Here is a 72,089-nt window from a genome sequence, read left to right on the forward strand (position 1 = left end):
AAGATCAAATTGTTTGCATACGTTCCAGCTGCAGAGGGAGCGGCCCCACCACTCTCTCTGCCAACGGCACTGCATCCGACCCTGACCCATCTGAAAGGTGGGGGAGGACACTAATGCATGGTCCTCGGTGAAGCTGGGCAGCCTCTGTCCACTCTGCCTGTGTCCTTAACAACTGCCAAGCAAGCTGTGAGCTCTACAGCCAGACCCCACCTGCAGAGGTTTATTTCATGACACCAAAGATAACAATTTACTCCCACATGAAGACTCAGAATTGATGTCTTTTCCCAAGCACTAGAATTTTCCTACCCACAAAAATTGCTGACTTTTTTGTTACTTTGGTTCAAATCAGTCAAACGGCAATGCTGGATGCTGTGGGGTTAAGATCAACATTTGATTATGCAGCTTCTATATTTTGCAAGAGATTGAATCGAGGAGACACCAACAGTGCTTCTAAGTTGGGTTCCGAAGGAACACTGTTGTCTTTTTACTTTGAAATCCACAAGGAACTGGGCTTTGCAGCCTCCCTGGGGCCAGATTTCCCTGCCATGAACCAAGAGTTGCCCAGGATACTCTAACAAGCAAATGGTCTGCAGAACAAATGTTTTTGTTGGGGGGAAAAAAAAAAACAACCACCACGGATGCCAAGTGAAGTGGCTGGAGAGGAGTGATGTTGTTAAAGTGTATGATTCATTAAGTCTTGTCTGAGTGTCAGATGTTCAGCATTCGATGCTATTGCCTCCAATTTAAATCATTTTTAAAGAAGTGCCGGAAAAGGTGCTGAAAGGCACCTCACTCTGTTCCCTCACTTGAAAAACACTGTCTGCTTGTGTGCTGTGGTAAAACTTTGCATTTTGGCTAGACACCCTGTGCGGAGCTACACTGGAGCTTGAGTTTTTTTTGTTTTTTTTTTTTTAAGTTTGTACAGTCACCCGAAGGCAGGAAGAGAACATAGTATTTCCACAAGCCAAAGAGTCCCTCCCGATGGCATCTGTAAAATTAAAAGAAAGTGCTAAATGGAACTTCCCCTCTGCAGGGAGGAACCCCAGTACAGCAGCCTCCAAGTCCACATGTGGTTGCCTCCTCCACGTCCAAATCGCAGAGGGCATGTGCTTTCCCGCAGGGAGGGAGTCCTTGTCTCCTAGAATTCTTTTCAGAACCACCAGAAGGTCTGGAGCTTGGTTTATCACCACCAATTAGGAGTAAGGCTAATGTTGCCATCACATCCTGGATCCTGTTAGTACCCAGTGACGTCAACTGAACAGGTTGGTTCCTCGGTACCCACCAAATGTCCCTGAGGGTCATAGCTACCACTCTCGCCTGACACAAAAAGAGAGGATGCACACCGTGAACGATACGATGTTAAGTGAAATAAGCCAGTCACAACAGAACAAACATGTATGATTCCACTCACAGGAGGTACCTCTGAAGAGTGAAATGCAAAGAGACAGAAGGTAGAATGGTGATTGCCGGGGGCTGGAGGGGGCAAGCGGGTGGAGAGTTATTGCTCAATGGGAAGGAAGCTTCAGTTTTACAAGATGAAAAGAGTCCTAGAGATAGATTGGTGGTCATGGTTGCACAACAGTGTGGATGTAGTTAAGACCATTGAACCATATACTTAAAAATGGTTAAGATGGTAAATTTTACATCACGTGTATTTCACCACAATTTACAAGGATGATGTAGGCCAGAAAGTGGTTAGGAAAGTCTCAGTTAAGAGTCCAAGTTCTTCCCCAGATTAAGTGTGAGTGAGCGTCCTCAAATGAAATGTGGATTTCAGGGATATTCCTCTGAGTTGTGGGCCTCCACATTCTCAAGCATTTTTGACAGGGATGTTACCAGTTTTATTAGAAGTACAATTCTTGCTGATAGAAACTTCTCCAGTTCCTCAGAGTGTTGCCAACCGTGGCCTTCAGCAGCAGGCTAGAAGGTGTTTAAGACTTAGCTGAAGAGTTCCATCCGTGTGTTTCCTACAGCTCAAAGAGAACACTGCCGACAGCTGACTGGAGCTGGAGTTTGGTTGGTGAGTAGACAGACATAGGCAGGTAAAAAAACACCCAGACCATTTGAGCTATAACTGCACCAAGAAATAATAATGATTCCTACTTTGTTTGGCAATGTACAGATTTTCAAATATTCTCACAAATGTGAATCACATAGTCATTACAGCAAACCCATGATTAACTGTCACCACTGAAGACCTGCAATATACCAACTGTCATCTCCAGCCACTGCATTATTTCATCTTCAGCCTAGGTTAAGAGGTTTAGAGAGGCCACGATCATTTGGCCTAGTAAGTGGAAGAGACAGGACTGTAAGACAGGATTATTTGTTTGCTTGCTTGGGTAGTTCTTTTTTAAGCCGTGAATTCTGTACTTTGCCTTTTCCCCTAATTTAACAGTCAATGAGGAAAGGAAGAAGGATAGATTCCTGGGACTCTCTAGGTGATAGATGGATTTGAGGCCTTCAAACAATACGGAATAGCCTCTCACTGACAGCCATCTCTTGAAGGCTTTGGGAAATATCCTTTTGGTAAGAAAGCGTCACCAACACCAAAGCCCCCCCAACACCAAAGCCCCCAAATAAAGTACTCATGGCATTGAATACAACGATGCTCTAATTAGTCCCACTGTATTTTTTTTTAAGCAAGGTAACTGTTATGTTGAGCGGAAATAAATACAAAAATTAAAATTAAAAAATTTAGTACCCATTATCCTCACCATCGGATGGCCAACACTGGGATGGTTCATTCTTTAGGTCAACTGTGGTGTGGCATCGTCTGAAAAATTTAAACACGATGTTCCTCCCCTCTTCTCCTTCCTATCCTGAGTGCAGACGTCCACCTAAACTTCTCTCTCCTACAGAATGACTACAGACAGATATTCCCAAGTCACACTCACTAAGCTGGAAGGAGCCTAAAAACAGACCCCTGCAGGTCTGTTCTTAATCCTTTCCAGACAAATGAGATACAATTTCAAAAGATCTTCAGGAAATGCAAATCCCCTCCGACTCTGGTGACTAGTTTTGAAGCTTTACTCATATGATCAGAAAAACCTTCATTATCATTACCCTCCAGTCCACCCTGCTACAATTTCACCTTCTCAAACAAGTGGTGTGTCCAACTTCATGAAAACCTCTCCAACATAAAAATGAATCTGTAGAAGAAGTGACTGAGTAGTCGTGGATCACTTACCAAATGACACCATCGTCTACAAAAGGACACGGCATAGAGAATTTTTGCATCATGACTCATCCTAATATCTTTAGAATATGATTCAATATAGGAATATCTGTGATACAGAAAACTTCACAGAGACACAATTATTGAGTAAGGTTAAAGACCTTTGCCTGAATATATTCAGACAATGCTTTCTTGGTGTCAGTTTCAGGTACCCCCATCCCATGCTTGCGTAAGCAAATAAAACTTCCTAGATGTGTCCACATGGATTGGAATTTGCTGGTCTACGCATTTGCATTTATCCATGAATGAGTCCATTTCAAGTGCATGTACATGTCTGTGTATGGGCAGAAAGATAAGCTTAGCAATTGTGTGATTTGTTTCTGCTTAGGCAGTAAGTTACTAATCTCCTGATTGGAACCAGATTTGTATGAATTAGGAGTTGAAATTGGAACAGTCACTGCTGTGTGCAGGATGTAAAGTGAATAAAATGAATGGGGTATTAACCTTCAACCACTGAATATTAATCAGCTTTTCATAAGAAAGAAAACACAGAGCTTGCCACACTAAATATTTTCAGCATTTATTGACAGGATATGATTTCCTTTCTCCCTCAGCCCTGTTACTTCCAAGTCAAGGACTGAACACGGGACAATAGTCAACCTGACCCAGACTAATGGTTTGAAAAACCCCAGGTCCGTGGGTAGGTCAGACTCTGTGAATGTGTGGGATCTGACAAAATGATATGCCTTTATCAAAAGCAAGGTTGTCTTTCAATCACTCCTGCAAACATGGGCCAAACTTAGCCCAAAGGGAATTCAAAGAAAGACCATGGACAGGAAACCGTGATGACCACAAAATGAACATGTAAGAAGAATACATTTCCCATTGCCCTGGAAAGGACTTGCAATTGGGGAACGATTCCATTTGGTTATTTAGATGAGATCTACATCTACCCCAAGAAGGACTTAAAAAAAAAAGAGTCATGTAATAATGGAATCTGGGTAAAAACAAAATCTGTAATACTCCTTTTTTTCTTATGCAATATTGCAATTTTTTCTGTTTGAGAATGCAAAGTCTTGTGTTAATGTCTATTTGATGATAACAGCGTATCTGTATCATTTTCTACATTTACCCGTATCTGTCTATCTCTATATCAATCCATATCTATATATATGGACAAACAGAAATACACGTGTGGTGTATGTTATGTCATCAAAGAAGACAATAAATTCTTATCTCCTGAAGATAATTTGGAAACGTATAATATTTAAACATTGTGTGTCTTTATCTATAAAACTACAGTACTATAAAGAACATATTTCATGTGGCTAGGCTTAGGGGGCAACTGGGCTCAATTTAAAAATCTAAGGAGGATGAAAAGGGAAAGGGTAGGATACCCAGCTCATGCAAATCTCTTCAAATTTTTTCTCAAATAGATGCTCAAATACTCAAACATTTTTTCATTTATTTTCCAAGCAATACTTCAAATGAGGGCAGTGTGTATTTCTATGACATTGTATTATTTATGAGTCAGTAGGTGCCTCTCAACCTGAAACGCATCAGAGTAGTGTTAAGTCAATTATTTTCCCCTTTGGTGATCTCTCTCGTTTTATTTATTTTTCCAGTAGGTGACCCTTTCTCTGTCTGTACCACCTAGCTTAGATTTTCACTGCCTTCATATGCTCTCTGCCAAAAAAATCCTAACCCTTGATCTCAAATCTTGAAGTAATCTCCTGCACAATGTCTATTTAGCACTTAAATAGCAAAAGGTGTTCTAGTCCCTTTAGCTGGTAGTGATACTAGAAATCCACCCATTGGGTTAATTCTGTAAAGGTGCTTATGATCGATAATAGCTTTGTCCCCCTCTAGGACAGTTTCTTAGGCCAAAATTCTAAAGATGCTTTCTCCCCACCCCCACAATGTCTGTGCCTTGGTTATTCAATCAAACGCTCCTCTACGTACTGCTGTGAAGTGACTTTGAAGAGAAAAATTGCAGTTGCTAATCAGCTGGCCTTAATGTAGGAAGAAGAGACCGGATTACCCAGATTGGCCCCATGTAATCACGAGAGTCCGTAAAGGTGAGGAAGGCAGGTCAGTCAAACAGGAAGGATGCGGGAGAAGAAGCAAGCACAAGAAAGGAAGCTAAGGAGGGGAAGGTCAAAACTTGACTTGCTCTGCTGGCTTTGAGGAAGGAGGAAGGGAGCCATGAGCCAAGGAATGCCGGTGACCCCATTGCTGACAGCCATCAAGGAAACAGGGCCTCTGTCCTGCATCTGCAAGGAACTGAATTAGACAAGAACTGCATTCTTCCCCAGAGCCTCCGGTAAGGAGTGCAGTCCTGCCAACACTTAGATTTTAGCCTGGTGAGACCCACGTTGGATTTTTGACCTATCGAAACTACGAGATAATAAATTCGTGTTGCCTTAAACCATTTCATTCATTGTAATTTGTTATGGCAAGAACAGAAAACTCGTACAGGCAATCACCAAAGACCCTTGAGAAAAAATCAGTCATACGTCTTAATGAATAAATCTCAGGTGAGCCCCAGAATAGCCTGGGAAGGGAGTAAGTGTTGGGGGGAGAAAAGATAACTGTAGACAGGGCATTCTTAAATCCCATCTCTAGTCAACCTGTATTTATAACTGCCTCTGAGAAACTATACCGAAACACAATATTATAAATCAACTATACTTCAATTAAAAAAAAAAGAAGAGACTCCAGCTCCTCACCTCAATATTCCTGACTGGAGTGTGGTTAACTCTTTAATAACATAATATTGGCAAAAAGAACTGTGCAAGCATGACCTAGAGGTCACAGAAATCAGCAGTGCCTTCCATTAGTTTCCCCACATGTTTGGTCATAGCATCTTAGCCAATCCAGTTCCCACTGGAGACCTCTGACCCTCAGAGAAGTTACGCAGCTTTACTAAGATCAGACGGCTGGTTAGTAGAAAATCAGAAACTTGAGTTCAAGTCCTCTAATGTCTTATCCTAAGTTCCCCGTATCATTTTCCCGAATCCCTACTTATTATGAAAACTGGCTGAAATTGTAAAAAGAACATTTAATAGGGCACAAGAAAGCATGTTGTGTTAGTACATGTAAACGGAACAGAGGCATTTACCTGGACCGTTTGCCGCCCAAGTTGTGTCACCAAAATGCAATGTTGGTTGTCTGACTCAATGATAACATGGACACACAAAAAAACAAAGATATCCAGATACTTGGGATAAGGAGGATTCAGTTTAGATGACCTAAATTGACACTTCAATAATTCTCTCTTGCACTTTTCCCAAGATCTCATGGCCACTCTCAACATGGAACAGTCCTGGTACTAACAAGCCTGCATTTGCCTTAGCAGATAATATCAATTTGTAAACCTGGAAGGCAAATCGAAAAGCCCTAGGAAGAAAATGGAATGACTCAGCATACATGTTGAGAATGGAATCCAGAAACTCAAGATGCAAATAGCCAGTTATTTGAAGGGAACCTTTTTTGGAGGATGTTAGTCCTTACCCCCTCCCCACCCATCTGAATTCCTTTGGCATTGCTAGCATCCGCCCTTTGGTCTATTGGGTTTTTCCCTTTCTGTCATTCTCAACCAACAGCCAAACACCTCCAACCCCAGAATCCTGAGGCAAATAACTGTTGCTGTCTGCTGGGTTTCAGGACCAGACCACAGCTCCATCCCTATTTCAAGTCACCTCATCAAAACATCCAGAGCTGGAGAAAGATTCAGGTGGTTTCTGGTGGAGCTGCTTATGAACCTCCTGGCTAAAAGCTATTCAGCACATGGAGGGAATCCTAAACAGAGGTGGGTGGGGTGGTTTATACGACATTTTGGCTGAGATCATAAATAAGTGGAATGCCCCTCCCTCCACCTTTTGGGATGAGATCCATAAAGAAGCAAAACGATCTGGAAAGCATCCTTCAAATTAAATGGATGTGAAATGTCCACTTTATTTCAGCTTTAGCCTAAGAACTGCATCTTAAGTCTATGAGAGCCTTAAATTCCTAGCTGAGATTAAGGTGAATCCTTAAGATGAGGAAGAAAAAGCTATGGCCTCATTGGAGATTCTTACAGGGAAGAGAGAATGCACATGGACAAAGAGAAGGAGTAGATGCAGACACATCTCTAATGCACTTCCCCCTACACCGTCCAAGTCTAATATCACTCACTATCCAAAAGAGCGGCTGATGGAGGGAGAAGAGGAGAAGGAAGAAGGGTGTCTTGATATTTTTGTCCAGAGGAAGCCACACAAGGCTACTGGGATGCCACCATCTGTCACCCTCTGGCCCTCTCTATATGATGATCAAATATTCTTTGGAACAGGAGTAAGAGCAAACCCTCAAGCAATGCGATGACATTGGCAGGCTTAGACCTCCAGCCCTCACTCCCTACCATAAACCACCCAGTAATGACCTCCAGTGCATTGCCACCATTCTTTCTGTCTTCAGAGACACAGAGCTACATGAGTTGACGTGAATGGAAACAAAAACGTACAGCCTCTTGTTCCCTGTACTAACTCCCTTCTATGTCACTTTTACAGCAACATTTTTCAGTGGGTCTACAAGAGCACAGAAAGCTGCCAGCTTTGAAAGATACATGTTTACTCAAATTGGAAGTCTTCCTCCAAGTCCAGAAAGGTTATGGAGTGAGCACATTCTGTCCTTGGGAGCACAAGGGCTTAGGAAGGTGGGGAGGAAGTGAAGGTCAGGACACCTCTTCAACTGGTATACAATCCAGTTCCAAGACAGACCTAGGATGATTAAAATACTGTTTTTGCAGCTGTCACACAAACACTGTTTTAAAATTCCTATTCTGTATCCCAGGATTTAATGCAAATTGTCCACATAACGGAGGGTCAACATGATAATTTAGATGCAATTAGCCAGATGTGTTGGAATGAAATTTCTCCCACTCCCCCCCACCTCAAAATCATCTGAATAATTTACACACCCATAATCACCTTACTCCAGTGGGAAAATAGTATGCTCTTGTTTATTTCCCCCCAAAACCTAGAATTTTCTAACAGTTTTACACCCAGAAATTGCCAAGTCCAGAGAAGCAAGTAAGATAACTTTCTGAGGCCAAGCTGTCTCTCTTAAATGCAGACAGAATTAATTTGTTTTCATTAACTCCTTATCAAGTTACTTGACTTTGATTCCCAGCACAAAACGTATTTTGAAAAAAAGGGTGGGGGGGCAGGGTATGGTGGTAGATTTTCAGGAAATAGCAAGTTCTTTTTCTACTGAGATAGAAATCATTTGGCAAGCCATGGTGAAATACTTCTAGTTTCCAGTAGAAAGAGAGAGAGAAAAAAAATTTTTAGAAGATGCTAATGAACCACAAAAGAAAAAGAAGGAAGTTTTTTTTTTTTTTAAATAAAACCTTACTTTTGAAAACAGCTCCGTTTGCAACCAATTTTTGTAGAAATGTCAAGGTGATTCCTTTGGGAGCTATGTCAGCGTGAAACTAGGTCTTAGGATGACTGCAGTAAAGCAGTGAGCAATTCAGGTGACGTTAATTAAATGGCCCAGCATCGTCAGAACTGACATTTCAGACAGAGCCTTTCATCTCCAAAAAGGATGAAGCTGGTAAGAGCCAGTGATATGGAACAAAGGGAGGGGCCTTAGAGCCTGAGTGCCAGACTGCATGGTGGGGCAACTGTGTGGGGGTGGGCCCTAAGGGGGTGGAGGCTGCTTCTTGGGGAGGCAATTTGTTTCTTAAAATTACATATCTGAAGGAAGGGAGATAACCTGCAAAGAATGAGACCCACAGATGGTTCACTCGCCCTCTTAACTGGGTGTCTTTAGAACCCCTTGACCCCCAAGATGATCATCTTCATCTCAGTCTCTAGGATTCAGATGCTAATATGAAAAGAGATGGTCAACAGGAAGGGCTGGGAAAGAGGTGAGAAAAAGGGGCACCCAAGAGACAGGTAATAATATCCCCACAGAGCGTCAGCCCTTGCCTGCAGCCACATTCACGCCAAGGGCAGCAAGGCCCCTTAGCTCTGCTCTGAAATGAAGACAATTCAGAGGCCAAGGCTGTTTACCAAACTGCCCGAGAAAGCAGCTCAGAGACCGTCCATGGAAGAAGTCATCAGCCCAGCACGTCTTCCGGAGAGAAAGCACGTCCCCAGCAGCTGGGAATAAGGTAGAAGGCAGAAAAGGAGAAGCAGGAGTCACAGGGTCTGGAAGGAAAATGGGTTTGTGGAATCTTATTGTCTGCATTTATTCAAATGGATGGGGATCCCAAACTTTCCTCCTTCCCTTCTGGGGAGGATTAAGACATCTGAGGGCCCCAAGAAGGGAAAAGATTACTGTCCTCTGTATTCCTCTGCCTATCTGTGTATAAAGATGTGATTGTCAGACTGTTCATTCCCCAATATACAGGCTTTTCTCCTTCAACGCTCATGGAGGAACTGCCAGTCCTTAACTCCCCGAAGTCAGGTATGCCAGGAGATTTGCTCTGGCCAATGGAATGGAAGCATAGGAGAAAGATACAGAGAGAAAGAAAAATACCGTTATGATATCGCCTATATATGGAATCTAAAAAAAGACACAAATGAACTTATTTACAAAATAGAAACAGAGTCACAGACATAGAAAACAGACTTACGGTTACCAGAGTGGGGAAGGGGATGGGAAGGAATAAACTGGAAGTTCGAGATTTGCAGATACTAATCTATATAAAATAGGTAAACAACAAGTTTATACTGTAGAGCACCAGGAACTGTATTCAATAGCTTGTAGTAACCTATAATGAAAAAGAACATGAAAAGGAATATGTATATATGTATGTGTATGACTGAAACACTAGGCTGTACACCAGAAACTGACACAACATTGTAAACTGACTATACTTCAGTTTTTAAAAATGCAACAAAAAAAAATGTCTAACTGCAAAAAGAAAAGAAAAAGAAAGATACTATCCGGTGGAAGACTGATTTTAAGAACCTACGGACAATGGCCCACACTGCCTCCAGCAGCCAGGGCTGCTCCAGTTGGTGGAAGTCCTTCCAGCCTGCTTCCCTGAGTGCAGACAAAGTGGCGCAGAATCCCCCCACCCCACCCCACCCCCGTCCCCGCTGGCTGACCCACAGTGACTGTGTAGTACAAATAAATAATAGGCCTTTGTTATTTTTAGCCACTGATATTTTGACACTGTCTTTTACTAAAGATACAAAACTATAAAAAGTCCAAAAGATTTCTGACTGTTTCCCTAATGACTGCTTTGATAATTTGGCATTTCCATGAAACCGAGCTTTCAAAAACGTCTCTCCTTCTCCTTATGCTTACGCTGTTACAGTGGTGCATTAAGCATGTGCCTCATCTCTGTTGGGAAATGAATTCTTCTTATCATGGGAACTTTGCCTGATGGTAAAGCACAGCGGATTGCAGAGACTATTTTAAATACTGGGCTAAGATTTCCCCACTGTCACTGACCAGCCACGTGTCCTTGGAAAATTTACTCAAACTCTCTAAATCTCAAACTTGCTTAGCTATAAAATTGGCGTTGTAATTTCTATCTTTCCAATTTATCGTGCCATGGTGGGGAAAGCACACAAATTGTAGCAACTCCCCTCCACTCGTCTCCACGGTGGGGCTGATACTGCCTACCTCCCCACCTACGGTCAGGAGAGCTCCGAGCAGGTATATGCCCTAATTACACAGCAGTGGATGTAATCCCTGTGATCATCACTAGAGTGATAAATTGTATAGAACCTAATGTGTACTCAATAAATCTCAGCTGCTTCCCCTGCCCTCAGAGAAAGGGCCCTTCCCGTTTCGAAACGGGTCATTCGGAATCGGACTATCAATAGTCGATCAGCAGGGTGGCCAATGACCTACTAAGAAGAGAAAGGGGCTCAGGAAAAAAAAAAAAAGCCTCTGCTTTAGACCCATTTACAGTGATACATGTCTGGATCTCTAAGATGCCAGGTTTTTTTCCATTCTGCAAACACATGGCTCCCATTAGTTGACTGATACTGACACATCCAAGGCTTCCAAAGTGCTCTGGGCCTCTGATGAGTGAAAGGCTTGCATGCCCAACAAGGAAAGTCAGGCTCTGCAGGCATGAAAACGCTGCCAGGGGTGGGGCAGCAGAGGTGCTGAGTTTAGGTAGGAGACCAAATCTGGCTCTGTTTTTAATGACCATCCTGTCCACACCTGAAAATAAACCAGCCACACCTGGTGAGATTTCTAACGCTCTGGAGCTCCGAGGCTGATGTCACTGTGCATATATGGCTTCCATTAATCAGAGGGAGTGTTGTGTGGGTGCCGGCTAAACAGGGACTGGGGAATAGTGAATAATTTGCACCATCCCTGCTGAGCTTTCTAGTCCAAAGAAACCCAAGCTCCAGGGTTGTTCTCCTTTTATTTTGTGTTCTAAGGACATCATTGTTGGGTTGGCATCTCAGAAACAGGCCTGAATTCTAATTAGTTTGCAGCTAGAGGCTGCGTAGTGGTAACTCAATCCTCACCTAACCTTTATCATCTGTTTCCCGTCTTCAAACCTGCACGGTCCACTTTTGACCTGCGCAACAGTGATGTTAGAGACGTCGCTTTGTGTTTTGTGCCTCAGAGTAACAAATGCTATTGGCAAGAGGGGGAAAAGTGGGAGTGCATCACTGACCTGATGCATTTGGGATAATTCTTTTCTCTAATCATCCCCATGGGGATGATTCCAAGGAAATAAGGCTTTGTGTCCTTGATAACAGAGGGAACCTACTTAGGGTAGCCCCATTATCTCTCAAAATGTTTGCAGCTTCAGATTGTGTAGCAAGAGGGGAGCAAATAAAAGTGTGAGGAAGGAATCATGAGGGCACATTCAGTATTTGGAAGCTGACATGTTTTCATATATACCAAATTGCCTGGTTCTTTTAACAGCCCTGCAAGTTAGGTGAGCAGTTCCTATCAGCCCATTTTATAGGTAAGAAAAGTCAGACTGAAGGAGGACAGCCCACTTTGATTTGCATCACAGCTCCACCCAACTAACTCTTAAGCCCCAGGCTGGTTTCTCCATCTCTCTGTGTCTATGTGACCTCACCTGTGAGATGGGGGGCGGGGGGAAACAACGGTTGCTACTTCTTGAGTTGCTGTTAGGTTTAACAAGTTAATGTACGTCAAAGTGCTGAAGGGTCATCTGTGACACAGGAAAGTGTTCAATATATGTCGGCTATTGTGACGACTATGAGAAAAAGTATAAAGTTGAAAATTTGGGGACCCAAGAAGTTTAGGGCTGAAAAATGTCCATGGGAACAAGACTTGGGCTTGCTGTCATCATAGCACAGAGAAAACAAAACCAAAATGCATTTATGTATATAGCTGCTCAATACCTGACTCATCTGTATCACACATTCTATCCTGGAAGGGCCTCACAAAGAGATGACACAAGTCCTCACGGTTACCAGGAAGACTGTAACTAAATCTGGCAGCTGGTTAAGGAAAAGTTGTGTTCCCCTCTTGTTTTACAAAAGGACACTCAAAATGTATGGGATTAAAAATAAAGATAGTTCGATTCCTTCTAATTCATTGGCTAAAGTAAAAATTTTTTGTGCCAGGTATCATGCCACACATTTTCTTACCTGCTTCTCATAAATAGTATGACATACTGTTCCAGTTTGTGCAGGCCTGAGGAGTTACCCAAATTCTGGACTTTTCAGTGCAAAAACTGGGAGAAGCCTAGGCAAGCAGGGACAGCTGGTCACCCTACGTAAGACAGGGACTCTGTGCCTCCCATTCTGCAGGTGAAAGAACTGAAGCTTAAGGCGTCCCAAGGGCTCACAGCGAGCCAGTCTAGTTGGGATTTTTAAACTCTATGCTTTTAAACTATTGTAAGACACCGGCGAGAAAGAGCCTCTTCCTGTGAGGCAGTGCTGTGGCCCACCAGCAAACAAGTGAAGCTGGCTGTTGCTCTCCTTGTTAGAAAGGGCCTAATACCCTCCTAGACTGTGTTTCTCTGCTATGCATGTTGCTCTGTTTCTTTCTATTGCTGTTAAGATTTCCAAGCGATCTGGGGGCACAATCTGAAATGTTAGTGAGCAGACAGACTTTTGCTTTTTAACCCGTGTCATTCTGTCTCTGAGGAAAAGAAGAGTTGGCATTAGCATTGCCAACTTCAAGAGAATCAAAACTTGATTCCCTAAGAGGAAAAATATATACATACAATAGAATTCATCTATTTCCCCTTCCAGGGAGATCTTAGCCAGCAGTGACTTTCTGTGAATTATAATTTCAAAGCCACCAGTAACTCTCAAGAGGCATTATCTTAGCTCCCACACACTTTCCAAGTCCATTTCAAGGCTACATATCACCAACTATGCTCCTCTGTAAAACCGCCTCACACAGGGGGAACCGTGGGTTTGTGGGAACCAAACGAGTCATCATCTCAAGTTGTAAGGCGGCCCAGGAAGAAAGGTTCCACATTGAAAAAGGATTTTCCAATTTCCCAAATAATGGTCCATGAATGGATGTACATACGTAAGAGCTTAAGTGCATTTCAAAAGAAACCAGTGATCATAGCTGCAAGATGAACACTGCATAAATTTAAAGGCTACATGGGGACACTCTAAAAATCCAAGGCAAAACTGACTTTCTTGACTTGATAGAGAAATAGGGCCAACTGGGAAATTAGGCTGATTCTGTTTTTCATGAGTCATTTTGTCTGTGGACATGCCTCACAAATTAAAGCACACATTTAAAAAAAATCCCTAGGTGTGAGATGATTAAAGTTTCAAATCTGGTCAATTGAAAAATCACAAAAGTGTTGGATAAAAGCCATGCTGTTTTGAGGATTTTATTTTTCTTTTTAAAATCCCAGGAGTTGCTGAGCTTATAAAAATCCTTGATTCCAATAAAAAAAAAAATGAGGGCTTTTGGAAAGAGTCATTCTCTTTGATATCAGATGTATTTTAGTCTATAATTTTCCACTCCGGCATATGTGAATGTCTAGGCTTGATTCCATCAACTTATTTAATCTCTGATTTCATTTCTTTTTTTTTAAGCATGTTTTCTGTTTATCTTTGTCCAAATTGAGTGAAATCTGTGCTTCTTAGTTCTTCTAACAATCCTAGCTTTCGAAATTTCGTATCAGAATGCCTGTGTGGCATAGGAAATCTATGCTTGTCTTGACAGACTGGAAACTGCATATTCATAGTGAGAAAATTGAGTTACTACTCTCAAAGACACCCACTTACCAAACTGTAATTGAAAAGTAGAACATCCTTTTAATTTACTGCAAGTAAGTGAGGGTGGAGGGGGAAGGGGAGTTAATACACACAAATGCCAAGCTACGAGTCTCAGAATTCACGGGGAAAGCTCTCTCCTAAACGTTTAATTTTCATATACAAGCTAGTTACTGAATTGGAGAAAAGTTAGCATTCAACACAAGATCATCTGAAACCAACCAAATCCAGAAACTTGAACTGAATTCACTTATTGTTACATACCTCTATTTCTCAAAGCTGAAAAGACTAATTGTATTTCAGGGAAAGTCTGTGGCCATTTGGTCACAGAGGCTGAACATTTTAATATCACATACCCTCCAAACCAACATACAGATGAGAACTCTGAGGATCATTTTTTGCTACTACTAATGATCCTTGTATTTTTCACAATTTGGTCATGAGTTTATAAAGACATATTTCACTTTATTGTATCCCATCATTACACCAAAGAGATGTCCAACATCCAATAAACAAAAATAATTTTATGGTCACAAGCATTTGCTTCCCAAAAATACTTGCAAAATTCTGTTCGTCGATTTCTCAATATATATTTAGGATCTGTCCTACCTCAAATCCTTAACACTTAGAAAACCAAGGCTGAAAAAAGGATGAATTATCTACCCCCAGACATCTACACATACATATACACACACACACATACACATCCACCCACGCACCCACCCACAGAGCAACAGCTTTTCCAAATGAGTACACTACTGAAGAAAACAAAGTACAGTCTACCGAAAATCATGAAACAGACTCACTTAAGTTCACTGCTCACGGGGAATAAAGTTTTTAAAAATAACCCGAAAGTTCAGATTAAAGGCAATACTTCTTCTTATTCATTTGTTTTTATTTCCAATTCCTCATCAGTTATATAACTTCGGTCTTTTTAAAAAGAATTTATTTGTAAATAAGAGTAATGAGTTGGCAGTTGAATTTGGGTCTGACGATTTTACCTGAGCAATGAAAAAACAAATGCCACAGAGGCCTGTAAAACTGTTTAACTCTCCGTTGGCAATCCTCTTGTGTCCCCCTGAGATTGTCTAATTACAGAGCAATGCTAGAAGTATTCTTCATTTGTAGATTAATTAGTTGATGCCTAGGCAGCTCTCTGAACATAAAAGGCAACATGTAAATCTAAGTATAATTATTCATCCTCAAGCTAATGATCATTTAATTAGTGTTTTCTGCTAGTTTAACGGCCCATAAAGAAAAAGGCAATTTGGGGAAGGGGCTTCTACCGTTGATATAAGCAAGGTTTAGTCCTGTAGATCTAACTAGAGTGAAAAATAATGTTTAATGTTCAAAGAAAAAGATTTTAAAATTGGAAATAAATTGGAAATTGACTCTCTCCTATCTTGATGCCTAAAAGCCCTAAGGGAACTGGAAATGAAGCACAGCTTTTGTCATCATTTGCATTTTTCCTGAATTAGGAATCATGGTTTGAATGGGGCTAATCTGATGTTTTGTGGCAAATGTAAAGGCCTACCTGAGATGAAGTTTATAGAGCAGAAAAGATGCTAACTCTGGGGTGTCCGTACATGTTATGAAGGTGCTTCTGTCCTCTTTGTAGAATAGGATACGAGTTTCCTAAATAGGAAATCATGGCCAAGTTAAAAGCCATCAGATAAAGCTAAGCATTTTGCAAAGCACCTGCATGGTTTTTTAAGTTAGTTCTCTCTATATTTCCCCTACTAGATTATACAGCCAAAGCCGTACATTATCTTTCTCTTCCTATTTCCAGCCTTATCCAGCCAATAGTAAGTATTCATTGAGTCAATCGATGAACAGTAACAAGAAATATACGCATACAACTCAGAGGAGCAAGTATGCCTCTGGGTGCATGAAGTATTCCTCTCAACTTGAAAAAAATACTATGTCAAAGATGTGAAAAAGCTCTGTCACGTGTTCTCCATTCAGAAGTCCCTGTTCTGATGCTGGGTCGTTAAGACAAACATCATTACACGGAGACTGTCCAGACAACATTCTCAAGCAGCCCGGCACTAGAAGCAGCTGCCCTGGTTTATCTAATCAATGTCCGCATCGGGTGACTTCTTTCAGCCACCGTTTTCTCAGCTATGCAATGGGGCAGTTGTCACGGTTAAATGGAATGATCGTAAATCATACAGAATTAAATTATTCAATAAATGTCAGCCATAGCCACATCAGCTGTTTTCTTTTTATAGGAACTTTGATTCAAGAAAGAAAAAAAAAATTTTTAACTTTGCTGAAAATTAAGTGTAGCTTTACCCTCCACGGACAAGAATTTTCTTTGCCAACCGATAATTCAAGTGGCATAAAGGCAATATTAGAGATCATAATACCAGTATCACGTGATCGTAAGAGGCATGCCTGACACCTAAGCATCAGGGAATGCTGTAAAAATGAAACATTCAAAAAGAGGTTTAAAAAAGAAAAAGGCAAAAGCAATTATGAAGTTATGTCACAGGAGCTTTTTATCAAAAGGAGAAAAATACAAAGACTGCAAAGAATTTAACAGTGAAGTAAACTACAGGGTCATTGGGAACATAATAATAATGTTATTTGAAGTTTTACTTAAAAAAAGAGGCACGTAAATAATAAGTGGGAGTTGAGTGTCTTAAAGTACCCAAAAGTCTACCTTGTTTTTCAGAAGGATGTTTCTCATCTTCCTTTTAAACTCATGGAGAAATTTCTAAATTTAATTTCCTCAAAAATCTCCACATCTACACCAAACACTATAGAAGCGTCAAGCATTCCTCACTCAATAAGCTGTAATACAGCAGCATTTGACCAGGTTACAGAACATGCTTCTCAAGAAACTCTGTTGGATAGGTCCTTGCAAAGGTTGGGCACCCAGAATCTATACTGGCATTGGACCCACAGGCAAGGCATAGGATTCACAAAACACTTTCTCCTGGGACTTCTGTGACAAGGGTGTTGCGTGGCTTAGCCTCCAACACCTCTTATTTCTTGACCACTATTATCACCAACTTCTACAGTGTATGAAAGATCTTGGTCTCTGCCTCTGAAATCATATGGGAGAACAGTAGAAAATATATTTCAATCTGAGTAAAATACCAGTTTTTAGAAAGCCTGAATCTGTTTAGAACAAGGCTGGAGAAAACAGATATTGGTAATGCCAATAACTTAAAATTTACACCCAGAAAAAAGCCTCCACTTAATAAATAATATATTCAATGAATCTGAAAAGTGTTGTCTAAAATTTTTCCTTGGCTCCTGTTCTGAATATAAATGCTTTCTGTATTTGCTCAAGACGATGAGGATTAAAAAAATAATAATAATCCAAAAACAGAACAAAATTTTCATCACTGATGATTTCATGGAAACATGAAAATAATGTACAGCAAACAAACAAACCTAAACAAGAGGCACTGAGATTCTGCGTCATCAACTTTAAAGATTAATTGGTGAAACCAGATTAAAACATGGGAGTGCCAGTTTATAGAAATGACAGGCATTGTGAAATGCAACAGAGTCCCCTTTTAACATAGGAAGCCCAGGGAAATAGAGTGAAAACCTGAGGAGATCGGACTCAAATAATTAAAGTACAATGTATTTCGCTGAAGACTCCGATTCCAGACAGCTGCCCTCACTGTCCTCCTCCCCCTTTTATTGGAGTCTCCAAAACCATTTTGCTTTGGGGGAGAAAGTAGATTTTTAGTAGAGTGGGAAAAATGCCAAACATCCATGGCAACTTAGAATTTTTCCACTTTCTTTACATGTTCAATTGAGACCTTCATAAAATTATAAATGAAAGGACACATTATGAGCACTTTCTTTGAAGGGGAAGAAAAAAAAAAGGGGGTCTTGCCTGGAAGTAAAATTTTGGAGTCTATACCCTTCTTCTCTGGAGAACACTTGGGAGATTTTTCTGCCAACAGCAGGGCCCCTAAAAGAGCTTGTCTTTGCCTTCAGAATTCAAAAAGGTAGAACCACCAATTGTTCCCCTGACTGTGGGTGAGACGGTGAGCACCAGGAGGGGACTGGAAAGTTCTGGGCTCCGTGTTGGTGTGTCTCAGGGGCTGAGGTCAGTGTGTCTTGGCGTCTGCTTTCCAGCTCCCTCCCCTCTTCCTTCTTCCCTTCTTCCCTCCCCCCTCACCAGGGATTCACTCCTGTTTACTTTGGGGAGACTGCAACTTCTGTTTCTTAACGTTTAAAAGAAGTTTAAAAGCTTATAAAAAGGCTCTTAAGATTTCTTGGACACTGAATGCCTCTTACAGAACAATATTTTGATGAGTTAAGTGTAAATGAATCAGAAACCTACGTATTAAATTTCTCTTGACATACACATCAGTTTAAAAAATTAATGGAAAAAGTGCCCGGGGCTCAAAGTGTTTTGGGGTTTTCTCAAACCCAAAATGCTTGAACGCGCAGAGTGGAATTCCATTTGAGTCAGCCAGGTTTGCTGAACACCTCCCCCACACCCCAAAACCCCTAGTTATAGTGGAGGGAGTAGCATTTCCGGACAGTGACCGACTGGCTAGGGACATGTCACATTCCTGGTCATTACGCCTGGGACGCAGCAGAAGCCAAAGCCTGGGCTGATGCTGTGGAGATGCCCAGCCTCTGTTTACTGAAGGCTGACCCTAAATGCTGTTGTTTTTTTTTTTTTTAAGATGAAGGAAACTAAATAAACAATCACCAAAGATCATAAATCACTGACAAAGATATTTAGATTTGAAACTGGCCTCCAAAACAGAATGTGCCATGATTTGTCCCTCAAAGATTAACTCTGTTCTGGGTCCTATAATTGTGGAGCCCATGACTTCTGATGATAAATGAATGGCACAAGGGTCAAAACTTGAGAACCAGTATAGTTTTGGTGGGTTTTTGTTTGTTTGGGTTTAATACTTATGGTGGGTCCAAGAAAATACCCATGGAAACACAACCAACCCAAAATCCTGAAAACCCAGACTTGATCTCTAAAATCATCACTCTTCCCATTTTTTTTTTTTTTTAGTTTTCCGTTTCTTTTGCTTTTATTCTGTGAGTGGATGACCACACTAGGTGAGCAGCTGACTCGGAAGGCTGAGCCAGGTAAATAAGATTTCACTGCCGTCCTTCTGCGATCTGCTCATCTGGGGATGCGTGTCATAGATATTAGAACTGGGAGCGGTTGCTAACTTTCTGTGTGTCCAGCAGACCACAAACACAGTTGTGCTGCCAAGGAAGCAGGAGGCCTGCCTTAGGCATCTTTATCCCCAGCACTAACCTCAGGGGCCAACAGGGAGGGATCATGGCTTTGAGCTCACGCCTGACAGATCCTCAAGCTAATACTCCTTTGGCTAAAGCATGGGAAAGCTTTCTTGTGAACCACGATGAGCTATCTCCACATAAGCTGTTTCTACTGTTATTTTCAAAATTCACACCCTCCAACTCCATCAGATTATGTAATCCCCAGGATTCTCGAGGAGGCCTGTGATAATCTCTAGCTCAGGAAGCCTGGAGATGCAGGGGAGAGTTTTCTTAGGACAGATCAGTGTCTTGCTCTTCCTTTCTCAAAGAAGCACGCTCTCAAAAGCCCCAAGGGCCTTGAGGGAAGGGGAGGTGATCTTAAGAGAAATACAGCTTTTAAAGACAATGTTTAGCCCTATTCCACCATAAGCATGTGCTGCACCCATGTTTGTTGAATGAGTAAGTGAGTGACTGAGTGCAGATCATAGCCCTTTCACAGGAACGTTGCAAGGATGATGACAAGTTAAAAGATGGTCAGAGACAAGCATAACACAGATTCCCTCCACCTCAAATAGCCGTCCCCTCACCACAAACCCCTCCTCCACACAAGAGATGATTACTGGGTTTCGTTACAGCTAAGAGAAAACGCTATCACCATCAAAGCCCATTAACAACAGAACCTGGGTAATAAAACAGAAGTCTAACCTTTTAGCACTTCCGACCTGAGTTTCTAGAGGAAAACTGTTGGGCAACACCTCAATTCAAGATGGCAGGGGGTGGGGAGTGTGCAGAGAGGCTGCGCAGGGAGACTCGAGCAGAGCAGCTACGCCTACCCCGCGAGACGTCGAGCCCTTCCAAGAGAACTCCTGCCTTTCCCGCGAGAACTCTGCCCCTTCCCGCGAGAACTCTGCCCCTTCCCGCGAGAACTCTGCCCCTTCCCGCGAGAACCCTGCCCCTTCCCGCAAGAACCCTGCCTCTTCCCTCGAGAATTGCATCCCCTCTCTAGGATCAGGAACCCTATAAAGCAGCCCTACCCCTCTGAGCCTGTCCAGGGACCCTGAGCATAAAAGCGTGAGCTTCCGTCTCTCCATCCTTCCATCAAAGAATAAAGCTTTCCTTTGCTTCTGGCTCCAAGGACACCGGGCAGGAGGACGCCTGTTGAGGGCCTGACTCAGAAGGGTAGGTAACAAGGCTGTCTAGCGTTGAATCACCCCCAAAAAGAGCAAACTAAAGATTCCTTTGTTTTTTTCTGTACACCTTTCTGGGGGCACCAGCTCTTAAAAGCTCCTAACCCTTATTGCAGGAAATATAAGAAAGAGGGAAAGCAACAGTAGTAACAGCTTTATGGGAACCGGCCGACAGGAAAAACCCGGGAAAATACGGAGGTGCTAGGACAACAGATAAAATGCTTTGTTTCCTCTCAGTGCGATCTGGGGGCTGGGGAAATATGATCATTAAGGAATAGGACAGATATCAGAAATGAGTAATTCCAACACATTCTGTCACCCTCCTTTCCCAGGCAAACCTCAAGAATGTGCAGATATGGGTAGGAGTTCCTACCACAAAGGGATCTCTTTCCATCCTGAGGAACTGAGAGCAAATAATGTCCCGCCTGGCAGAGTTTCTCTCGTTCCACCAGAAAATTCAGGATGAAGATGCTTGTCTGTCTTACAAGGTTGGCTCTGGTAAACGAAGGGGCTAGAAACAAAAAGCACGCAGTCTCTGGTGTTACCAACCGTCCCTTGATGACGTGCAAATTTGGAGGCTTCTCCTTTATCCAGAGAAAAGCTTTAATGCTGACTCCTGGAATTTTCTCCCAAGCCTTTACCTTCTGTGTTCAGGGAGTGAAACTCATGTTAATGCTGGTTAAGACCCACCTCTCCCCTACGGCAAGTCTATGCAGGTGGAAAGCTAACCGAATAAAACAAAAGTTACGTTTCAAGACCTAGAAGATAACCCTGCTGGATACCGCCAGCCCCTCCCAGTCGTTCAGCCCTCCCCTGTACCAACTGTAGCAGACGGAGCCGGATTGTATTTTGATTTGCATGTTTGCTTGGAGGAAGAGCCACAGAAATGAGCTCTAGAAACTCAGCTCGTGTTGGAAATCTTTGGGGCTTGGACTGCCCCCTTCCCGCCGCCACCTCCTCCATCCCTCCCAGTCCAGGTCCTGAGGTGAGGTTGCACAGACTTGATCCTTCTCACTTTGATATGGAACCTGTGCCTACGCCGGGCTCTCGGTGTTAAAGAAAACAGGCAGCCCTTTCGCATCGGATTTGCCTCCTGCTCTGGTTGCTGTTATTCTGTAACAGCCGCTGTCGCAATATTGCTGCCTTCAGAGTCGATGTCACCGGGGGCGAATGGCAGGGGTCCTTTCTTCTTTGGGTTTGATACATCCTTCCTTCCGCTGCTCCTTGCAGTCAACCGCTAGGAGAAGGAGGGAAGCAGGCAGGAGGGAGAGCGGGAGACTTCCGGAAATCTCATTCCCCCTGGCCTGCACAGTTTGCCCGATAATGACCCCGGAGGCTTCCACCTGCCCCCGCGAAGGGATTGGTTACTCTCCCGCAGCCCTCCCAGGCATCGCCCCCTTGCTCACTTCCTCCTCTTCCTGCCCCCAACCTCTACCCCTCCAGCCTCCTGTGGCTTCACAGCCGAGTGCCCCATCTCAGGAAGCCCGAGATGGAGCTCTGTTAACAGTGAGCCTTCCATGCTTCACTCTACCTTACCCTCATCTCCAAACGCACAGACTTGAGCAACTGCTTTCCTGGAATCATTTGTGATTCTCGAAGTATGAGGGGTCAGGGTGGTTTTAAAGAGAGCAGGTAGCTTATTCTTCTTTCTGTTTATAAATAATATCCAGGTGTGCTGGGAGAAGGGGCTTCTTGATGTGCATTTTAAAACTAATTTAGAATTTGTTTTTTAATATACAGTCTCTCTATCTTGCCTTGGAGTCAAACAATCTAAACTTCAAACTTGGGGTTTCTGCAGTTTTTGAATACAGTGCTGGGGGACCCTCCCCCCCGGGGACTCACCCACTCTCTGACTCCCCCCACTCACCAGTTTTGCCAGCACTGGGTAATATGGCTTGTTTCCTCTTTGCCAATCCCTGCAGACTGAAAGCAAAGGCTGGTGATCATTCTCGCTTCTCAGCTGACGTGCACACCTCTACCTGCAGCCTGTGGCTGGTGAGAGACACGCCCCAAGCAAAAGCACTGGTATGTAGAAAAAAAATTGTTTCTTCCCTTCTGCTGCTTTTATTGGAAGAATTATTATGGCTGGGAGGCAGGTACACACCTGTGGCAGTTGGGGTCTTTCATTAAGAATACATGCTTCCGATGCTTATTTTTGTGGAATCAACCCCCTTGTGGCCAATTAATTTCAGTCTGTTTCAGGGTCACAGATCATACCTCTAATCCTGGCCAGTTGTCTCGCGAGTATGTGTCGTAACGGGCCTGGGGCAAAAACATAGATGGCCCAGCATAACCACTACTTCTGTTGGAGAAAAACAACTCAAAGGGCATGTCCCACATAGGGAGACCACAGTTAGAGGCAGGCATAATTGAAGTCACTAAATTAGCATGCGTCTCTCAGCCGGGGCCTAATATAAGCCAGACCTCATTGAATGCCAGGCCACGAGTAAATCACAACTGCAATTAAAAAGAGAAGAGAAAAATCACCCTTGCGTCCCAAACGTTTATTTTTAACGTGGCAGGTAGTTAGTAATAATACAAGATCCTAAGGCATCTGTAATAAGCAAGAAAGGTAATTTGGGTTAATCATCGTTGAAAGACCAAGGGATTTTAAGTATGTCTCCAGGGCCAAGCTCTTTGCAATGCTCCCATTTCTCTCCTCACGTCAGCCACATCCATCGCACCTCTATTACTACATCTTCTTGCTACCTGAGATCTCCAGTCATGCAGGGTCCCACTGTATCTACTGCTTCACCTGGAGCCTCCTGCTGACATCCTCAACGTGGTTTACCTAAGCTGTCCAGTTCCCCCCGACAGGCCACAGTCCTTGGACCTTCTGCGTTTGGTCTCTTTTCCTTTCAGGTTCTGTTAATGCTCGTAAGGCCCTGCGATTCTAGACTATACACTAACCCTTAGTCCTTAAAGCTCACTTCTACCTGAAGGCAGAAACCAAGTCTAGAAATCCATAACAGATGTGCTTTCTCAGTAGTAGGGTTCTGAGTGATTTTTTTTTACCCCCTACAATGAATGTGTATTAATTTTGCATTCAAAAATCTTTTTCTTTTTTTGGTCCACTTTCAAAACCCAGTATACAAACACACCAAACTTTGCATCTCTTGACTTTTGAAACTCAATTTCTCATCCCACAACCCTGGAATTCACTAGTGCAATTTGTCTTTGAGTTTGCCACTTGGGTTTTTTAAATTAAAGCGGGTATCAGAGACTCATTGTGTCTCTGTGGATCAAATCATGGTAGTGTTGCCAAGAATTTATCTGTATGGGTGAATGGGAGGTCTATTTTTCACAGTTTTTTTGTTGTTGTTGTCGGGAGCTACTGCCTTGATAAAACTTAGGCCTTTTCCTGGTTAGGACCTGGTGACCCCTCCAGCCATATTACAGTTAAGTTTGAAAAACTTGGCCAAACAATGGGCTCTCCTGGAATTTTATGTTCTTTAAATTTTGGAATAAATAGGCTGTTAGCAGGACTGTGGATAACTTTTGATCACACATAGAAACACATGGTAATAGGATTTTTTCTTTCTGTGTTAATACAATGATTTAATAAAGACATTTGGCACATAAGTAAGAGTCTCGTAGACCAAGCATTTTGAACAACGAGAGGATTAAGATCAGCCTATAGGGGATATTAGTAAAAGTGTCTTTTTCCTAGCTTTGGTAAAACATCTATCTGTTTGGAGATAAATTCATTATTCTTAACTAAAAACCCTCCTGAAATAGATGTGGTGAGAAATGTTCTGCCCCTGTTATGAGACTCTCCAAACAAGCTTAAAATTGCTTAGAAACAAAAGGCAGGAGGAAAAAGAAAGGACTGTGTCTCCAGATAATGAGGTTCTGCCTTTGTGTTTTATCTGCAAAACAGCGTGGTTTGAAAAGTCTGGATCCCATTTCATTGGAACTGAACCTAAATGTAGTGCCTGGAATTCTCCCAAATGAATAAATTCTTTGCCGATAATTTTTAAGTGAAGAAAGATCAACAGGATAGGGGCATGAGGGAGGATTATAAACTGCAGGGTGTATGTGTGCGTTTCTGTATGTGTGTATGTATGGACATGCGTGTGCGCACACAGGCGGTTGAAGTTGTGGGTAATAGAATATAAATGAAAGAGCACAAACCCTCAGCAAATGTGCCCATCGATGTGGGAATCGAAAAAAACAAGACGGGCACACGTGTCTTTGCATTTAGCGGGACAACTGGGGGAGTTGTAGACACGGTTCTTTCTTTTTCTTTTCGATGTGCCATGCTGAATTCCATCTCTCTTTCTTGGAAAACTCTAGTGGATTTATTTCCTTTAAAAGAGTTCCTGCTGACTCTTTGCTCTTATTAATTCCTGCTCAGTTTTCCTATCCCCGTCCTAAGGACAGCAACATGACAAACCTCCCTTCCTTCCATCACCGTCTGATCTTCTTTCTCTGTTTCCATAGGCTGGCTTTTCTCTGCTGGATAGTGGCCAAAATGATGCCAGTTTATGGCAGTAAGAGAATACACAGCAGACCATTTCTCTCTTTAACTTTCCTCCATTTTGTGAGGTCTTGCTGAGCAGTCTGCAACTTCTATAAGGAAGGAGAGGACAAGAAAGCTGTAGGATCATCACTGTCACTCTCAGGATCAAGGTTACCAAGGAGGCACTGAGTAATTTGTTTATATAAATCTCTCCACCAAGTCTTGAAAAGGCCTGCAATGAACACAATTCTTTTGGGGGACTTAAGGTTCTCATTTAGCTCCTTTGTTTGAAAAATGAAGGAAAAAGAAAAGATAATTGAGTCTCCTTCTTCTTTGACCACTGGAAGAAAGGTAGAGAAAAAAGAAAAAAGAAGAAGTTAAAGAGAGGACATACGTCTCTCCTCTTTCCTTCCCCTCTCCCCATCCATAGGTAAAATCTAATAAAGATGATTAAATTACATGTCTTTTCCTCCCATTGAAATCCACTGCATACTAGTCAAATATTAGAACTCAGGAAATAAGGCAGGACAAGGTCCCCCATGAAACCTTAGAAGGCAGCACAGGGGTCTGAGCGGGAGGTCTGCCTGGCTGGGCGGCTCTAATTAAGAAATCACCCTGCTGAGCAGAACTTAATCTAAATAAAATATAAAAAGGAATTTAGTGAAAACCATTACCTCCTCCCTACACACCTCAGGTCCAGAGCCTTCATCCATCCCCCTCGGCCCTAGAAACTCTCCCTCCCAGTCCTGGGGAGTTCTGTGTGCCCACGGTACCACCAAGTATAAAGACTCAGCTCTTGAAGAGGAAGCTGGGTCTTGTGCTGGCCTCTTGCTGTTTGGCCAGGCATTCTCAGGGCCAGAGGCAGATTTCGTCAATGTTGTTCTGGTTTGGAGGGGGATAGAGGATGAGATTTGATCAAGCATTGGTTAAAGGTTTAGGTATCTAGCCGACTCTTCCCACTTTAACACAGTGAGCTGGGAACTCACAGCCTCTCTGTAGGGTGGCTGGGGTTTTCTTGCCTACCCATCGGCTGCTTTTGATGGAGTGGTCCCTTGAGAGCCAAGACCAAGTCTGTTTCACTGAGTTGTGTTCAACGTCCTTGTCCTAGTTAGTCCTTTAAAACTGTACTGAGTCAGTCTCAGACCTCTTTTCCATCCAGGTCCTGGGGGATCCCTCTGACATTGGGTGACGTTCATTTAGCCTCATTTCCATCCACACTCCGTAGAAACGTAGGTTATATTCTTGCTGTTGACTCCTGTAAGTGTATTATTCTCCTTTACACATCTGTGGCTTTGCACAGGCTGCCATGTCTGCCCACAATAGTGATTCTTAAACTGTTAAGAACCCATTGGAAGACATAGACCCTCTCCCTAGGAGGGAAAAAAAAATGCACATATGCATATAAACACAGGTTTTGGCAAACAATTTCAGGGAGCACCTGAGCCCTCTAAGGAGTCCATGGTCACCAATTTAAGGACCCTTGAAAGGTTGTCCTTTCTCTCTTTTCTCCTCTGACAAGGATGCAAAGACTCTCTTCTTTGACCGTGCTTAAGTCCTAAGCCCTCTTTCTGACTAGGCCCTGTCCCTGGATTATTTAGTCTAGTTTTAGCAAGAATATTGCTGAATCTGTTTTGCAGAAATCCCCCACCCTTCATATCTGATCAAATTTCTCCTCTTGCACCCTGGATATCTTACCACCCTGACCAGCCTTCAGCAAAAATCCTGTCAAGTTGGTTTAGCCCAAATCCTGCTATTCTTGCTGTTTCATCTTAGTAATTTTCCACCAACCGACCCCACCTTGCTGCTGGGCTATAAATCTCCATTAATCCTTATTGTGTTTGGAGTTGAGCCCAATCTCTCGCCCCTACTACGAAACCTCATCGTAGTAGTAGTCTCTCTTGAGTAAAGTCTTCCTTACCATCTTTAACAAGTGCCATGAATAACTTTTCTTTAACACCTCCCATTTCAGGGAAACCCCTACTTATCCTCAAGGGGACCTCCACAAAGCCTTCGCTGACCAACCCAGAAATAGTAATGAACAGAAGTCCCACCCCTGTGCTCCCTGTGGCCCTTGTCTGCGAGTCTAGTAGGTCACATATCACAATGCGGTGATTACTTGTTTGCATGTCACTCTTCCACTAGACCAGGAGTGGGCAAATTTTCTCTGAGAGGTCCAGATAGTAAATATTTTAGGCTCTGTGGGCTGTATGTTCTCTGTAGCATCTACTCAACATTGCAGTTGCAGTAGAAGCAGCCATAGACAAATGTAAATCAATGGCCATGGCTGTGTTCCAATAAAACTTTATAAAGCACTGCAATTTGTATTCTGTATCATTTTTGTGCGTCACAAAATAGTCTCCTCCTTTGCTTTTTCAAACATTAAGAAATGTAAAAAAGACCATCCTTATCTCATGAGCTAAACAGAGGAGGGAAAGGACAGACTTAACACCCAGGACATAGTTTGCTGACCCCTAGTCTAGACCAAGGAGAGACCCTCAAAGGTAAATCTCGTTCATTTTTGAGTTTCATTATCTAGTTCCTCAGAAGTAATTTATCTTTGAGTTTCACTAGCTAGTATTATCTGATGCATAAAATGAGTGAATAAGCAGCTAAATGACCAGTGCTCTGCAAAAAATTTCCTTGAGACAGATACTGAATAGAACAAGTAAATGTGACTTGTGGGACACTGTTGAGGGCCTATGTTTCTTCATGTTTGGGGACATACTGTCTCAGCTGTTAGCTACCAAAGCTGTAGTCGCTGTTCTGTAAGCTTAGGATTATCCCACAAATCACTAGGTAGATGCCAGAAACTTTCTAGAGCAGTCCAGTATCAGACTGGCCAGAAAATACCTCTTTTTAAAGATAAGATTTCTTATACCACTCCCTGTTTTGACAGAATCACGGCTTCTTTGAGCCTCTCTTTTTAACAATCCCTTAGCCTTTACGAGGTTGGCAGCTTCTGACTTGGCTCCCAGTGATCCCCCTTCCTGGTAGTCAAGCCCATGTGTCATCCTCTCTTCTTGAGAGCGGCCTGGACCTAATGACTCATTTTTAATCAATTGAATGCACAAAAGTGATGAGGTGTCACTTCCAAAAGTGGTTTATACAAGATGGTATAAACCATCTGCTTTTGTCAGCAGACTCCCTATTGCCTTCTCAGCTTGCACACTTCGATGGCAAGCTGCCATGTTGGAAAGGCTCATATGGCAAGGAACTGAGGCTAGCCTTCAGCCAACAGCTGGTAAGAAACTGAGAGCCTCAGTCCAACAACCATCAAGGAACTGAGTCCTTCCAATGACCACGTGGATGAGCTAAGAAGAGAATCTTTCTCTAGTTGAGGTTTCAGATAAGACCACAGACCCTAGACCAACACTTCGATTGCAGTTGTGCCAGAAAACTTAAAGCAGAGGACCCAGAGAAGTCATGCCCATGTTCCTGACTTACAGAAACTCTGCAGTGATAGACGTGGTATTAGCTTAAGCCACTAAATTTGGGGGTAATTTGTTATGCAGCGATGGATAAATAATACATATAATTACGATTGGATATATATTAACTTATCTTCCCCAACAAAATGTTGAATTCCTCCAGGGCAGGAGTTGGTTACATCATACTCATCTTGCCCCATAATACATGTTTAACAAATGTTTGTTAAATTGACTTGTATTTTGAGCTTCACTGAGTTCAGTTAATTTAAATAACAATAATAATAATATTTAAATAAGCACCAGTGGTAGGAAGCTGACAGCTGGTTAGGGCTGAAAGTTTTTGAAAATTGTGAGAGGGAAAAATATTATTCAGATTTATAACCTACTGTGCCCAGCTTATGTTTCATGGACTTTGGGGGCAGGGGGCATCATTCATTTTCAAAAGACTTCAAAGTTGGTGCCTTTTAACCACAGTAAAGAGATACTTGCCTTTCTTGACCCGGACACACCAACCTTCCCATTGGATAGTCAGTCTAATCATTTAGGCAATTCTCCTCCCTTCTCTTGCTTCACATTTCACATGGTCAATGAGAAATACTACAAGGAGAGAGAAAAAATTGGAAAGAGAACTTTGAAAAAGTTGAAAAATAATGGAGAAGAGGAAAGAAAAAAGAGCAGAGGAAAGAGAAGTGGTCAGAACCCTCAAGCCAGATGCAGAGAAATGATTCGAAAGAAAATGTCTGATTTTCCCAACTTTAGTCATAAATATTTTGACAAGGAGTTTGGCATTTATCAAGAAGGAAAACAAGAAAAAACAAAGTTGTCTTCCAGAGGGCCCAACAATGTTGGAATTCAGTGATCTAATTCTGTATAAGGTTGTGGTGAGAGATTGCCTCTCTTGTGTGAGTCTCCTGGCATTGGGACCTCTATTTCCTCAACAGCACATGCCACGCCACTGTCAGAGATCAGGACTAAAAACAGAGGATGCGAGGGAAAGTCTGGATACTATGCTTAGGAAACAAAATTTTAAATCACAGTAGATTCTCATTCTTTATCTTACTGGTTGCTTATCTTAGCAGTTAAGGCAACTTTTCATTGCTTTTGTAGACATTATATAATATCTTCTTCCCCTGCCCCAGCCACCAGCTGTTAGCCAGTCTCATCTCAGAATGGGATGGGGGTTGGATCAGCCTCAGCTGACATTTGAGAGAGCCAATTCCCAGCGACTGAAGAAATCTAAATTTTCTGCAATTACTATAGAGGCAAATCGACCTCAAGAAAAATCTATTTCTCATTCTCTATGAGACATAAGCATGATTCATGGGAAGGTAAGCTGGTACAAACTTTCTGTAGGATAACATGTCTCTAATTTTTAGCCTTTTTGGTAATAAATAAGACAGAGATTACAAAAAAAAGCAGTGACTATTAACCATCAAAATGATCTCATCCACTTTTGCTCTAGAAATATCTTAACACTTATTAAAACTTAATAATATTTAATACTTACCTGTGCCTCCCATGGCATCAGAACTCAGTAAGTGGTGTTTAAATCTTAATATAGGCAATGTGATTGGTTGAAAAAAAAACAGATGAATAAAACTCTGGGTTTGCCCTAAAAAAAAAAAAAGAGAGAGAAGGAAATCTTAAAGAGTTAAAGGTCAAAACAATTTGTTAGAATTTTTTGGTTACATTAAGCGTAAATGTTCTCATTTAAGAAAGTGAGGACAATAATTTTATGTATCTCATAGGGTTATCTTGAAGGTTAAATATGCGTGTTAAAGCCTCATTCTGCAGCAAGGCTGATCAGCTTTAATACTATTGACATTTCAGGTGGGATAAATTTTTATTGTGAAGCCTATCCTACGCACTGTAGGATGTTTACCAGTATCCTAGCTTCTACCTACTAAATCCCAGTAGCCCCCCCCCATCAGCCACATGTCAACCCCCCCCCCCCCCCGCCCCAACCACTATCACAATCACAAATATCTCCAAATATTTACAAATGTCCCCAGGGGAGCAAAATCACCCCTGGTTGAGAACCACTATCCTAGGGCTTAGCAGATAGTCATTGTTCTATAAATATTAGGTGTTATTTTTATTATCATTAAAGTTATTACTCACAGCAACATCACCCTGCTATGATGAAAGTTTCTTTCTCTCAGAAACTTTTTCTTTTTTAAATAGTACTGCATTTCTGCATCCTTTCAATAGAAAGAGCTAAAAAGGAAAAAAAAAAAAGGCAAGGTCATTCATTTGAAAGCAATCCAATAGGAAACCTACTATCTCCTATGATGTCTCCTTTCATGGAAGGACAAAGGGCTGCCATTCGGTTCAGCTCTAGGAATTGGGTACATTTCACAGGCTCACAGTTCGTGAGATGCTACAAATTCCTCCACTGGCATAAATTTTCAAGCTGTAGGCACTCCTGGTTTGGTTGACTCTTGAATCCGCTTGTGGAGATTTCCAAGAGTACTGCTACCTGAGAAAGAAAGGAAAGAGATGTTCAGAAGGACTCTTCCACAAGACTTAGTCCCTCTGCTATTTTTAGTGGTTTTGTGCTTATTTGGGTTTACAAGTATGGGTTTTTGTTTTTTGGATTCTTTTTGCCCAAATTGTTCATGCATATTCTAACAGTGTTTGCTTTAGCTGTTTTGATACCAGGCTGTTTTGAAGGTACTAATGTTTTTCATGGCATGTCTTGTGTTCGGTGTGCAGATGGAGTTGGTGACTGAATACAGTGCCGTATTCCTCAAAGTCTTTAACCAAATAATTGCTACTAGCAGAGAAAACTGAAAAGAGTTCTGGGGATCTGGGAGTGGCCAGCTGAAAATACGAAATTCCTCCCCACCTCTCGGTTTTATTTTTGAATGCATGCACATTTTACTTTCTGAGCTAAAATATTTTTTTTTTGTTTCAAAATGTGGAAATGAGCTCTGCATATTGGGCCCTGTGCATCTGGTGGCTTTTCCTGCTTGCCTTTTGAAAGCTTGCACCATGCACTTGCAAAGGAAAGATCGCAGCCTTGAAACCTGATAGACCGAAACAAAATTTTGTTTTAACAATAAAAAAAAAAAAAATCAGTGTCAGCCTAGCAAGCACTTAGAGCCCACATTTATCCTTTCTTCTTCTTACTTATTTATTTTACTGGAGGTACTGGGAATTGAACCCAGGACCTTGTGCATGCTAAGCATATGCTCTACCACTATCCCTTCTTTACCACAAAGCCTGACTCTTCCCAGCATGTTGAGTGTTTTTCTGTCCCCACTCCCAGCACCCACCACTATGCCAACTTCCTTACACCCCTTCTATACTCTGCTCAAACCTGGAGGTCCCCCCCTAACCTTCCTAGAGGCCTGTCTCTCTGTGACTCAAGTTCTTCAAAAGCTGTCTTGAATCCAAACTACCTATGAGAGTTTCCCTGATGAATTCTACCCCATGACAGTCACCCTTGCTGCACATTTGACATACCTTGTCAACATAAAGAAATGCTTTAAAAAAAAAATTCACTTTAGAGTCAAACTTTCTTCCCTCTTACTCTAAATTTTTTAATCTAAGGATGGCTAGGAAAAAGTGATGTCTGTCTGAGTTTGCATTTCACAAATCACATATTTCCGAGTAAATAACAGACTCCATATTTACAGTTTGCAATAAAAATACAAGCAGGAGCTACTTCTCATTTCTCCTAATGGCCTAATTACGATTTTCTTGAGGGCAGGAAACCTCTCTGTTTTCCATTCTGTTTTGCTCTTAGTGTTTTAACTCAAAGATACGGACATTTAAGACCTTCAAGAATATATGCTGAATGAACCTAAGAATGAATGAGTGATTGTGTTTTTAAATTAATTTCTTTGAGCTTTAGTTGATCTGCATATTTTGGCAAAAGCACATATTTATGACACCTTGTCAGTATCAGGTTTGTAAAGTCTGCTTGTCGCCTTGTAATTGGTGGCTAGTTCTGGGCATTGTCATTGAGCCTCCCTTGTTGACTTCATCCATGTCCTTCAAAGCCCCAAGCATAGAGATTTGCCTGTAGTAGTTAACGTTAGAAACGTTACGGGATGAATGTCATTTACAGCATAATACAAAGAGCATAGGCAAAATAATTTGGAGAAAAGGTAAGCAGTTAAAGTAAATAACAGCCAACTTGTCCCCAAAGTATGTATGAGGGTAGATTCCATGTTCATAGAGGGAGGGAAAACCATCTGATGAAGAATGATGAGCAAATCTGGGGACTAAGATACCAGGATCGAGACTTTCTCTGCAAATACTGTCATCTCTTCCTACTTTCCACGGGGCTGAATTGATGTCTTCAGGAGCTAGAACTGGAGTATATTTTTTCTAGATATTTGTGCTTCATTAACACCTATCTTCCAGGCAAGGGGAAGATCTGCCTTTTATGAGGAGGTTGTGGTCTTCTGAGTTGTCAAGAGCCTAATTAAAAATCATACCTTGAATTTGATGCAGCCATTATGGAAAACAGTGTGGAGATTCCTCAAAAAACTAAAACAGAGACTTACCCTATGATCTAGCAATCCCACTCCTGGGCATGTATCCAGAGGGAACTCTAATTCAAAGAGATACACGTACCCAAATGTTCATAGCAGCACTATATACAATAGCCAAGACATGGAAGCAACCTAAATGTCCATAGACAGATAGATGACTGGATAAAGAAGTTGTGGTATATTTACACAATGGAATACTACTCAGCGATAAAAAAGAATAAAATAATGCCATTTGCAGCAACATGGATGGACCTGGAGATTGTCAATCTAAGTCAAGTATGCCAGAAAGAGAAATGAAAATACCATATATCATTCATATGTGGAATCTACAAAAAAAAAAAAAGGAATGAAAAAAGAGGACACTAACAAGCTCATTGACAAAACAAAAACAGACTCGTAGACATAGTAAACAATCTTACGGTTACTGGTGGAAAGGGATAAATTTGGGAGTTAGAGATTTGCAAATGTTAATCACTATATAAAAATAGATAGGAAACAAATTTCTTCTGTATAGCACAGGGAACTATATTCAATGTCTTGTAATAACCTTTAATGAAAAAGAATATGGAAATGAATATATGTATATATATGCATGACTGGGACATTATCTTGTGCACCAGAAGTTGACACATTGTGACTGACTACTTCAATTTTAAAAACATCAGACCTTGTATTGATGAATGTAGCCTGTGGATATTTTCACTTAGAGATGCTATTGGGACTTTCGGAATGAAGACAAGCCAGCAGTCCCAATTAGAAGTGACAGCATCAACTGAGGGCAGAGTGTGCTGGCTGACAGAAGAAACAATGGAAACTGGGACCGTGATGGGGACCTAGTCATCAATAGAACCTGGAATTATGGCTTTTTGCTTAGACTTAGTCAAATACCAAGGACTTTGAGCACTTCTGGGCACTCACGTCTAACTGGGAAGTTGGAAAGCAACACGTACATCTTGTATGCTGGACATTACAGGAATAAAAGTTCCTATGAAGCGTTGTTTCATGGATCTCTGGACACACTCTTAACTAGTCTCAAGTGATCTACTTGTGACATCTTAAAGTCCAGTGTGAGTCAAGTGGGGGCCACATTTAACAGTCTGTCTTCTGACCAGTTGAAGACACATGTGGTCCTCCATGTCACCAGAACCCATCCAGCTATGACAGAAAGACCACAGCTGTAGGGTGGGGTGTGCGTTACTCTGAATAAACAGCAGTAAGACTGCATCACCCATATCTCAACAGAACTCAGTTACAAATATGTGATGAATGACTCTGAAAAATATCTTCCAGTGGACCTCTCAATTTCAGGTATGATCAAGTTTTCCAGAAAGACTGAAACAAAGCTGCCGTTAGGTGGACAAGGACTCGAGAGAAAAGTTCTATTAGTGAGATTTAGTGTAAAGAAAGATACAGCACAGGAGGCATTCCAGGCTGACCTCGTCTGGTGGTTGTAGTCAAGCTAGCACATAACCTGGCGACTGTAAAGCAGGTCCAGTGATCCCTAACACACGGTGTTGCTGTAATGGCTGAATGATAAAATGCATGCAGTGTGACCGGTGCAGTCCCTGGTGTGCGGTAAGCATTTACAAATGCTTGACCCCGGAGAAAGACTAACACCAAACCATATACCCAATTCAGACCTACACTCAGTCTCAATTTCCACCGTTGGCTCTGACGAAACAGTGCTAACCAAGAGGGCCACGCCTGCAGAAGGACAATGGGGAACATTCTTGCAAAGCCCATCTACAGCTCATGGAAGGTGATGAACTACAACTTTGCCTTGTGAGTCTGAGTGATGGGGCAGGGCATGCTCCCTGGAGGACTTATTAAATAGCTGTGATTTGCCCACTGCATCATCCCCAGGACTGAAGTTGCTTGCTTCCCTTATAGTAGCCATCCAGTAGGTAGCTTGTGGCCAGTAGGCTAAGAAGCAGAAGGCAGTTGGTGTCAGCCTCCTGAGATGCCAAGTGGAGAAATTTTTCTCAGGTTTCTGGGTGGGTTTTTAAGCCAACACCCTTGAAAGAAAGCGGAGCCTGCATGCCACAGGCATCTGGGGCACAAGGCCTACACAGTATTTTTGAAAAGTCAGTATCGCTCGCTGACGATAAAGGGGCATTCACTGCGGGCAAAGGCACTCCACGGGAGTGGGTGGAGTTGGGGCTGCCAGGCGGTCCTTGGACTGAGTTTGCAGCCAATTTTCTTTTTCCACCATCTCTAGAGTTGAGTGGGTGCCAATACAGCTAAAAGCTTTGGGAGACACCCATAGACACAGATAGTAAGCCCCCCACTCTCCCAACCCCTGTCTTTTCCATGGAACTTAGCAGCCGCGACCAGGGGCGTCATCACACAGCATTAATTTTTTCCCTTGCCTGGTTTCCCACATTCTGTGACCACCTCAGAGTGTGCCAGGGAAAATATTGAGAGCCTAGGTAAACGAAGGGGAACCCAACATTCACCAGTCTGGCCTTAAAATAGCCAGTGGAACGCCCCCATCCCGGAGAGTACACAGGCGGTGACTGTTAGCTAGTGTGCTCAGAGCACCCGCCCACCCCACCCCAGCAGCTCACCCTGATCCCCGTGAAAGCCTATCTCAGACAGAGGACAAAGAACTAGCCTTTGCTGCCTCGGTCCCTTTTGCCCCCACCCCCCACCCCATGACTTCAGTGAGTATTAATGAACACAGAGTAGCCTGATTGATGCAAACCAGTGCACCCCAGTCTGGGTGGGGTGGAGGGTTGGACAGAGCAACCAAGGAGAGTCAAGAGGAAGAGTGTTCCTGGAGGAGAGTGGAGGCTTCGGGAGTTTCAGGACACTCCCCAGAGCTGAGCACCTGGGAAGAAAGAAAAAGGTCTCCATACAGATTGTTGGACACCCTGGGAGGGACATAGCTCTAGAGCTCACTGCTTGTCACAAGACTATGTATTCTGGATGGAATGCACGCAGTGGGGAGGGGGGCTCAATGGGAAGAGATGTCAAGAAAGTAGAAAGAAGGAGGGAAGATAATTGGGGGTGAGGCTAAGGAAGAGTGTATGGTACGTACTGCACCAGCATAATGTTTTCCAAGCGCTCTACATGTGAAGTTGCCAGATTTAGCAAATAAAAATGCAGGATGCCTGGTTAAATTTGAATTTCAGATTGACCGCAAATACATTTTTAGGATAAGTATGTCCCCTGCAAATATTTGGATATACTTATATTTTTGAAAAAATCATTTTTTATTGGAAATTGAACATCCAGTTAAATTTGTTTTAGATAAACAAATGATTTTTAGTATAAACACGTCTCATGCAATGTTTGAGACATAATTTAGATAAAAACAAACAAACGAAACTTAATATTCATGTGGAATTCAAATGTAACTGGGTGTTCTGTGTTTATCAGCAACCCAATTGCCATGTCTTGGCCCTTGACCAGAATGAAGATCCTCAAGGGCAGAGACTGTTTCAGCCAGATCCTCTCTGCAAAACCTAATGTTGCCTATTCCATACGTTACTTTGCCATGAAATGCAGTACGCAAAGGCATAAGAACTATGATAAGTGTGCACGCTCTGCAGTCTGACTGTCCTGCCTTCACCTGAAAGGAGCCATGCGATCTTAGGCAAGTACCTTAACCACTGTTTCCTCGATTTTATCATCTGATAAATGGCAAAAACGATAATTGCCTGCCTTAGAGAGCTGTTGTAAGGAAACAACATAGGGAAAGCATTTAGGCTCATGGAAAGTACTCAGTAAATGTCAGCCATGGTTATCACTATTATGTTATTGTTATGGGACACTTGCTGAATAAGGGGGTGTGAGAGAAAGAAACCAGCTCGAGGCTGTTAGAGACCTGCCTACGCTGACCCCTGAGCTTCTTCCACCAGCTCTGCGACCTTCAGAGAGACTTTGTCTTTCTGAGGGTCTTTTCCTTGGGGTTCCAAGATACCTTCCAATTTGAAAATCTTATAATTTAAGTAGGTTGAATGGATGAGAACCAAATGGAACAGAAACCATGTCAATGGAAATGGGTAAGGGGGTTAAAGAAAAGAAGGGCAGTGGGGGGAGGGGTGTTTCTCTTGTAGACAAATTAAAAGGATTATTCCAAAGTGTAGGACTCCAGCCTTCTCAGTGTTCTGATCTTATGGAGGCTAGGTTTTAGAGACTCAGACAAAAGAAAACCAACACGAGAGCAGAATGTTCTGCTTCAGCTTGGATTGGCACCAAGAGGAGCCTGGTATAAGGCTGAGTGGGGAGCCTTCCCAGTGGGCAGTCAATAAATTCACAGCATCCCAGGGCCAACACATCAGAGAAGCCATGGTCCCCCCAATCCGTGAGGTCTTTTGGAGCCCAGAGTTGGTCTTTGGCGATTTGCAACATTTCCAGATAATTTTAGATCTCACTAGTGACCTTTAGAGCTACTTCTCACCGCCCCCGAGAAATTATCACTTAGCCACAAAGAAAATATTTGTCCCTCTTGTGTTATTCTGAGGGGAGAGTATGGGCACCAGGAATCCAGGGGTAGGCAGATATCCTTCCAGCAATGGTTTCCTCCCACGTCTTTCCTCTACCAGATGATGAAGCAGATGAAGAAGAGGCTCCATCAGTAATTCTACCAACAATATGAACTCACTTCTCATTGGCTTCTGAAGCCTTTGGGGAGTGATGCAATAATGAGGAGGTACAGTCCCCTACCCCAGAGTATTCCCCATACACCTGGAGGGTAAAATCATTCTTCAGCATAGCAGTGACTTGGGAGGCTGAGCATAGCAACACGTGGGTGCAAATAAATATAGGCAAATGGAGTTCATTTGTGCTAAAACGACAGAGAATGAGCCACATGGCCCTAACCAAGATGTGAGCTTTCAATGGGTACATGGAGAGTTGGGGAAGAAGGGGAGAAACTTGAAAGAATAAAGAACATTCTATGCGAAGATAAGAAGGTTTCAAGAGCATGCCAGAAAACTAGCACGAAGCGGAGCCTGGTTAAGGAACCAGGTCAAAGTCTTCGGCAAGTAGATGCCTTAAATTCACTCACAGACCAAGTTGCAACTAAATAATTGGATTCCTTATACTTTTTTATTTCCTGTTGTGCTGTGATTTAAGGAGATTGGCCAAAACATTGAATGGTCCACCAATTTAAAAACATTTCCTCCACCAACTGGAAATTCCATCCACTGAATCACTTTGATTATACGTCACTAGGTGAGTATAAATCAGTTCCCTGTCTCTTGAAGGCAACTAGTCAGTAGCTTGAGAAATTACAAATCATGCTCTTTTTCAGTAGCAATTCGACTGTCAGGTATTTGTCCCACAGGTGTACTTGAACACGAAGCAGGTTATTTATTCCTGCATTGTTTATTAAGCCCCAAATATTGAAGCAACCTAAATACCCATCACAAGGGGACTAGTTAAAATCAGATATACTGTTAATACATTCGTAGGATAAATGCAAGTTAATAATGAATGTGTCAGCTCTTTAAGTACCAATATAGTACAATCTCTGAAATCTGTTGTTTTAAAAAATGGTGAGACACAGGAAAGTCCGGAGAGGATGCTGCCAAATTGTTAGAAATTAAAGGAACTTCAAGGGGGTAAAACATAACTCCCTACCCATTCAGTGTGGGTTGAACTTAGTGCCATTATTGCAAAGGGTTACAGCGTAGAAGGGAGAATGAGTAACTTTACAGTGTGGAGGCCTAGCAGACACCACTTCAGCCAAGTGAGCAGGTTCACATCATCACTGGGAAGTCCGTGGGTACCAGGTACCTTGGATACAGTGATGAGAAGGGCATTTCATCTCTCAGGTCATCCTGCACAAATCCCATAACCCTGGCAAACCATGAGAAAAATAACAGCCAAACTCAAACTGAGGAACATTCTACAAAATATTAGCCAAATGCAAATTGAGGAGCATTCTTCAAAACTGTCAAGGTTATCAAAAGAAGGTATGTCTAGAAACTGCCACAGACCAGAGGAAGCTGAGGAGACATGACAAGGTGGTATCCTGGATGAGATCCTGGACCAGAGATGGGACATTGGGATGAAACTAGTAAAATCTGATAAATTATAGAATTTAGTTATTGATAATATACCAATGTTGGTTCCTTAGCTGTGACAAACATACCAGCTTGTGTAGAAATACAAGATGTTAACGAAAGGGGGAACTGAGTGATGGCATATATAGGAAGTCTGCAACAGCTTTGCAACTTTAAATTTAAAACTTTTCTGAAATAAAACGCATTAAAAATAGAAGGGAGTAGAGATTATATGATGGCTCACATGTTCATAAATCATCTTTGGAAGAATAGACCATAAACTAATAATTTGTGTTGCCTCCAAAGAAAGACCTGAATTATTGGAGGAGAAGCTTCCACTATTATGCATTTTTATATTTTGAATTATGAATCGTGCAAATTTACCACCATTTAAAAAAATAAAATTTAAATTTAAAAAAAAATTTAAATCCAAGTTGTTTCTAAAAGATGTAAGTTTTGAGATTCACTTTTTTGAGTAACCCTTTAAACTAGAAGCCCCCAAAGAATTAATTTGGATTAATTTCTCCTATAAATAAGTTGGATGGCCCGAAAGTACCAGGCTTTGAGGACAGTGGTGTTGGGAATATGGGAATATGGAGGAGAAAGAAAGCATTCAGTAATGGCCTGAAGGTTTGGTATTATTACCAAGAAAATTCTGAGCACCGAAGTGACAAAATAAAGGTATGTGGTACCAAAGAAATGCTGGAAAATGGAGAGAGAAGATTAGCTCTCCATCTGTTTCCCTGTAGATTATCCCAGTTCTTTTTTTTTTTTTTTTTTTTGAATTTTAATTGAAGTACTGTCAGTTACAGTGTGTCTGTCTCCGGTGCACAGCACATCCCAGTCATGCGTATACATACATGTATTCAGCTATCCCAGTTCTGAGATGAGCCTTCCTCCACTTTTGGCCCTTAACCAAGAAAAATGGATTAAACAGTTGGACCTCTGAGGAACAGTCTGGACCATCAGAGAACTGATTCTGGAGACATTTCCTTCCCTCCCTGACCCATCACCCTTCTGTTTCAGCCACTTCTTGGCCAAAACCAACAAGAGTGGTGACAGTGAGGTGACTTCAAACTGGACTCCAGGAAGAGAAACCAGGCCCTTCAGGCAGAGCCACAAGCCTGAGAGAAAGGACACAGGATTAACAGGTCGTTGAGCCAGCCGGGGGCCAGGAGCCAGAAGGACACCCACCAAGAGAGGCAGGGAAACGGTTAACAACTCAAGGTGACAAGTTAAGCCAGCTCCTCCGCGGGGGCTTCAGTTTGGCTGATTGCAAAGTCAAAACAGAACTGTCGGAAACTGGGAAGGCGCTGTCACTTTTACTGTACTTTTCCACACTTTTTTTTTTAATTTGGAAATGTACGCGGGGAGCTGGAAAACGCAGGCTGGGGAACTCCCGGGGTCTGAGCGGGAGAAGCTGTCTCTGCTTGGCTCTCTGTCTGATTCAGATCAGAGCCTCCCAAGGGCATTGGCTGCCACCAGGGGCAGCTAGCTAGGCCAGCCCTGCCACCCGCCCTGTGGAGCACCCTCACCTCCTCTCGTTTTCCCTGCCCTCCGATGCCAGCGTGCAACCCCTGCCAAATTACACTCACGGCACACTCGGTCCATCAGCCATGCCGGCCTTCTTGTTACTAAACCCAGCAGCTGCTTAACAGGGAGCAGATGGAGAGAGAGGAGCCTTAGCCCTGATGTGGGCACTGCGGACTCCCAGGGCAGAGAGGCAGAGGAGAAGTAAAATCCTCAGCGCTTATCCCAGCTGAGCCATCGGCACGGACCCTGCTGTCATGATGCCTGGTGTTTGAACTGCTGGCCCGTGGAAATTCACGAAAAACAAAACGGTGAGCTCAGGATGTTTGACATGATAATTGTGCCCCATTTTGGGGAGAGTATAGGAAATCAGCACACACTGTGATGGACGTCCTGGGGAGGTTACCTGCCCTTTGGATCTCATAAATCTTGGCTTCTGGTTCTGAACTTCTAGGCATAAGTATTTACTAAGCACTTTCCAAATTATAAGGAGCATCCTCGTCACGACTGGACATTTAAATAACACTTTCCACATCAGAGGTCGTGTCCCCATCACAGATAACCTTGTAGATTGTTTTAACTCCTTAGAGCAGACACCTTGACGTTAACATTAAGGATATACACATCCGTCAACTCCCTTACATACATACACACACACCCCTCCTCCCCTCTCTCTCTTCCATCAAACCTTGCACTTGCTTCTACAATCCCCTCAAAGGGCACTGGATCTGCCAACTTTGAAACAGCTGCTGTTCAAATGACTCGGCTGTTGGTATCTCCCTATAATTCGGCCAACGCCGTATCGCCCAGACCTCGGGTTCCTTCACGATGGCTCAGGGCTAATGCCCAGTGGGTCATCCATCGCAGACCTTATCCACCCTGTCCCCTGATCTATCTCATGGAATAGTGCAGAAACACAATTCCTCTGTTGTTCTCTGACTTGGGGGTTGAGGGAGAGGGGAATGTGCATGCACACAAAACTCCCCTCAAAAAGATTAGTGCAGTTATTAGCCAACAGTAACGGCCACAAGCCAATCTGCTCTCAAATCTTCCCAAGCACCAGGTCACCTCAGAGCCTCTCAAAGCCCCAAACACAAGACTATGTGTTTTGTGTTCTGCATTTTGCAATGTTTTTCAGAAGGTAGCTGGGCCAGTGCTTAATGTCACCCTTACCCACAAGTCTAATAAGCAGAGAAAAAAAAATACAGTGAATAATGCATGTGTCTGAGCCCTGGGTCCCCATACCCCCGTAAGTCTGTATGCGGGAGATGTCTGGGGCCAGACACCTTTGGTAAGCGCTTCACCCAGTGTCATTTGGGCAAAGTGCTTATTGGAACACTGCTGCAGATTGTGCTTCATGTTCTCTGTAGAGCTCTCCACAGTGATGTCCTCCCCCCCCCTTTCACCTTATCTGAATCATAATCGTTGACTTCTGTGCCACCACTCTCCTGGCCATTCTAGGCGCCCATTGGAAATTATGGGTACGTATTCGAGAAGCAATTAAATTGTTCCACAGCTTAGTACACACATACTCATACTGCAGGCATATTTCAAATCGTAGTCTCAAAAAAAGTGAGGTCTTAATATTAACCTGCCCAATGTATGTTGATTAAATAGAGATGATGTTGGGCGACGTACAAAGAAGGAAACTTGGAGGATGGAAAGATGGGCGATATATTTACCTAATTCCAAAGCGATCAACCGATGAACTGAATTTAAGTTACTGATGAACTAAATGAGACATTAAAAGAATTTGCCAATTGAGTCCAGACTGCTGGTCCAATAACTCTGTAAATATTCTACTCCAGAGAGTACATGCGTGCATAAATAAATATAGGGGTGGCCATTACCTACAGTTCAGGAACTATTATTCGATCGTTCCTTTATTCTTCAGACAGTTACTGATTCCCTACTATGTCGGTCAGCTTTCTCTTGGAGCAGCCATATGAAACATCCTGGTATTTCCAGAGAAATCAGTGCTGCTTGAAAAACTCAAGCCTGGGAAAGAAAGCCTCAATGCTGAACAAATAAAGAGGACATTTTCTGTGCGATGGCAAATTGGGAAAGCTTTCAAGCATCTGTGGTTCATCGTTGAGAAGACCTAAGGGTGGTAAACTTTGCACATGTCTGTGAAATACATCTACGAAGTATTAGATATAACCCCGTTCGTACGAATTACTACCGTGTCTTTGCAGCGTCCAGCCTCATTTCTCATGCATCAGGCAGTCACAGGCGCCTCTGCTGAAGGATCTAAAGCCTGCATCCGAATTACCGAGGCACAATGACTCTATTCTCCAGCACAGTAATTTTATACTCACATACACACACCTGAACAGAACAAGCAATATAGCACTGTTTGTATATGACGCTCATAGTGTGTGTTCTCTCTCTCTGTCATCTGTCTCTGTCTCTCTCTCTCACACACACACACACACACACACACACACACACACACACACACAGAGTCTTGCCCATCTGTGAAGTCGAAGTTTTAGTTAAACTCCAGAAAGCCTTCTTTTGTAACAACTGGGATACAACTGGAATCCCTGATGAATCCATTTCTCAGTCGACTCGCAAAATGGAAGTTAAAAGTAATTAATAATAAACGGATTATTCGGAAAGCACCTAAAGTCCTGAGGCTAAATGCATAAACAGAAGAGAGACTAATCATACAGAATGTATACACTGAAGCACTATACACTGAAGTATTATCCACTAATGACAAGACAGATGCAAATACACAGCTGCCAGAACAATTTCCTCCTTACGATGCCTGGAACTAGACGCCTGATATTATTACACTGTCTGTAAGCAAGACAGGCGTTTTCGAGGCTTTGTAAAGTGAACCTTTGAAGTGTGCACAGCACGTTCAGTTGTTCCTGTCCACGCACAAGCACAGGCACAAACCCATCCAAGCCTTATACTTCTCTCTGCAAAACTGATATAATTTCATCGTGTTTCATTCCTAGATTATATTCCCAGCAGTGGTGGTTGTGATCCAGGAAAAGGAGAACAAATAGCAAAGAATGGCTAGGCTCTGATGAGGCACAGAGACCCCCCCCAAAACCATGGGGTCCCCTCATTCATCTTTAGTTACTTGTCAACCCAGAAGTCCAGCCTATCGGAGCCCAGCTCACCAGCACCTGCATGTGGATGAACTTTGTACACAAGGGCACACACTGGGTACCAGCTCGTGGGAGGAAACCAGATCCGGAGCTGATGCCTGCTGTTCCCCGATGCCCAAGCTACTTGTCTTTGAAACCAGACAGGGCCAAGAATTCCCTTGTTCACTGATGGTGAATCTTGCAAATTGAAAGCCAAGGAGAATTACAGAGGAGGTGAAGGCAGGCAGAAGAGGCTCAGCCAGACTCAAGGCAAGAAGAAAGCTCGCTTGTCAGGAGAAGAATCATTTCTACCTCTCTCCAAACACTCATGGCTGATTATCCCCCCAGATCCAGCGAGCCCACCCAGCTCATCCGCACACATGAACACAATTCCCTGGCAATCTGGCCTGCTCCTCCTGCGGCAGGCAGCCAGGCAGGCCTCAGCTGGGAGACGGCTGTCGCCGGCAGTGCCTACACCGTGGCAAAGGGAGGAGAAAAAAGAGTCACGACTGGATCATCTGTCAAAGCAGCTGTGGGGGAGGAAAAAGTCAGATTCGACTGACAAACAGCTTTTTTAACTCAGGTAGCTACTCACCTGGATCTGGCCTGAGGATTGACAAAGTCAGGGCAAACTCCAAAATCCAAATGAGCAACATCCAAGGGGAATCTATCCTGCCATGTTCTCGGTGGTCGGGGGCGGGTTAGCTGACCAAGGACACGGCCCCGATCAATTCAGCCGGGGTGGAGAGAGGGTGCAGGGGGTCCCGCCTAATCCCGCCTCGGTCTGGAACCTGTTCCCGAGGCCGAAAGCACCAACGGTGGTGTGTAGATTGAATGAGCCCACAGAATACCTCGATCTGATCTTTTATAGTGCTTTGTTTATTACCCGTGTGCCCTTATTTCATAAGGGAACTGAGAGAGAGAGAGAGAGAGTGTGTGCAGGAATGATGAAGATGACTATTAGCAGCAATCCAAAGACAGCTTTTCTTAAGCTCCATTCATAGCAGCAAACAACCTCACAATTGTTCTCTCAAATGTCACCTTCCCGTACGGGCCATGGTGCCGATAAAAAGCTCTCTGGTCTCTTGCTCCCCTCGTGCCCCTCCCCTCCAAATTGCTGCATTATCCTCCAAATATCTCCGCAGAAATGGAGCCGACAAGAAAAGCTTTTCTTCTTCTCCCAACGCCCCCCCAATCCCACCCCCCCCCATCCGTTTTTTCTTTCTTCATGCGGCTTTGAACAATTTGGCTCTGTTCTGGGTGCATTCCTGTGGCCCATTCTCTCCTAGTCCCCTGCGCAGGGCTGAGGACGGTGGACCCGGAGAACACAGGCCCACATTCAGAGCCAGGACGGTGCTCGGAGCGGGGGGTGGGGGTAGGGGGGTGGAGGCAGTGAGAAAAGTGAACTGAATATACCTCCAATTGTTGCGCCACCAACTTAATACCTGGGCAGAGAGAGAGACAAAGGCTCTTTAGAAAAAGCCTGGGCTGCGGGGTAACCTGCTCCCCCACCCGCTCCCAGAGTTCAAAAGATAACAGCAGCTGAAAATAAAGCCCTCACGTAATTTAAGTTCTCCAAGTCATTTCAGGAGCTATTACGAACGATGACAGAGAACTCGCAGCTGACTCTTTGGGAGGAACAGCCTCTTCTCAGGTGTGAGGAGAGGCTTTCTCTCCTCGCTTCTGTGGGCGTGCACGTGAGTGTATGTACAGGTGTACGTGCAGCCATTCCTGAGCAACGTGACCGATGCTCTCCAAGCTCTCCACCTTCTCACACAAGCAGAGGTGTCACTGAGGCTTGGAAAGTCTCCAATTTGAGGGGAGTCTACAAAATGAGGAGTACACTCTACAGACTTCCCTGTCTCTCACCATTTTTTAAAACAACGTATTTCAGAGATTGTCCTATATTGTTACTTAAAGATCTTCCACATTCATTATTAACTTGCATTTATCCTACAAATGTATTAATAGTATATCTGATTTTAACTAGTCCCCTTGTGATGGGCATTTATTCTTAACAAAGGGTAAGTGGGTAATTTATAACTTTTATTCATGTATTTAGGTCTCTGCTTGGGATCCACAATTTGCACTTGCCCGTGGAAGAGGGTGCAAGTCTCAGGAATAGGTTCTAAGGGTAAAGGAAGCAGGGTTCCTGCAGTCCGAACAAATCGCAAGGTGTTTACCACGTCTTCTCTAGATGGGGAGGGTGCCAGACCCGTTAAAGTCAGAAGTCAGAGCCCAGCTTGGAGACAGCACCTCATGGTCCTTAGTGCCACAGTCTTACCCTAAATTCTTCCTTGAGAGAAGGATTTTGTTTTTAAGCTGGGAGCCTGGAAAGCAAAGACAGAAAAAGCCAAACCTAGAACATAACTGGAAAATGGTGGGACAGATCGGCACTTGAACGCCAAACAGAAATTTTTGATCTTGTAATCAAAAAAAAAAAAAAAAACATGCACTTAGAAAACGGCTCTAAATCACTGCTCTATTTATTTGTTTTTCCAGAAGATGGGAAGCTCCATGAGGACGGGGATGGTAGCACTGAATCCCCAGCATCTAGCCCAATAACTCTTTTTGAATGTTGAAAAATTCCAAATTCACAAGAAGAGAAAAACAAATATGCAGGGCCGGGCTGGAGCCAGCCTGTCCTCACTCGTGGGGGCTGACCATGCAGTCTACCAGAGTTCTGCAAGCCAGTTTTTAAGCACGGCCACTACTAGAAGTTAAATTCTATAAACTTACACTTAAATAAATCATATCAAAAACAAAGCTGACGAGGAATATCACGTCCTTATTATTTTGCAACATTTTACTATTGTCTGTACCCTTGAGGTTATTTACATCGCTTGTGTCCATTTGGTAGAAATACCATATGATGGTTGATGACTACACATCTCTCCCCCATTCTGTGTTCAGTGTTGTTACATTTTTAGCTTAGTCATGGTGGTAACATTAATGCCGTGGAAATCCAAAAATACTACAAATCAGGATTTGATCTATGGTTTTGTAGGTTTCTAGACTAAGAGCAATGGAGAAAATAACGCAAATGAAACATAGAAGTATATCATGTCTATAGTGTTACCTCGTGAGTAGCCAACAGATAATAGATCCAGGACATATTCTCCTAGGATTCAAAAACGATTCTCTGATCTAATGAAGGAATCATATCATGGTCTTTGAAGTGAGGTTCCAGCATTCGTCTTCATTCTTTCATCTTATTCTTTGACAAAAATGAAAATTATCAACCAGCCTTCATGTCGGAATTATACTCTTTCCTCAACTGCCAAAGAAAAGTCAGTGAAATGTTAATTTTGAGAGTCAATTCGCTGTGCAGAATTTACAGTGAAGGATATTGCACATTTTAGAATTATTAGCAAATGTCATCCTTTATGTCAGTATGACTTACAATCTACTTATGTGTGTATAAATATAAATGCATTTTCTTCAGAGAGCTGGTTGCTAAACATTTACTGGCACATTACTGTTCAAAAGCATAACTACAAGTAAGGAAAGCAGGTCACTTTAATGGCTTAGATGGTGATAATTAAATAGAAGTGCACATATATGTGTGTGTTTGCACGTGTGTCACTTAACTAGGGTTTAGTGGAGGCAGATCATAAAACAGTGAAAGAAGGCTATTGCTAGAAAAATGACACAGTACGAGCTGTTCCTACCTGCCCTACTGTTTCGTGAGGGTCACCAGGAACAAGGTTCATCAAAGGACAGGCAAGGGAGGCAAGAGCCCACCCTTAAAATTGTCATCCATCTGAGTAGTACTTAATAGTTTCCAAAAGGACTTTTGTGCAAACTGTATCATGTGAGCGTCTTAAGGGCTTTGAGAAAAAGGCAAGATAGAGAGTGTTCCCACCTACTCGAGAGGCTTATGTAGCTTGTCCAGTGTCACACGGCTGTGGGTGGCTAAGACTAGAACACAGCTCTTCCAAAGCCCATCCTAGTGTTTCTCAAGGGAGGATCAAACAACGCACTTTGGAGTAGCTCTTCTACTAAGCCCCATCGCTCAGGAACCTGAGTTTAAGCGAGGAGGCAGTGCAGTGGGAAAAGAAGGCGCTTAGGCACCTGAATGTCCAGCTGTCACCTCAGTCACACTTCCTAACTGTATCTCTTCAGGCCAGGAACCCAGATGTCAGAGCCCAGGTTTGGCCTGGTCCACCAGCCCACTTACAGCCACTGCTCCAAAGTCCGCAGCCACCAGGCCAGAGAACCAGACTCAGCGGACGAATATCTGTGCAGGATCTGGGTCCTGGCCCTATGGCTCTGTTCAGTTGAGCACTTGTTTTCACAGAATCCTTTTCAGTCTTTCAAGCAAAATCCTATATGAAATAGCAAAATATAACTCAGACCAAAAGGCAAATTTCTATGGACAGAGTGGGAGACGGTGGCCAGTTATAACCAGCTGTCTGCTCATGGGAACCCTTGAAGTATCACCAAAGAACCCTAGTCTTGAGGAGCTTAAAAATGTCCACATCAACATTTAATGTTAATGAGGGCAGTGTATGTGTTTGTGTGTGGCTCTGTGTGTCTGTGTATGTGTGTGTCTGTGTGTGTGTGCGTGTACAGGGGGCATTCGGCACCATATTCTTCCCTGTAGGTCTCCTCCTGAAGCTTGGCTAGATACCTTGAAATCTCCTGCCACCAGCAACAAAAGGGCAAAATGAAGGAGTGAGGGCCCCTTGGTAGAACTAGATGGGAAAAAAATAGAACTCCCATCGTACATCAGAGTATGGAAGAGCCAGCAGGTGAATCTATAGTCATGATCATGGCTAGGAGTGCTTCTTAGGTACCAGGCACTGCTCTGACCACTTCAAGTGCACGATCACCTTAAAGGTTTTACAACATCCCTTTGAGATAAGTGCTTTCATCTTCACGACTTTGTAGATGAAGAAATTCCTGCTTCAAGAGGCCAAGTAACATTCTGAAGCTTTTTCTGCTTGTAAGTCATGAAGCTGATCAGGGCTGGCTTCCTGGGCGTGCAACCAGTGCAGTCAGCCAGGGACATCCCCAAGGCCCATGCTCAGGTTTTAATGCTCTGCGGATGCTGTCTTAAAATTCTTAATAATTCTGTCTTTGAATTTGCATTTTGTAAATCAAGTCGGATGGAGCATTTCCTGGGGCCTTGGGGCCCCTGCTAACGTGTGGCCCAGCCTCCTGCTACCTGTTGGCCTCCCTGGGACACGGGTTCTCGGCCACCTGTGTCCCATCTTTGATGCTCTGGGTCTGCTTGTCCTCCCATTTGCCACCCCTGCCCCCTGCGGCAGCCCCTGGGTCCTGTAGACAAGGAAAGTCTATCTTGTGTTCTGTCATCACCCTCCATGCCCATGATACAGGTACAGAGAGGGACAGGGTCATGTGCACACCCTGGGGTTCTCCAGTGAGGAAGGCCCTGACCGTTCCCACCTGGGGGACAGGAGGGGGCCTCCCAACCATCCCCAATCCAGATTGGAAACAAGTCGTGAGCGGAGGTTGCATGTCCACTGTGGGTGTGGGCTGCGGGCCCATGACTTCCCTTCTCCTGGCCAAGGCTCCACGTTTTTCATTTTGCAGTAGGCCCCATGTGTGCTGCAGCTGGCCCTGCAGAGGTGCAGACCCAGATGCCTCAGGTCAAGTGATGGAGCTGTCGATCCCTGTGTGGGGGAGAAGGGAGGCCCTCTTCTAGCCACCAGGGTCAGCATCTTTTGATTATTCCCTCCACTGTTCAGCTGGCTCCTTCCTCCAGCATTGATGGATTTCCTCCTGTGCCAGCGCCCGTGTGACAAGAAGGGGGAATGTGGGTGACGGGTAACCAAAGGACCTCGGGTTTGCCCAATGCTCACCCTACAGGATGAAGGCCTTTCCATTCTCCTGCAGGAATATATGCCCATATATATTCTCTGAAGAGTTCCTGAAGGTTCCATTGATCATTATTTTAGGGCCCCTGAAAAGGATAAAGTTCCTCCCAAAGGATAAATGGCAGGATTCTGGGGGCTTGTGAAATAGCATATAATGTTGGAAGCTTCTCCAGTGAAGGGAAGAGCTCAGGCAGGGAGCCAGCGGCAGCCCGTAGAGGCAGCCCTTCCCCCCAGCGCCCCAGCTTCCTAGACTCACGAGAAATGTTCCAATTCTGTCTTGGGGTGAGCAGCGTCTAACTTCCCAAAGGGCAGGAGCTCTGCCTGTCTCGCTTGCTGCGAGCAGGAGACAGTGCCTTGTAGAATGTAGATGCTTACTAAGTATTTAGGGGATTGCCCCGTTGGATGGATCTGGTCCAGATGCAAGTATCCCATTGATTAATTCCATCACTGGCATTTGAATCCTCTTTAGCACTAGATTTTAAGAATTAGGAGTGAGGAGGAAAATCCTCGCCCTCCTTCTTGTCCCCTCCCTTCCTCCCCTTGTATCAGTCTCTGCAGGAACCAACAGCAAGCAGGGCCAGGGCCCCTTGGCTCCTTAACAAAGCCAAACAGGTGTGAGAGATTAGCTCCCTGGACGGAGCCTCTGTCCAACAAAACAATGTCAAATTCCCCCCCTAATAAAGTCCAGAGCTGTAAGCAATCCCCCTTGTTATTAAGCAGGAAAGAAAACACAGCCCGGCTCCTTCCCAATTAGCTCGGAGGACCCTCCGATGAGCCGAATTTAAACCAGAGACCTGCCATGATCTGGCTTCCAGCGCAGACAGGGCCTGCCTTCCCCCCGGCAAATGGAAAGTCACTGGCCCAGGTTCCCAGCCATCTTGGCATGAGGGTGCAGACAGCCCCCAAGCCCCCACCCCAATATCCAGGGGCTGTCTCTGCCTCTGATTCAAACCATCTTTGCGCCTCCCTGCCAGATCCCTTACTTTGATTTTCCATATGGAAGCTTGGTCTCCTTTGCCAGGTTAGTGTTTATAGGGATGGGCTTTTTGACAGTTTTGCTGTCAGTGGAAGAAGGGATGGGATCCCTCCCCTGAACATGAATCATTTCTTGTCACCCAGAAACGAGGGAGAAAGATCAACATCCTGAAGCAATAACAACAAAATGGAAGCCCCAGAGGTATCTAGCAGTGGGGGTGTCTGGTCTTCCCTTTCCCCCGCCCCAGGCGAGTGGGTCATGGAGTGGGAGACAGACAGACAGACGCCAAGGTGCTTCCAGAGATGGTGCACAGGTCAGTTCCTTCATGTTTACGCAGGGGGTTTAAAGAAACTCAAACCACTAAGGCCATCTGATCCTTCCCCCGCCCCCATCTTAGACAGTGGTCAGAGGGACTCTCAATCTTGAACATCTTAACTGAGTAGGGGGTGTTTAAACAGTTTTTTTATAATAAGCCCTGAGTTAAGATTATGATTACCAGGCAATGTCCTAAGGCTTTAACGCATGACTCATTTTATAAACAAGGTAACTGAGTATTTAAAAAGTTGACCTGTCCCAGGCTTACAGCTAGCCACTGGTAGAACTAGAATATGAACCCAGAGTCCAAATCCAGAACTGGGGTAGACTTGAGTGCTGTTTGCCAAATAGTCCTTCTCCCTCCTCAGCTCCCCCTTCTGGGCACACGGCAGGATTACATCTCTTGGGCTCTGATGTTGGAGGGGGCCTCGTGACCAGCACTGGACAATGTGTTACGTAAAAGAGAATGTGGGTCATTTCCAGGCTGAGCCAGTGTGCATCTCCCCAGAATATTGTTTCCTCTGCCACGCTCACTGACAATGTCCCAGAAAGTTCTGTCAGCCTGGGTCCCAGAATAAGGATGTGAAGACAAGGGAGCAACACCCTGAGCTTCTGGGGATAGATATGTAGTATGAATAAGAAATAAACATTAATCATTTTAATCCATTAAGGTTTGGGGGTTATTGCTATGAAAGCGAGGGAGGTGATTAGTTTAGGAGATCAAGGAGGGATAAGACATGTAAAAGGGATTTCTGGGGAAACTTCTAAGCCCCATATCCTAACTTAAGTGCTGTTAGAAGTATGCTAGCTTTGTAATAATGTGATAAATATTTGTTTCCTATGAGTTTCTGTATCTGTGTTTTGTCTTATACTGAAAGGTTAAAAAATATCTGGGAATTGTTTGTTACCACACCCTAACATCCCTGACTGATACAGTGCAGCCAGCTCTGACAGAATCACCAACATGGCCCCTGTTATGAAATGCTTTCTTATGTCTCAGTGATTCCCCTTTCTGCTTAGATGTCAAGAAATTTCCATCTACAGAGATGACAACTGAAACCTTGTGTTTTTTTCTTTTCTGATAAGCCAAAATCTTTTTAATGAAAAGAACAAAGGAGAAACATGAAGTAAAAGATGGCATGGATTAACTGGGGCAGAAAGTTTCCAGAGGTCTCGTCCATAATTCCCTTAAGGATTCAGGCTGCATTCCAAAAGGTTAGACTTCTGAAATGGAGAATCCAAAAAGTGGACATCATCTGAACCTTCTCTTGGGCTCAACCTCCCTCTGCTCCAGCACCTCCTGCAACACGGCCTCTTGTGGTTACTTCAGTCTGGAGAGCATGATATTCTCATTAATCATACACACAGAGGGAGGCAATGAAAGCTTCATGGGACATTTAGGCAGGAGGGGTCACCTAAGGCAGAGGAAGGTCCTGATGGTCTGTCCCTGTTAGCAGATGCCTGAGAGATATTCAGAGGAATCTTCTCACTCACCTAGAGGTAAACCAGGGTAGAAGGGTAGAGGGGAACTTTAAAGCCTTTCCCCTGCCATAACCCTAGCTCCAGCAGTGAAGGCTGGTTCTTACACTATCTTGGAGCTTGGAAGGCAGGGAGGGGCTACATATGGTGCCAAGACAACTCCCTGCACTCCAACCCATGTGAGCTATAGCGAAGCAGGATGAAGGCCACTGTGGTGTAATCCATCCACCTTCTATGCATTGCTCCCCACACACCCACCCTCTGGGAACTTAAAGGCATCACTGCATGGGGACAGGACAAGGACTACCAACTTAAAATTAAAAAAAAAAAAAAGACTCCTTTTTAATTGCATTTTTGCTTTATTTATTGAGTCACTGAGCTACTAATGCACAAAAGCTCTCTGCAGGTTCAACTGTTTTTCAGAATGCTCGCCCTCTTGAAAGCCAGTTCCCATTCCAAACCTCAGATTCTTACCACCCACCTGCAAGCAAACTGCTGAGTTTTCACTCCAAATTCAACCCTTTGAGGGCCCTCTGTCAGCACCCGGAGGCTGTTGACCAACAAGTGTTTCCCAAGCTCCGCGCCGGCTGATCTAACCTCATTAAGCCGACGCAAGAAGTCAATGAGGTTGATTTATCCCGTATAATAAAACAGGCTATTACTCACTGGGGCAACCTGGCACATGATCTGGTCCCTTCTGTAAGAGGAGGCAAACCAGCAACATAATAAACCGCCCTGCTATTTGGGGAGAGAAATTGCTAATCTGTGGCCGTCCTGCCATAAATGAATTTTCATTACAGTCTGGGGCAACGCTAAACTTCAAGGTCCTGTAATTATAATCCATCGATTTTTTATTGTCACCTGCTAAAAGCAAAAGCATAAAACATTATTACTTTAACACCAAGGTCCAGTTGGGTGTGAGCCCTTCTGCTGTAAATTACAGGTGGCAGCGGATAGATGCACCAGGTGAGGCCGTTGTACCCTCCCTCCCCGGCACCCGGAAACAGGAAATGCACTCCAGAGAAGCCTACACTGGGGATGAATCATTTACAAAGGGATCACAACCAGCCACCTTTTGCAGCCACAGGGGTCTGCGCTTCCTCTTTTCATCGCCTTTCTCTCTCTCCACCTTTGCTGTTAGTTATTTGCAAGATCTTACAACGTTCAGGTAAAGGGTGCAGAGCTGGGAGGCAAAACTCCTGCCATTGAATTCTGGTTCCCCCTTATTCTCAGTTATGTGGCCTTGAGCTGCTGTGCCTCAGTTTCCTCCTCTGTAAAATGGGAGTGTTGGTAAGAGTAACCACCTGCCTCATGGTGTTGCTGTGAGGACAGAGTGAATTAATTCATGTCAGGAACTTCAGAGGACACCCGGACAGAGAAAGAGTTCTATGCAAGACACGAATTATTATTACAGCATGAATGCAAGTGTGGGTGGCCGCCATTCTTTTCCTTCTAGACTCTAAGTTATTTGTTAGTGGAACACTTATTTTGGACATCTTTTTAGATATTTTAGATATTTAGACTGAACTGGTTAAAGGCAAACCCTGAAATTGACCCATCATTATCCCCTATGGGCCCAGTGGGGGGCGGGGGGTGTGTGTGTGCATAGTAAGCATTTAATTATAATGCCTGACACACTATAAACATCATCCATTTTTACTGAGTGGATGAATGAATGTTCAAAAATGACTTCTATTCACTTTTTCTTTAAGTGACCGTATGCTCTGTTTAATAGTTTATGCTGATGAACAGAGACTTAGGGAGGAAGGTTCTCCCTGGGCAGGAGGGGAGGACACGGCACGGTGTGGAATTGAGAGAAGAAAAAAAAAATATCTGTCCTGTTCACCTGGAAAGAGATGACATTTTCCCCTGGTTATGTATCTTTTGTTGTATGTTTTCAACTCTGGGGACCACAGCAAAGCGCCGTGTTTTAAGGGAGGTGATGAGGATATTGGAGGTTCTGGAACAGGTGTGGTATGTGGTATACTGAGTGAGTGCCAGAGGAGAGGAGGCTCCTGGAGAAGCAGGAGAATGATGCTCAGGGCGCTGCTGGATTTGGAGCGACGTTCTCCGTCCCCTTCCAGATACAGCAGTTGCTACGTTCTGTGATCCTGCTTCCAAAAATGTCTTGAATTCAGTGCGATCTCGGCCCCAGATACTGGATTCTCTTGGTTCAGTCAGCAGCTATGCTGCAAATGCCTGTACATTCCTCACTGTGATGGCTCCTCTCCTTAGCAGCGTGAAGTCCAAAACCCCGGGCTTGGCACTCAAGGTCCACATGGACCTCGCTGCAGCCCTCCTTTCCAGAATCATCCATTCCTGAGCACCCCTGTTCTCTGTTTCCTGTGTGTATGCAACGGACGATTCTAGGTCGGGGAGGGGTGATTATGTTTCCATTCCTGCCCAGCATGCTCTTCTGCCATGTTTTCAGCGTAATGAAATCTGACCCTACCTCTCAAGGCTCAGTGCTAAGGTCACATCATCTGCATCTTGCCCCACCTCCCCTAGCAGAACTAAGCACGCTCCCACCTGTGTCCCCCGGGAACTGTGTGCATTACACCCTGTAACCGTGTCCATCGCTCCACTCTGAACCCCTTAAAGGCAAATCCTGGCATGTACTCAACTTCATATCCCGTGAGCCTAGCAGCATGCCTGGCACTGTTATAACAGGGAGTGAACAAAGAGGGAGTGAAAAGAAATTGGAGGTAATTTCCCACGAGTGAGAAAAAGAGGTTTTAATTATGAGAATAAGCCCCCACATAGACTATGCTGGTCAGAGACCTATGATTCCCATGTAAGGACACTGTAGAAGGGATTGCCACGTGAGATAGAAGGTTGAACCAGCAGAACTTCAGGGACTTTGTCAGTCTGGACTTGGGATTCGAGGACACTGTGACATTTGCAACTTTGGCTCCAGACCTTCAGCCACTTCACTGGAAAGAGACATATAGAAGTCTTGGTCCTGAGACTCTGCAATCCCATGGTGGTATTTCTCCAAGAAATAAATAGTTTTCACCTTGAGAAAAGAAATAAATATGAACGTTTTTAAGTCTAGAGTGAAAAAAGAAGGATTGTCTGTCTAGCAATGATGACAACCTAGACTGTCTAAGACCTTTCTCCAGAAAGATCCAAAGCCATGAACTTGCTTCTTCTGTGTGTGTGTGTGTGTGTGTGTGTGTGTGTGTGTATAACGCCTTTATACACTGTGTTCTCACAATCAAAACAGCTAGAGAACAGGAGGAAGGCAAAACATGGCCTTCTCGATGTGTCAGAGCTGTGATAAGTCATGTTTAAACTTTACCCAAAGTGAAATAAAGTGTCAACAGAAACTGCTGCCCCAACTCTCTGATCAGGTCAGGCAAACAACCAATCGAAAAAAATCAATCAAATGTGAAAGGTGTCCCGAGGGGGTGGGAACGCTGAACTCTGGAATTCCCATAGGACTCTGGTCTATTCAACATGTCTTCTGCCAGCTGCCGCTTCTGCTTGTAGTTTCTGCTCATAGCCAGAAGTACATTGGAGAATGGTGTTTTGCGAGCCGGCTTGGCCATGAGTGGGCTAGGAACTCAGCGGCGTTGGCTGAGGATGCAGGAAGGTTGCTGGGGATGGTGGGCTCACAGCAGATGGAATGAATCAGTCCCAGGGCCAGTGTTTTGGGAAGGGAGGCGGCCAAAACTCCAGAGAGGAATGGAAAATTTGACCTCGAGCTGGAATACTGTAATACTCAAGGAGATTGGCTCTTGTGGGTGGGACAGAGGAGCAGAAATTTTTAAGTCGATGTGACTGAATGACAGCAACGTGTTTCCACGTGGTCCATCCAGTTGGAAACAGCCTGCATTCCCCTGGGGATACTGAATCCGCAGGAACCAGACAGGGCCTCCAGGCCCCAGAGAAGTAGGGCTAATGTTTAGGACAGAGTTTCCTTTGCAAGGAGGAAAGAAAGCTAAGTTCGAGTCAGGAATTGGGGTCATACAGGTCCAATCTTACTGACTGAATAAACATAGTGGGATAAAATGGGTTTGCTGGACAGGAAGGTATTTGGGTATCATCACCCAGACCTTAAGTCCAGACCCCCCACTCCCAGAGCAGGTGGAACTCCTAATGTGTATCCAGTCTTGTCAAGATTGGTTTAGGAACTGGCTGGCTGCTCCTTCAGATGAATAAAGCTAGACGTGGGCAAGGATTTGACATGACCACCAGCTCACAAGCCTTCCCACTCAGTGATGCTGGACCCCAGAGCACACCCTCCTCCCCACCCTCTTATGTGTTAACATGAGCTGAGACTAGGACAGAGAACAAGCAGCAGCACAAAACAGTCAAGGTCTGGATGCAGATAACAGCGCTCCGTGTGAAGGAAAACGTGGTACAAACTGAAAATCACCTAGTGGCCCAACCTGAGACCTTAACAAATGTGTATATGCTTTAAGTAAATAGCTACAATTCTAGGATCTTGTTCTTGGCGGGGGGGGGGGGGGCGGGAAGTGCATTAAAGACAGAGAAGGAGGAAAGTAGGTGGTGCAAGAGCTTTGGAGAGGACAGCATTGTGAATGTTCATCGCTGTTCTATTGGAAATTTTACACGCATCATCTCATTTCATCCTCTCAAAAATCTGCAGGATTGGGACACCGATGCTCATTGTAGTGTTGTTTATAATAGTAAAGAATTGAAAACAGTCTTCTTGTATAACTGCTGAGAGTAACAGTATGCTGTGCTCACATCATGCTTTACCACCAGACCCCTTAAACTGTTTATAAAAATTCTGTACTGACAGGAGACAAAGCTCAGGGTATAATCTGAATACGAGTATACAAAATCGCGTGTGCCGTAGGATCACCAAAGCACTTATGTGTTACTGGTTTACAGGTCTGTGTGTACGTGATGCAGTTATATCTTCGTGTACCCACTTACAGATCAGAAAGTTAACAGCGTTAGAAATGAGCGATGGGATTATGAGTGATGTTTATTTTCTTTTTCACACTTTCCAATGTTTTGTGAAATTTTTACATCGTAAAATTACTGATTTTTAAATTTTTGCATAATTGCTAATCAGACAGTCAAGATGTTTAATGGAAATAGCTTATTTACCATAAGCTTTTCATGCTAATATTTGAACACATATTACTTCTCTGCTAACGGGCCACCGTCAAAGGAATCCAAGTGGCCGTATTTGTCTGACAGTGACAAATTGCAGCCAATCGGAAAACATCTAAAATAGTCAATGACTGCTCTGCTGCTGTCAGCCTCGGAAAACACTTCGCATGTTCTCACAACAAGCAAGGAGTGTGACCCCAACATCAGCAAATATGTATTCACTGCGTTTCTGGTCTGAAAGTCCCATGATCTGCTAACAGTCTCTAATGATGTTGAGAATACTTTAGGACTGGCTTAGGAAATGATTAGGACCCTATATGTGTTATTCTCATATCCTAAAAAGTGAAATGGCAAGTTATAGTTTACAGTATGTTTTATTAATTGACAAGAGTCCTAACATCATCATCGAAAGATAAAGAATCTTATAACCATTTTAATAAGAACACACAGTAAGGGAGAGTGACAGAGGAGAGCTTTTGGAAGGTAGCTTTCTTTCTCTAAAACAAAGTCATAAAGGAAACATGGAGGCCTGGGGGAGATTTCTCTCAGATCACTGAGAACCCCAGTTCCAGCCCTTTTCTCAGGAACGGGGGGGAAGGCTCTTGGACTTTATTAGACTTTCTTTTCCCTAATTAAGAAGGTGCCACCTTCCTTGCCTCTGCTGAACCTGAGTCAGATGAGCGGTCCGCCTCCAATAGATCCTGTGACTCTGCAACAGAGAGGGCTGACCAGTGTTAATAAGGCACACAGAGAGACACGTCACATTTAATGCCAGGAGACTCAACGGATCTGCAATGTAGCTATTCCAAAACATGTACAAGTGAGCTATTTTCTCATTATATTCAAGAGTTCAGAGTTAGGCGAATGTGGCGATGTCATCTCAAGGATGCCATCTTGTTAAGTTTCCAGGTGTGTTTCCAAGGGAGATTATGTAATACCTTGCTTAGAATATTAGCATCCATCAAGTAGCTATCGAGAGTAAGTGACTGCCCATACACAGCAATCTGAAGAGATAAAAGAGGCTCATAGCCAGAAGTGTTTTCTTCCTTTGGGTGGGATCACACCCAGGACTCAACTACTGGAAAACAGAGCTAAGCAGTATTTTTCTTTCTTCAAGAACTCTACTTAAAAAGGCTGAGAAAGTTGCCAGTGATGGCAGGATGAGTTGCTGACTTTTGTGCATGAGCTCATCTGTTAGATTGTGTTCTCCTGGAGGGTTGCAGGGACCCAAAGTCGCCAGAATATTGCTCACAGAAGAGGAAGAAGAAATGTCCAGAAGAAAAGAAGGCACCAAAAAGAGTGCAAGTGATGGAGGGAAGTGTAGACAGACTGTGAACAGCGACGCTGAAAATGGCATAATTCATGGTCTCACCTTGGATGGCCCCTGGGTTTGGTGTTTCAAAGCAAAGACATGGAAGAGATGGTCGTTAAGGTCCCCTTCAGTTCCAGAGTTTCTTCATCCAGTTATCGCATCCTTGGGGAGTCTCTCAGTGGCCTCCTTCCTAATTCCTACACTTGTGAATGGACAGAGAACTCACCAGAGAAGGGTGGCAGACATATTTTGAAGCCACATTTGATAATGGAGGGGTTTCTCTTGACTCCACAGTCAGCCTAGTGTAGTCAACCTTAAGCAAAACCAAATACGGTATAAATAACTGAATTGGAGTCTTCCCACCGAACAACAGGAAAGCTTTAGCCTCACCACCACCACCCTCCTACTCCTCTGGAACCTGGAGTCACTAAATCAGGATTTCTCAATCACAGCACTACTGACATGTGGGACAGATCATCCTCTGTTGTGGGGAGCTTCTCTGTGGGAACATGGTAGGACATTCAGTAGCATCTCTGGCCTCTATTCACTAAATGCCAGTAGCACTCATCCCCCCTTTTAACAATCAAAAATGTCTATGAGCTTTTAAATGTCCACTGGAGGCAAAATGGCCCCCAGATGAGAACCACTGCACTAAATGGAAGGAATCTTCATCATCAAGGAAAGGAGAGCACATAAATGCAACCCCATTCTATTGAATCCTGCATGCCAAAGTCCCTCGTGGACATTGCAGCATGGTTTTAAGCCCCGAGGTAACAGAAATGGATGTTCTTTCTGGTGTATGCAGAGGCCTAAACAATGAAAAGACATTTCTTGTGACTGGGAGGGGGCCTTCCCAAGAAGTCTATTGGCCGTAGGTCCAAAAGCCTCCAGGTTCTCTGCATCTTTGATCCTGACTAAGAGACCTGAGTAGCATTTGTAATCAAGGTAGTTCTATCTTAGTGTAACTTCCTGTTAGTGTGAGCAGTTATCTTCTCCTTAGGGGACATCACATGGAAGAATAACCAAAAACGTCTCCATGATTCTCCACGCTGTGTGGCCACTGTGGTCTCTGGCTGGGTTTGAGATGATGTAAAGGATAACCCAAGAACTTTCTGTCTTTCTGTCCTGCTACCGCCTTATGGATGGCTCATCTGGAGTTCGAACCTACCTATGTCTGTTCTGCAGACATGATGAGGTACCTGGAGGTAGAGACCGTAGAAGTCAAAGCTGGAAGGAAGCAACATTAGAGACCACCAACCAGCCCTTCACTTGATAATGAGTTGGAGACAGTCACTGGCTATTTAACGGCAGAGAACCCAGCTAAGAGGACAGGAGGCTAGTCACAGCTTCAGATGGACTGATTATGTTCACAGCAATAAAGAAGAAAAAAAAAACTATGCTTAAAAAAAAAAAAAAGAAAGGCAATCAGGCAATATGTATGTCTGTACTCATAAAAACTTCTGACTTTTTTTTTTTGTAGTTTAGTGAGATTGCAGATTCAAGAGGACAGACTGCTGAAATGTCTATGCAACATTTTGATTTGGCTGATTTTGAATTGATTATGTATAGCTTCTACAACATCTAGAGAAATATAGATCAAAATAAAATACGTAAAAATGTAGGGGAAAAAAAGAAAAAAAATGTCAGAGCAAACAGGAACCTCCGACTAATGACAGTCAGTGGTGCTTGGTTGGTTCTAGCTCCGTAAGGTATAACAACAGTACTTTCAAAAACATTTTTACCTTGAAAACAAATCATATTCCATAGATAAGTTTTTGAAACTCCCAATATTTAGAATGGCAAGTCGTCAGTCACTCTGAAAGCACTGGACAGACTGGTGGAACAGGAGGAGGCAACAGGTTGATTGTTTGTAAGCCAATCAGTTCTGCCCACTTCCCCAGTCCGCTCCCCATCCCCGCACCATCCCCTGCTGTCATTTATCAGGACTGGCCTGGTCCTGTGGAATTCCTCTCATTCTTCATCAGGGCTTTGACCTCCTCCAACCAAACAAGCAAGGTACATGCTGGGAGAGCGCTAACACCAGGGCACGCAGTGAGGGGGTGGGTGTTGAAGAGGAGGAAACAGTCAATGCTCTAGGACTTTCCCACACTCAGGGGAATCAGTTTTATCAGTGTTTGGACGCTGGGTGTCAAGGCCGGTCAGATGGAAGCCAAGGGTTCTGCGGGGGAGGGAGGCTGACGGAAGGCTGCTGCAACTGTGGCTTAAACCGTCGCACGGCTTCCTGGCGTGACCCTGGCGGCCAGCTCATTCAGAGCGACCCGCATCTCACACTCCGCCTATCCATACTGTGGGCCCCTCCCTCTCTCTAAAATGTGAATAAAGGACCCCCAAAGATCCCAACATGCCTTCTCTACCTTGGGAAGTCACAGGGAAATGTGGAATGGTTCTAGAAAAGTGCAGATGCCGGGAGCACAGGACTCTGCCTTCAGGAGTAAATCAAGCCTGTTCTCATGGCCGTCTTCTCTCCATTAACCAGGAGCCGAGTATCCCAACAGGGTGTACCTGTAGGGACAAGTGGTATCATGAAGAGGCTGATATCAAATGAAGTCTTCAGGTCATGTGGGTACGGCCAAGAGCCCTCACATGTGAGTCACTGGGACTTCAGATTTCCTAGGTCCTCTCTTGTTTGTACAGTTCTGTTGCTTGGAGCAGAGAGAGTGGGGTCTTCCGCGGGTTCTTTTGCTTTGGTTGCTCTCTGGGGTGGTGATGATGATCGCTTTCATCAGAGGTGAGCAGAAGTCCGGGGAAACCCAAGCCAGTCTGCTTGGTACCCGGTAGTGTGTTTGAGCAGAGGAGAGTGAAGCTGCTGCCTCAGTGAAGACCCTAAGCTTCTCATGCTCTCCTTCCCGCTTTCTCATGTGCACCAGGCTGCTCTGTCCCTGTGGGCCTCCAGTCTTGTTGCTTCCTCCCGCAGCCCCGACCTTGACAGCCCCTGAGCCCCCATCCTTGTGTGTATCAGCGCTTAGGTCTGCGGCTCCTTTCTGAAGCTCTCCCTGAAGTGCCCTAGTTAACTTACCTCTCCCTCAACTTTGTTCCCACTCTGCCAGAAAAAAAGAGGCCTATAAAAATGTGGCCATAACGCTCTATTATATGCACTTATTAACATTTGAGTTCCCCTGGAGGCAGATTCTTTTTTTTTTTTATTTGAAGTATAGTCGATTTACAATGCTATGTTAATTTCTGGTGTACAGCTTAGTGATTCATTTATACATATATATGTATATATTCCTTTTCATATTCTTTTTCATTATAGACCATTACAAGGTATTGAATATAGTTCCCTGTACTATACAGTAGGCCCTTATTGTTTGCTATTATTTAGTACCTACAAATTCCTAACTCCTAATTTATCCATCCCCACCTCCTTTCCCCTCCGGTAACCATAAGTTTGTTTTCTGTGTCTGTGAGTCTGTCTCTGTTTTGCAAATAAGTTCATTTGGGTCTCTTTATTTTTTAGATTCCACATATGGGTGACATCATATGGTATTTTTCTTCCTCTTTCTGGCTTACTTCACTTAGAATGACAATCTCCAGGTCCACCCATGTTGCTGCAAATGGCATTCTTTTATTCACAGATTCTTCTTTATGTAATTCATCTACAAATCCCCAGACCCTAGCATGATGAGTAGCATATAGTAGACACTCCATAATTATTTGATGAGCACATGCATCTGTAGGTTTATATGATTAAGAGTCTTTCAATTCCTTACAATTCAAGAAACCTGAGTCATAAGTAGGCGTGATTGCTTCTCTAGACCGATACACTGATGCTCCACGTGAAAATGTTACTGATGTGTCCTTTAGATATTCTGTCAGTTTCCTCTCTGCCTGAACCCCTGGCTGCAGTTCATCCCAAACTGCTAGGGAGTTTCTAGTACCTGCACAGCTGGACAGGGGTGCTGCTACCACCACCACCTGCAGCCCAGCTTGCTGCAACCTCCTTCTTCCCACACCAACCCCACTCTCTCTGCCCCAAGCAACAAGACTGTACAAACAAGAGAGAGGACCTAGGAAATCTGAAGTCCCGGTGACTCACACACGAGGGCTATACCTGCATGACCTGAAGGCTTCATGCTAAGTCAGCCTCTTCCTGATACCAATTGTCCCTACAGGTAACTGGTGCACCCTCTGGTCACCTGAAAGCGTCCCGCATACCTGTGTGAGGCAGTAAGCTGTTGTTGCTCAGCTCTAAAACAAGTGATGCACGGGGTACTCTACAAATGCCTTTTCATCCTTGCTAGCTGCTTCTCCATAGGTTCTTGCAATAGGGGGCACTAGAGAGAGACTGAAAACAGGAGAGAGAAGAATGCATTCCCCTCTTCCTTTTCACTTGCGTTCTTGCCAGTGCCACCTCGCAGCAGCACTTCATCCATCCCCACAGCAGCAGTTGGAGGCAGCCTCCATCTCCCAGCGCCAGCCCCAAAGTGGTTTCTCAGAGGTACAAGTCCCGGCAAGGCAGCATCACTCCTTCCTCAGAGATCTGAATTCCAGCTCCATACATCACTTCCTCCAGGCTCCTCAGATGCCATCAGCAGCCATGCAGAACTTCCTCCTCAGAGATTTGGGCTCTGTCTTCTCAGGGTCCTTCCTCTGATCTCTCAGGATCCCTGGACTTAATCTCTTCCCATGTTCCCCCAGCCTTAGAGGGGAAGTCTCTTCCATCAGCTACTATGTTACCTCACTCTTCCCATTTCACTTTTTCAGTCCTTGAACACCTACATAACCAATCCCCTATATTAAAACCCCTCTGTCGAAATACCTAATGTGGTTTTTGTTTTTCTGCCTGTACCCCTAACCAGCACAATATCCAGCATTTCTTTCTGCTTGTCACCTAGGGAACATCTGAGAATCAGATTTTTAACCCAAAATGGCGGCAGAGTCTAAGAGAAGAAAACATTCCACTGTAGTTTTGGTGCTAGTCATCTGAATAACCTTAAACAAGTCACATCATCTTCTTGAGTCTCTAGTCTTCAGACCGTAAATGGTAGAAAACTATCTCATCTCCTTGCTTTCTTTGTCCTTAAAAAGAAAAAAAAATTGCAGAGAGAACTGCAGTCTATATGAAAGAGCTTTAAGGCCTGTGTTAGAAAGGCACCATCATCTGCACAAAATATCAACAGGTTGTAAAGACACTTCCTAGTTTTGATCCCAATAGGTTCTGCAAGACAGCTTCTCCCACCAACATCAACCACCCTGGAACCATCCCAGATTTGCTGCTTTGTGAAGGACTTACCTTGATGGAAAGAGGCTGAAATCTCCTGTTCTTTTATTGATAAGATCACAGTTGCCCATTTTCAAAATAAGATTTATTCCAGATGTTACAATGCTAGGTTGACCCTTCTCTCTCCTGAAAGAAGTAAGTGTTGGGGGGTGTGGGTTTTGAGGAAAGAATAGGAGGCAGAAGGGAGGGAAGAAGTGGGCCCAGGATAGGAAGAATGTATTTCTTTCATCTTTGGAGTCGTGCCAGGGTGCTATATTCCCACTAAGAATGGTCAGATCTGGAAGAAACTTGAGGGATTAGGGCAAAGTGGGGGTGGGGGAAGAGGCAGCACCTTCAATTGCCTGAAATTGGCCCCAAACAAATTTCCTCATCTTTCTGCCAATTTGTTTTGCAATAAATTGGAGGAAATTTGGCGAGATAGTCAACCAGAGCATGGACAGTGTATTGGAACCAAAATAAACAACCGTGAAGAACTTGGCAGTTTCTTATTGGATATTTCAGAAGTGAGTTATGAGACACCAAGTTGTGAGTTACCTCTTACAAGTTTACCTAATGAAAATTAAACTTAGGCCACGGATGACATGTTTCCCTCTTAACATTTGAGAAACAAACAGTAAATAGGAAATACGTTTAGGAAACATATGCAGAATTAGAGAAAAATAGAGCTAGATCAAATATTTAAGGTAATTGAGTTGTAGTCAATGCACTGAACTAAAGGGATGTAGTCTAGAAACTCCAAATATAGAAACTATTCAGGCTTTCTAGTGACTGGGGTTTTTTTCCTAGAAAGAGATATCCCTGAGAGCCAGCCTTTGCTTTATTGTCTTGAATGAGCATCTGTGAATAAACACAAATTCTTAACAACTGGTGTGCCATGAACCCTTCTGGAAACCTGTTGAAGGCTTTTTCTAAGAATTGTTTGTGTAAATGCATAACTTGAAATATGAAGGATTATTTAAAAAAATTATATTGAAATACAGCTCTCCAAACAGTTAGAAAAACAAAATCGTGATGTATGATACATGCATTTCTTCATTAACACATCCAATAACGAACTCTGAGTCTGGGGCTACTAATGATCTCCTGCTAATGTAAATCAGGTGATACCATGCCCTTACTAAAGACTCTCATTGCTCTTCTTTGGTCTACATTATATTCTGTCTTTAGCATCATGTTTATATAACTCAGAGCCACAACAGGAAGTAGACGGCACATTTGAAAATGACAGTTGGAGAAGGGATTATCTACATAGCAACCATTTACAGAAGTGAGGGTATAGGGAAAATCACAAGAGACAGTACAGCAACCTGGGGCTTACCAATTCTAGACCCAGAAAGATAAAGAGAGGCAGAAGCCACCTGATCCTGGAAGGACACATTCAGTTGACCAACGATTTTAATTGGGAAAAGCAGTCGACCCAAGATGACTTCCCGTGGAGGGAGCCAATGGAACAAGAACGCCGACCTCACTCTCCTCCCTCCTTCCAGTCTCCTGCCAAGGCTCTCCACTGGGTGAATCCAGCCAGAAGCCGGAGGGCAAAGGACCTCACTGATGTCCTTCCAAGAACAAGGTGGACAGGGTGGGGAGTGATCTGGAGGGACAAACAGAAGAAATCTAGCACAGAATTGAAGACAGTTCAAGCTCTGGTCCAAACTGCTTCCCCTTTCTTCTCCACCCCTCACTCCCATGTACCCTCCGAGGGGAACATTCCAGAGCTTTCCAAAAATACCAAGTTCTTTGAGTTGTTCAGACATTAACCGAGTCTAGGGTAATATGCCATGAGCCTCTCTCTCTAGTTAAGTTCCTTCTAAGTCTTCAGGATCGAGATAAAAGATCACCTCCTCTCAGAAACCTTCTCCAATATGCCAAGGCAGTTTTAGTCAGTGCAGCTTCTGTGTTTCTCCCCAGAATACTGTACCACTCGAACATTTCCCAAAGAATTTCCCTGAGAACACAAGTCCTTGGAAGCTGTTACTAGGTGGAACACGAAATACCAGTTCACAGGGGATCAGTGTTCCACGGAATGCATTTTGGGAGATGATACCTTATTACCAAATTCTTTTAGACTCCACATAGAAAATTCCCAAAAGAAGGGGACAAATTTATGTGAAGAATGATCCAGAGAGCAGGGGAAGGGAGAAGGACAAATTGGAAGAGCTCGTGCCCTTATTGTGCACAAAGGGTATTAATCCGTGTGCTGCATAAACATAAAGAACGAGATTCTTCCTCTAAATCATAATCCTGTCCTTAGAGGATAGACACTGAGGAATACATATATTTGAAACAAGAAAATGCTAGTCATATGTAACTTTAATCAGAGCAGGAAGCTCAGACTAATTTCTAAGGAGTGAAAAAGTCCCAGACCAGATGGGACAGAAACAGGAAGCCAGAGAAATGAAGACAAAAGCCTACTGGTCATGGGGGCTATTCTGTGGTGGTATTTCAATTTTCTAAGATTTATTTTTGAAAACTCCACTAATTCATGCTATTCATACATTTAAAATTTTTTTCTTCTGATAAAGATCTATTTTTAAAAATTGTGATACTTTTGAAAATTTTTAGTCTGTGTTGGTTTAAGAAAGATGTAAAAGGTCTCCTGGTACTCCCCGATTCCCATGAGCAAGAAGGAATGTCGTCACCCTGGGCCGTGACCACCCCAGCGGTGCCACCAAGAGGGAGGTAGAATGGTAAGTGGTAGAAAGTTGGATTTTGTTCTTGACTTTGCCGTCTTCTCCCCAGAGCCTTGTCTCCATCAAAAGCTTCTCATTTCTTGTCCCTTCTCAATTGAGAGGGAAGTTGTTTGTGATGGTTCTTAACGCAGTGGTGTTCTCACTCCGTAGAAATGGCCAACCCCAAACCAGCAGTGGTGCCTGAAGCATCTCGGTCCCCTGTGGACACTATTTTTCACACTCTTCTTTGTCCTTGATGAATTATTCACTGACGGTTGGACTAGAAACATCCATGATGACCTGTGGACGTTTTCTTTAACTTCTTTGGTGGATGTTCCAGATACTATGCTTTCACGGCTGGGTTGTCAGGGGAAAGTTTTAAATCAGAGGTGATTTTCAGGAAGTGTGTCCCTGCAGCAACCTGGAAGCGTGACGTTCAGACCTGTCACACCCAGTTAGGATCTCCATCAGTGGCTGGTCTGGTGTTGGCAAGGTCCCGAGAGTGACCCCTGTGACCCCCTTGCTAAACTACAAAAGTAAATTAATCTCTTCCAAATGCGGTTCCTTCCATTTGGCTATTAAAGCCTGAGCAGACCAGATGGCTGGGTTAATTGAAATGAAAACCATTTTTCTTGTGACCAACTCGTAGTTTCATGTCGAGCAGACCCAGCCGTGACTTGACCTCTTTTCTACTCAAGTTCATAAAGAAGCAACAGGTCTTCAGAGGGCTGAGCGTGCCTGCATCTCCTTGTTCCTAAGAGGAGATGCACCAGAGGTGATGTGCAGTAGAGACATGAGAAACTTGGATCATTCTGTTTCTTTGAGCAGGTCCTGAGTTGTGTGCACCCTGAATTTTCTTCCTTCCTTTCTCTCTCTCTCTCTCCCTCTCTCTCTCTCTCTTTCTTGTTGTTGAGTAAAGGTAGACTTATTCAGAGAGATACATACCCCATAGACAGAATGCAGGCTGTTTCAGAAGGCAAGAGAAAAGCCACACGTTTTCCAGTTATTTCTTTTTTTTTGTTTGTTTATTTGTTTTAGGATATCTAGGGTATTAAAATCCTAACATTCTCAGCAAGCTGGTCTTTACCCCAAGGATCACTCTTTTTTGGTGACCATGAGACTGAATTGCCCACCAAAGATTTAAACATGCACCGTCAGGTGACTAGAGGCAGTCACCTTTCATCGCCTCAGGTTTTACCACTGATATCTGGCAAAGTCATCCAGCGTGGCTGAGACGGAAATGAATATAAGTAAACTCAGCTTAGCATGCAGCAAAACGCTGTGTGTGTGCGCATGTCTATGTGGGGAACCAGCGTGTGTGAAGGTGTGTAGTGTGAGTCTTAAACCATCCAAGCTGACAATACATGTTTGCAATATGGCTTGTCGACACGGTGCCTGATCCAAATAACACTGCACAATACAGATCCACTAAGGACAACCCAAATGCAAGAGTAGTTCAGACCTCTTCACAGGGGACAGGCAATGTGGGTAGTTAGTCGTGTGTAGCCTTACTCTGACATTGGAATCAAAACCAACTTTACAGAAAAGGGGAAAGCAAATATATTTAGATAAAGCTCCAGAATCAAAGAAGGTTTCACGCCAGCTGAAAACACATTCGTGAAATGAATGAATGCCAGCTTTCATGCCCCATTGTCCCCTCACAGAACTTCCTCTGTTGGCATCCTCCACCCCCCAGCCCCCAGTGATTGTGTTTTGAGTCCCAGGGAGCCAGAATTTCTTTTCCAAATAGGCAATGATAACGCAGTTCATATCTCACCCTTCCTTCCTCAAAGCTTACCCACCCGGTGTCTTGTTCCAAGGTGACCCTCCTGGAGGAGATGTGAGTTACTCCTAAAGTTGAAATGGAATGACAGTGTGTGCTCATGCTTGAGATGACACTTGTGTAAGGGGGCAGTTGCTCACAGTTCATTCCTGAGTCCACTCTCTGAGAAGATTGGAGGCATCCCCGAAGATTGGGAGGCAAGGAGCTCCATCTGGGACCAGGGAGATCCTTCTCAGCTCGGACCCAGGTGATGGCCTGAGACTCCGCTTAGGCTTCTTCCAGCCAGGTCTGCCACAAGGATGGAGGTTTGGTCACATGGCAGGCAGGCAGTCTTGGGCCCACGTCTCTCCACTTTTAAAATAGACAAGCGATCCGGCCTCAGAACCTGAAATGCAAAGGCTGAGAGCAAATCCCAGACTCTGCAATTCACTCTTCCCCACAGGCCAAACAAGAACTAATTTTAAACAAACCACCATGACCGAGCCTGCGGGAAAAGCCCAGCTCACGAAGCAATGGAGCCGGCAAAACTGCTCGCTCCACCCTGATTGTTTACTTCTCCAGAGCCTTTCAGGGACGGAGCCCTGAGCTGGGGTTTGGGATGCCGTCCATTCCACCCCAAAATTCCCTTTTCAGCTTAGGATTAGGAAATCCTTCCCCACACCGGTCCCCACCAAGCCAGAAGCTCCTGCCTGCATCCTTTGGTGTTGTTTTCATTAAGCACTCAAGTTTGGATTCCTATAATAGACGAGCTGAAAAAAGATTCCTGCTAAAAATTGTCTACGTACGTGTGAAGTCATGGGTTTCTGTGTCAGTCAGGGTTTTCCAGAGAAACAGAACGAACAGGACATTTTATATATATATATAGGTATTTATATTTATTTCATATACCTATTTTAAAATATATTATATATTTTATATTATATGTAAATATATATATTTAAAGATATAATTTTATATATAAATACATATTTATATATGAATATATACACTTTATATATATAAATATACATATATATGAAGAAATTAATTTCAAGAATTGGCTCATGCAATTATGGAGATTAGAAAGCTCCAAGTTGCAGGCCAGCAAACTAGAAAATCAGGTGTGCACTGATTCTGCAATCTAGAAGCAAGATTTCTACTTTTCTGGGAAACCTTAGTTTTTGCTCCCAAGTCCTTCAACTGACTGAACAAGGTCCACCCACATTATTGAGGTAATCTCCTTTACTTAAAGCCAACAGATTGTGAATGTTAACCACACCCACAAAATACCTTCTCAGCAATATTCAGATGAACGTTTGATTTAAATAGCTCGATGCTGTAGCTTCAGCAAGCTGACACCCAAAATTAACCATCACAGCTTCTCAAGGCTGTGCTGGCATCTGAACCTCTCTGAAGTTCTTGGAGCTTTGGAGTTGTTCAAGCCTCTTAACTACATAAAACCAAAGATTCTGTGGACCTGGGATTCATGGCTGCAACTTTACCCCAGGCCAGGCAGCGCCACCCCCAGAAACGGGGGCTCCCAGTGTCTAAATCAAGTAACAATGAAAGAGTGCTCAAGTTTCATGCTCATTATGTGTCAGGCAATTTGCTGAGCCGTTTAACAGCATCATTTGACTAAAGTTACTTCACTGAAATGAATCCTCATGTTATTCTTTTGCGGATGAGGAAAATCCAAAGCTCAGAAAGGTTGAGACACTGGTCTGAGGTCACACAGTGCCTTCGGTGGAGGATGGAGATTTGAACCCACTGTTCTCACTCCCGATGCCTGCACCCTCTGTGTCCTGTAGAGCAGCATCTCCAATACTAGACCTGGATGGATTAGGCAGTTCTTCCTTCCCTTCTGCCCTCCCCTCTTTCCCAGCTTCTTCCCATCTCCCTTCCTACAGTTGTTACAAACGTCGACTCTGGGCATAGCCCTCTGCTTGGAAGTTTGCTATTGTAGGGGGGAAGGGGAATGGGGGGTGCACAGAGCTGAGGTGCTGAGAGTTTTCAACCAACAACTAAACAGGGTAAAGCAGGAAGAGACGTTTTGAGTTGAAAAACGTATTTTTGCCAAAACTTAAAATTTGGCTCTGGACAGAGTTAAATGTTACCACTGGCCAAAGATGCCCCCAAAAGCAGCTACCTTCATTCACAGTTACACTTACCCAGATCACATTTTTGCTGTGAACTTCCTCTGAGTCCCAGGCTGGAAGAGGTGAAAGATCCTGTCTTCAAGCAAAAATGCCCACCACATTCTAGATCTTCACGGAGGAAGAGTCCAGGCCTCACCTAACCTATTCACCTGCCCAGTAGGTGATGTAGAATAATGTCTTTGCAGCTTTTGTCCTCACCCAGCCTCAGGTAGGACTTACAAATTCACAGCGGGAGCACCACCATCTTGTGTGATGTTCGAAATCAGAGACCAGAAATCGACACATTGTAAACTGACTATACTTCAATTTGAGGGAAAAAAAAAAAAAAAAAAAAAAAAAACAGAGACCTGAAAACACCACCCCAGGGAAAGACTAACGGAAACAGAGTCTGCAGCAACCTACCAGGAATGGCTTTAGTTCACACACCTCGGGCAGTGTCTGTCTGCCACAACTTCTTCCTCCAGGCAAATCAACACAGATGAAAACTGGCTGATGCTCTGGTCCGCCGGAGACTGGAGAACAAAACCGCAACGTGGAGACTGCCCAATTCTAATTCAGTTCAGAAGAACAAACAGGGAATCACTCAGCAGACCTCAAATCCCCCATCAGAAGATTATGCCCGTGGAGCCAACAGTTCCAGGGACCATCTACTCCACCTCCTCCCTCCAGCCACAGCAAGTAGATTAAAAGAGCTCATAAAGCCTTGCCTTGGCGAGCGACATTCTCTTATTACATTGTTGCCCCCGACAAGCTTGTGGGTTTTTTTTTTTTTCATATAAAGTCAGATGCACATTAGGAAGAATTTATTTTACAAAATAACTGCAGCATGTCTATGTGAGCCTTGCATTTTGTCTCCCTCCTTTATATCCCCGAAGATCCTACTCAAATGCCACTTTTCTCAGAAAGATCGTTCCCAGCCACCCCCTCTAAAACGTCACCCTCTACCAGCAAACACTAACTACCCTCTAGATCTGCTTTATTTTCCTTCTGCAACTCCGTTCGTTTGTTTAATCACAATGTATGACTCTCACCATAACTTAACCATGACTTTTAACACAGAGAAGATTTAGGTCTTGAAATAAGTTCAAACGGAGAGGATAAAATGGAAGAGAAATCTGTAATTTATGATCAATCTTTTAATGACCAGCATTCAAAGATGCCACTGGGGTTGTTAAACCATTTAACTAAATTAAAGGCAGCACAACATTTTCTGCCGTTTTTATTCCTTCCCCCTCTTCCTCTGGCTAAAAGATGGTGGTAGGTCGTCATCCAATGAACTGACCCTTCAGAAACGGACATCAAAATGTTCACATTCAGGTTGCAGGTGTCCTGGTTACACAGCCGGCGATGGAATTTACCTCTCATGGGAAAAGGGTTTAAGATACGATTTAGTCATTGACCTCCAGTGTTTGCTCTGCCTTCTT

At 43.7% G+C, this 72,089-nt stretch overlaps 1 long non-coding RNA gene across 6 annotated transcripts; it reads right to left on the reverse strand.

Annotated features, from left to right (window-relative positions):
* Positions 1–20,764: 20,764 nt before the first annotated feature.
* On the reverse strand, positions 20,765–44,681 carry LOC105063912 (uncharacterized). 6 transcript variants are annotated; one of them, XR_012499629.1, is made up of 8 exons: positions 44,416–44,681; positions 30,948–31,146; positions 30,175–30,279; positions 29,157–29,264; positions 25,914–26,609; positions 22,995–25,579; positions 22,645–22,700; positions 20,765–22,426 (listed from the first exon to the last, which is right to left on the reverse strand). It is a non-coding gene; the product is annotated as an uncharacterized LOC105063912 (long non-coding RNA). The 6 variants fall into 6 exon arrangements; XR_012499628.1 differs by having other exon boundaries at positions 22,645–25,579; XR_006722497.2 differs by lacking the exons at positions 20,765–22,426; positions 22,645–22,700 and adding an exon at positions 30,789–30,884 and having other exon boundaries at positions 23,173–25,579; positions 31,035–31,146.
* Between the last annotated feature and the right edge of the window lie 27,408 nt (positions 44,682–72,089).

This window comes from Camelus bactrianus, chromosome 16 (genome assembly GCF_048773025.1).
Source record: "Camelus bactrianus isolate YW-2024 breed Bactrian camel chromosome 16, ASM4877302v1, whole genome shotgun sequence".
Lineage (NCBI taxonomy): Eukaryota > Metazoa > Chordata > Mammalia > Artiodactyla > Camelidae > Camelus > Camelus bactrianus.